We start from the raw sequence: 72,089 nt of genomic DNA, 5'->3' as shown, positions 1-72,089 counted from the left end.
AAATAAATAAATAGTAACAAGAAAAATACAAACAAAAAAAACCCACAAGAAACGAAACAAACAAAAAAGGATGTAATTTCCTTTACCAGTCATCCCAGGCCACCACAATTACAAGACTGATTAAACACTGAAGCTGACTACAAATTGTAGAATTACCAACCCACTAGCTATTTTTAAACATAACAGGAAACCATTCACCTTCAGTAGTTAACTATTGGTATGCCTGGAAGCAGGAGCCTGAACCAGATGACCTCTTGAGATGACTCTGTTGTCCAATGATGTCATGAAATTAAATGGCTAGCAGCCTGGAGGAATACAAAGTAAGTCCAACTCTAATCCTTAGGATGACATGGCGAGAGCAGGTGCACCTGTATTAATCACCATGTGGCAAAGATGCTTATGCCTGCTAATGAGATGACAGTGCTGTGTTGTGCAAACTGTCAGGGTGAAGGCATCCCTGCCTGGCACCTATGCCCTTGGGCACTTGTCCAATCACCATGCGAACAGCAGCCGCTGAGCAGGACAGGCTGTAGAGATAGAATTCATGTGCAAAAATCTCTCTCTAAGACCATTACTTCCACTCACTGACACACTAACTCTGCTAAACACACTAACAGGGAAAATTCTAGTTCACACTGAAATAACATTAAAAAATGGGGACTTGCTTCTGTAGCCACAGAAGGGCTTCACTATAATAGCCAAGAGAAAAAGAAATTAATGCTCATGCCATCTCTCCCCTGTGGTGTTCTATGACTTACAAAGCTTGGGCTGAGAGTTTTAAAATATTGCGTATTAAATCTTGCTGAACATTAGGAATAAAGTAATGGGAAGAGAATACTGTATTTTATATCTATGATTTCCTTTCATAGAACACTGTCTTACCATTTTAGGAAGAAAGGGCAGAATAATCCCATAATGAAACTATTTATTACACCATTCTATTTTCATAAGAACCTTGTTCTCATTGCTTCTTATATAACGAGAACTAAATAAAATGCCAGTTAAAATATATATTTTTGCTTCCATATATAAACAGATGAAACCATTCAATTCAATGAAGTAGGATGGAGCATTAACCTTAGGAGAACAAGGGTTCATGACTAAGGATTGATGGAATGATTCTGTGTTTTATCAAATCACTTAAGCCAAAATGGAGTGTAAGTTAATTGGCTATTTCAAAGCAGTGCAAAGACAGTTTCATGGTTTAAAAAGCATCTGTTTCCATTATCATCAATGTGATAAGTATAAAGCCATTTTACATTGTTTCTACATGCTTTTATTGTATAGAAAGGGAAATGCATTATATTATGTCAAGATAGGTGGATTTTTTTCAGCATTGCTTCTTTGTGAAAATACACAACTTAGGATAAATATTCCAAAAAATTAAAAAATTAAGCACTAGAGAATCATACAGATGGAATGATGTTGCTCTACTTTCACTGTAGAAAAAAATGTGTTCCATAATATTTGTGTTCCATAATTCTTCTCCCTTTTTGCCCCATCCTCTCCAATGCTGGGCAGACATTATGCATTTATTCAAGAACAGATAGTGCCTGTTCTGTGCAAGGTTCCTGTTAGGTCATGTAGCTATTGAAGGGAATGACAGCAACAAAGTCCCTGATATTCTGGAGTTTACACATTCTTCATATTATATGAAAAAACAACTCAACAATTACTTTGATAACATATTTTCAGGCACTACAAAGTGCAATAAAAATAAAACAGAAGAGGACAGTCAGGGTGAAGATCCTAACACAGTGGTCAAGGGAGGTCTAAGAAGGTGACATTGGAGCTGATGTGGAATGAAATAAGGAAACAAAAGGATTTAGAAACAGCCATAGATGGAGGGAAAGCATAGAGACAGGTCTAGAGATTCCTTGCTGGATATGTCCAAGGCAGAGGAAAAAGATCAGTGAGGTGAGAGCAGAGGGGAGGGCAGCTGCTTTTAAGAATATATACTAGTAGCTGAGACATGACACTTCTGCTTACATCTTATCAGTCAGAACTTGGTCACACAGCCAAATCCAGTTGTAAAAAAATGATGGACAACAAGGCTTTGTGGGTAGCCATGTGCCCAGCTAAAATTTGGGATTCTATTACTAAAAAAGCAGGAACTCTGATAGTGGGCATAGGAAATACTGGTATCTGTTATATACTTCTAATTTTGTCAGGATTAGAGGTACTTTTCTTTTCTCATTATTTTTTTTGTTTAAAGTTATTAATTTCTACAAAGAACTAATTTCAGAGTGTTCATGAACTACAATCTGTTTCTGTTTTCCAAACCTATTCATTTCTGACCTTAGTACTGTTACTTTCTTCCTTTAAGTGGCCTTTGGTTTTGGTTTTATTTCAACCTGATACCTAGTCATTTCTTAATATGTTACACAGACACTTGAGTAACTTCCTATTATTCCTTTGGAGGCAATATTGTAAGCAAATCAATGGTAACCAACTTCATTACGTTATTCTGTCCTGTGTATCCCTACTTATTTGATCTGATCAGTTGCTTTCAGTTACTCATATTTTTTGCTACTTTTTATTTTTCCCAAAATTTAACCAATTTCCTCCTCATCTTCAGTTGTGTCATATCTTCTTTCAACCTATGTATCATTTATTTTATCATTTTTAGTTCCAGAGTTATTTTTTTTTTCAATTTCTTTCACTTCTTGGAAATTGTTCTGTTCCTATTTACTTGCATTAGGCATAACTGTGTTCTTACTCTGCCTTTTAAATGCCAAATTTTGATCCCCAATTTTTCTTATAACATCTTTGCTGGGTGTCCAATTATTTTTTGAGCTAAGCAAGAAGCCACTTTGAGTAGCAAGCAGTGGGAGTTTCTTGCCTTCAGCAATTTTCTCACCAACAAAGATATAAATTTCTTTCTGACTAAAAACAGATATTTAGCAAGATGCTTTGGGTTTGTGTATATGTGAGTGTCTTGATTTAGCCATTACTCATCCTTCAAGCTGACCAAGATCAGTAGCCTCAGGGATGCTTGTCACCACTTTTTCCTCCTTCTAACACCTGGGTCTCTGCTCAGCCCCAAGTTCCTTAACATTCCATATGGTTCCCCAGGTTTTAGGGAGCCTTGTACTTCTATTCCTCATACCTAAACATTGTTCTAAGCATGGGGTTGTAGGTTTAAGCTTTCAGGGTTTGCCCCCAATTTGAAGAACTCTTCATTCTGCAGAAAATCTATATAGACAGCTATCCACCCCATGTGATCTATCATACTAGTCCAATTACTAAAGTATTTTCTTCATATATTGCTGTTTGGAGTTATAGGCCGTTCTTATTTTCCTGGGAGATTGATTCACCTTTTCTATTTTTCAATCTCTTATAATTGGGTTTGGCTTCAGAAAGAAGGGTAATTGGATCAAAGATAATTGTACACTGACATCCCAGACTGGGAGCCCTAAATATTTTTTTCTTAATGGGGATGTGTTACACTGAGTGTAAAAATGGAGAAGCCATGATTATCTATGGCAGAGGACATATATCACATCATAAGTAAAAACAGGGGCATGGTGTGCTGGAGTTTGAAGGCAAATCTTGATCTAATTTAACAAAATAATGACAAATAGTTCAACACGAAGAAAAGACAACTCTTTTTTTCATGGGAGGAAATTCTGTACAATTGAAAATAAGGAAATTTATCATTATTATATTCCAATACCCCAAAGATCATTTAGTGACCCAGCTATTAACATACAGTCCTGCGGCAAAAATTTCACAGCTACTTAGGGCTTCCAATAAATTCAATTAAGGATAAGCAGCTGCCTTAAACTACATTTGCATTTCATTTACATAAATCTAATGCTTTAGACAGGTCATCTGATTTTGTTTTTACTATGATATCATTGTTATCATTTGTGATAGTAGGTCTTACCAAGGGTGAAAAGGAATACATAATCATTTTTATCTGAGCACAGAGAGATCATTTATAAGCTTTGCCCCCCATTATCATCAATGAGAATTAAAGATTTAAATAGCCATGACTAAAGTACAGATTGTATCCCTCTGTTTCTGAACTCATTATGACCTATAGAAGTGTGTGTACTGACACGACATAATTATGAGGAACAACATCATTATAATACAAGGAACGCTAACTGGGGTGCTGCTTCTTTTATTCTTTAGCAACTCTCTCTCCAATTTCAAATGAAAAAGGTCTTGCTTCAACTAAATTATTAATGTTGTAATAATCTGTCATTAGAATCAATAACTGCTTTATTATTCATAGTGCATATAGTGCTAAAATGGACCCTCTCTGAAATAAATTTAGTGCCTTGTCACAATACAATATGATTTTACAATATTGCTAATGTGCACAAAGCATTCAAATATAGAATATCGACATGTCAGAGATTTATGACAAATGGGAGGAGAAGATGAATCTAGGTTAAGCTTTCATGTCACTTGACTGAGGTCAAAAAAATCAATACTATTCATAATGTATCTTTCAGGCACAGTTAAATGAAAAACCTTCAGAGCACAGACTTTTTCAATCCTTTACCTCAGCAATAGAAATATTCCAGAATTGGGATTAAAAGAGAAAATGAATGAAAGCTAATTGGTAGGAAAGTAAGGCAATCACATTTTGGGAAAGTACAGTGACTCAGGAACAGGGAGCTGGATATATACCCAATGTGCTTTGCCCATTCTGTTCTTTACTTTTATCTGCAGGTATGTTTAATACTTATGAAATCTAAGAATGATGCAGGTAATACTCACACCTCTCTTCTCAACTTCAGCTTTTATGGATTTTATAACATGAAAATAGGCAGAAACTGCTTTTTTATTTTTTTAATTTACTATTTCCTACTTCTGTCCAAGCAACATGACTTTTAGGTACACATTGACCACAGAGTTTGATACCGCTAATCATTTCCATCCCTAATAACTAGAGTAGATCAAATATCTACTTCCCCATGTCACTCAGAGGTTTAGAAACAGGCAAGTCTCCACGGCTGGTCATTGATACACGAGGAAAAGTCAGTTGGGAATTTTGGGGAGAAGACTCTTCCTTCTTCGAAAGAAGACCCAGAAGAAACAATGTCATTCTTCCTCCTCTAAATTTTATCTAGGGACTTAGGGAACTGCTCCAAACATCTTGAAACTCTGAGGGAAGTCAGCTGATTTGCAAAGGATGCAGAGCAAGAGATAAAAGAACCTGATTACTTCATAAAGGGTCTTCGAATTAGTCGGATGATCACCTTACCTTTAAACTATTGTTATTTAAGATAAATATCCGATTTTAAGCCAGTTCGAAGCACAGTTCTATGTTATAGTCAAAAACTATTCTGACTGATGCTATCACTCATCATTAGAAATTAAAGATTATTGTTCATATTTTCATATTTTTCTTTGGTGTGAAGAGACTATAGTCTGTAACTTTCTCATCCATGGAATTAAAATGACTAATAAACCTGATCCCAAAAACACTGAATCCATTTTTGCTCAGAGAAATGATAGCAGTCCAGATTTATGGGTTCAACATACACTTGGATATTTCTACAAAGCCTGTTTTTTTTATTTCTGAAAGGTTTTCAAGTGTTGGGATAATTTCAAATAATTCTACTAATCGGTTGTTCCAAAGCAATGGTTCTCCTTATGTACTTTCAATAAACATTCACTCACTGCATAGTAAGAAAGGCAGACACAAAATTTGACAAGTGCAGTGAAAGACATTATCCCCAGGATATTCTGGGAACATGAAAGACAGGTACTACCTAATCTAGCCTGAAAAAAAAAAAGGAAGTATCAGAAAAGGTTTTCTGGAAAACATTAGCCTGAGCTCAATCTGGAACAATGATCAGGGGCTTGCTAGATGAAAGAAAGATATAATGTGAGGGTATAAAGAACAGAAAAGCAACAGACCAATAAAATGGAAAGGCATGTGTGTTAGAATTATGAGTCCAGGGACTGAGGCAAGGAGTGACAAAAGATGAGGCTAAAGAAAACAGCATAATATTGTGGTTAAAAGCAAGGGTTTAAGAATCACAAGTTTCTGAATGTCAATCACTCAATCAATAACTACCAAGTTCCAATTATATATCCAGCTCTGTGATAGACATTAGTAATACAATAACAACCTTTATTTTCATAGAGGGTACATTCTAGAGAATTAGAGTGACAAAATAAAACAAAGAGATAAAAATCTTTCTAAATAGGATGGTCAGGGTGGATCTCCTGGGGAAGGTGACAGGTTGAACTTAACAGCTCAAAAGAACACAGCTTTGTTAAGAAATGAGAAAGGCCATCTCAGAAGGCCTTGCACGTATACCATCCAGTCACAAACCCTTCTTTCCACCAAAGGAAAACTATCTTCCGACAAGAAGGGAAACCATTTCCTTGTTTTTCTTTATAATTGTATCACTCAAGTATGGAACACAAGTACTATAGTTTAATTTTGCCCGTATTTTCTTTTCAGTTTATATAACTCAAGTTTCTTTTCATTTATTGGTTCACCCTCCATCCAATACTTTTTCTTGCATTTATCTATCAAATAATCTTGGTCATTTAATCTATGAAGTCACCCACCAGGAGACAAAACGAAATTTTTATCAATCTCCTTTTGGACAGCTCTTCAGGGCATATTATCTCCTCTTTTAGAGATTTCAGAAATAATATTCTTAGAGGACCCTCTTAACTTCCACAAGGAAAGATTTTCCTTTAGCTTATTACCTTTTTCAGGGTGGAAGGCCTTATGTGACTTACAAACTGGGTAAGAAAAATTTGCAAGAGTTGACTCAACTTCTTTCTTTCCTCTTAAGAGCAACTGGTCAGGGAGAGTGTCATTTTCTATTTCTTCTCGGCATCTTCCAATAAGCAGGGGGTAGACAGTGGAGTTGGTAGAGATGTCTGCCCTCGTCCAGTCTAACTCTGACTAGAAGTTCCCGTAAATCCACATGGCTAACTTCTAGCCTGGTCCTCCATTGGGCCCCGCCTACTAACAAGAGTGGAATTTGGGCTCACTGCAATCATTAGCTTCATTTCTAAAATTGTTCAAAGCTCGGCAAAGCACAGTTGGTGGTCATTTTATCCTAAGATTCACTGTGTAAGCATGTGCAAATCATCATGAATAATAACTTATTTAAGTAACAAGCACATTTCTAAAAAAAGTGAGTTGAGGGATGCCTGTTGGCTCATTAAGTTGAATGTCCAACTCTTGATTGCAGCTCAGGTCATGATCCCAGGGTTGTGGGAATGAGTCCCACATCGGGCTTTGCGCTGAGCATGAAGCCTGCTTAGGGTTTTCCCTCTCTCTCTCTCTCTCTGACCCTCCCCCGCTCACAAGCACTCAAACTCTTTCTTAAATAATAAATAAATAAATAAGCTGAAATACAGACTCTGTAATTTGAATCATTTAATCTTTAAATGGTAGGGGCGCCTGGGTGGCTCAGTCGGTTAAGCGGCCGACTTTGGCTCAGGTCATGATCTCGCGGTCCGTGAGTTCGAGCCCCATGTCGGGCTCTGTGCTGACAGCTCAGAGCCTGGAGCCTGTTTCGGATTCTGTGTCTCCCTCTCTCTGACCCTCCCCTGTTCATGCTCTGTCTCTCCCTGTCTCAAAAATAAATAAACGTTAAAAAAAAATTTTTTTTTAAATAAATGGTATTAAGGCTGAGCATCACTTTTTTAAAGTAATCCTTTGGTGAACTTAATTACTTGTTACATTTAAGTATGTTCCATAACTTCAGTATCATCTTATCAGGTTTGTTTGCTGAAATATTTATAGAGGTTTCATAAACACAAAGTCAGATACTCAGAATGAACTCTTAAATGACAACACTGAGTTCAGGCAATGAGTATTGCATACATGGTTTTGGCAGGAATTCCACAGAATTTTGAAAACTTAAAATGTAGAACATTGTACGGGGCACCTGGGTGGCTCAGTCGGTTAAGTGTCCAACTTTGGCTCAGGTCATGATCTTGTGGTTTGTGGGTTCGAGCCCCATGTGGGGCCCTGTGCTGACAGCTCAGAGCCTGGGGCCTGCTTCAGATTTTGTCTCCATCTCTCTCTGCCCCTCCCCCACTCATGCTCTGTCTCTCAAAAATAAATGTTAAAAAAAAAAATGTAGAACAGTGTATGGATAAGATACACCATTAAGGTAAGATATCTCCCACATCCACATTTCTACTTGAATGAAGAACTCTCCTGTGAGATAGATATCTCAATCTAATGTTAATGGGCAGAAAAGGGAAACATTTGGTCATTTTCCATGGTATAGCTATAAGAAGAAGCTTTATCAAAAATTTTTCAGGTATACTAAAATATGCTAAAGTTAAGCCAGAAAATTCTCTGTAACGCCACAAAATAAATTCAGAATAAGTTTACCTTCACAGAAGTCCTATTATTACCTGCTCTTTTATTTCAGAGTTTTTAGATACTGACTTCAGGATTTTATTTCCACAAATAGTGATTTGTTTTACTTAATTTATGAGAATAAAAAAACAAAAGTTCTTTTAACTAAAAACCATTATGTAATCTATCAATTCATGACTTATCATATATAACTGTGATGAATATTGTCACTCATAAATTTATAAGTAATAAGAAGTTATTTTACTTTTAAATGAATTTATTGAAAATCTATGTTTCATAGTTGCAACGTAATCCCCTTGCTGGTAATTATAATTTAGAAAGTTCAGATCTAACTCTGTATATCATTACTTCTGCCAAAAATGCTTTGGTAAATCTTTGCTCTTTGACCTGAATATCTATAGTTAATCTTTAGAAATCTTTAGCAGCCTCGTAGGTTAAAAGCCTAATATCTCATCTTCATTTATAGATCTACTTCTCTGTTCTTAAGTGTGACTATTTTACTTAACAAATAAAATCCTATTCCTTTAATGAAAAAAAGGGGATCTTATTTTTTTCAGTATCATAGTTCATCTTAATAGTTAGAAAAGTGATAGTATTAATCGTGTATCTTTATCCCAAAGAGACAAAAAGGCCCTATAGGTTTCTTCTATATGATTATTACAAAGTAAAAAATGAAATAGGAAGACACAAATGCATTAGTGATTTTTCAGTGAAAAAAGCATTAGAAAGATGAGTAAAAGAGCTTTATTCAGTGCAATGCTATTTTTAGGCAACATGTCAATTGCATAACAGAAATATTATCACCATGTCAACCGGCTTTCAAATTGCCCCTTGACCAGATAAAATAAATGGTTTGCATGGCAACCAGGTTGCTAAGCATAATTTATACGGATTCATAGGTTCTTGGACATTTTTTAGCCAATTTGAATTAAATGTATTTTTTACTTCAATATGAAAATAAGAACTGACACATTCCTTTGAAATGTCATCAGGAAAACTATAATGATGTCTATAGTGATAGAAGAAGGGAGACAGGAGGGAGAGGGAGAGAGGGAGGGAGATGAAAGGAGAAAGAGAGAGAGAAAGAGAGTGAGAGAGAGTGAGTGAGAGAGAGAGAGTGAGTGAGAGAGAGAGAGTGAGTGAGAGAGAGAGAGATCCTAGAGTGGATTTGAAAAGAAATAATTATGGACATTATTTTGTATACATTACTGGTGCCATGAACATGATCCTGGCATTCAAACTTTTTTTCCCACTAGTAAGAATGAATTTTTGCAACAGAGAAATCAGTGATTATAACTGAGAGATTTAAATACTCATCTTTCAAAAACTGATGGAACAAGTAGATAGGCAATAGTAAATACAGAGAAGACACACAATCAATAAACGTGACCTAACTAACATTTACAGAATATTTCCTCCTAAAACAGCCAAATACACATTCTATTCAAATGCGTAACATTTGCCAACAGAGACCATATTCTGGACCAGAAACCAAGTTGCAAGAAATTAAAAAGGATTCAAATCATACTATAAAGGAATTGAAAGTCAATAATGCATAGATTTCTGGAAAATTCCCCAGTATTTGAAAATACTCAAACAATAATAAAATAATCTATGGGTCAAATAAGAAATCAAAATGGAAATAAGATTTTCAATTCAATAAATTTAAGTAAATAAATACAAAAACATAAAATATCAAAATGGAAACATGTGGGAAGGTGCTACACCAGCACTTAGGGACAAAAGTAAAGCCCTAACTGCCTACATTAGAATAAAAAGAAAGTTTTTATGTCAATGATCTCAGCTTCAAACTTAAGAGACTTAAGAAAAGAAAGCAAATGATTCTCAAAATAAGCAGAAGGAAGCAAATAATAGAGGTCAGATCAATGAACTGGAAAACAAAAGACAACAGAGAAAATCAATGAAACCAAAAGTTGATTCATTGAGAAAACACAACTGATAAGCTTCTTGCCAGAACAGCCTGGGAAAAGAGAGACAAGGCAAGACACCACTTATCAATATCAGAAATGAGAGAGTTGACACGAACTGTGACTATTTAAAAACTGTTTCCTCTTTTCACTTAATTTTCCTTACATTTCTCTGCTCTACCCCCAAAGTCTTTTCTTCGAGCCTTTATTCCTCCAACTGTTTTTAAATTAGCCTTCATACTTTCATTTCGGCTTCCATTTTTAAAAATCAGATTTCTATGAACTAAGATTATTTTTTTCCTTTTCCTTCTTGAATATTGTTTTTGTGCTTTGATCTCTTATTTTGTACAGAAAATCGCCTTTTCTGTCTCTGTACTCCTTCACTGACAGTTTACATTCTGCAAATATGGCTGCAGGTGTGTTTTTTCCCTTCAGGTGAAAAAAGCTTTCACCATCAGCCCACAAAAACATTCTTACTGGTTTAAATAACTGAAGGTTAATTTTGCACTAAAGTGCCACTTACTCCGTAGTCTTTGTCTAAATTCTACAGCCAAGATCACTCTGTTTCAGTATGCTTACTAACCTGTATCTGACCCTCAGTGTATTTGGTAATTACTCCTCAGGTTCATGGTCTGGGATTACTTATATCTCCTAACTTCACTGACAGTGGAGTCCAAGTTTCTGATTTGTGTTCACCTTGCTGTTTTTGGATAGTGTTTAAGTGAGGAAATCATTCTAAAATCTATTACTTCATATATTTTAAACTATGTTTTAATAAGAAATGTATAAAGCACATTAGTATTATAAAAATATCACAGTTTGTTTATTTTGGAAGTATTAATGTAGACTTATAAAGATTTTAGAGATAAAAAAAGCTAATTGGCATTTCAAAAAAACTTTTGATGATAGTATGATACACTATCACACTAATAAATACAATTAATATAAATAGTCCTGAGAGCTAATTTTATTGTCATATCATTCACTCCAATATGTAGTCTTAAATGGATACATTTATCATCCTATCAGAAAATTAACATAGGAAGGGTATGGTTGTCTTGACCCTCAACACAACCTAAAGAGAAGATAAATAAAAATTATACAGTACTATTTAAAGAATGTATAAAATTTTAGACATAAAGCTTTACTCTAGAAAGCAATTAAGAATTTTATACCTAAAATATTTACATTCTAGAAAACAGTTGACAATTTAACCACGATCTTTATCAAAAATGAGTTTGTTTTGCCATTCCTTACTTGGGGAAAGTGGGGTTAAACCCATGGGTTTTCTGGCCTGGTCAGAGAATGCACAACAACGGACATTAGCTTTTAGAATTACATCTTTTTCTACTTCTACTTCAGCCTCAGCTAAAATATCAAACCAAACACATACTCCTGTGAGCTCCAGGAAATTCGTTATCACACGTACTTTAATCATCTCAGTACATAAAAGAATACTTTTAAAATTTGTATGAAACCACAAAAGACCCTGAATAACCAAAGCAATCTTGAGAAAAAAGAAAAAAGCTAGAGGCAACACGCTCCCTGATTTCAAACTATATTACAAAGGTATAGGAATCAAAATAGTATGGTATTGGCATAAAAACAGACACAGAGATCAATGGATCAGAACAGAGAGCCCAGAAATAAACCCACATATATAGGGTCAATTACTTTATGACAAAAAAGCTAAGAATATATAATGGAAAAAGATAGTCTCTTCAAAAAGGATGTTAAGAAAACTGGACAACCACTTTCAAAAGAAATGGGACCACTATCCTACACCATATACAAAACTTAACTCAAAATGGATTAAAGATATAAAGGTAATACCTGAACCCGTAACATTCCTAGAAAAAAACATAGACAGAAATCTCCTTAACATGGGTCTTGGCAATGAGTTTTTGGAGCTGACTCCAAAAACAAAGACAAAAAAAAAATGCAAAAATTATTAAGTAGGACTCTATCAAACTAAAAAGCTTCTGCACAGCAAAGGAAATCATCAACAAAATGAAAACGCAATCTACTGAATGGGAGAAAATATTTGCAAAACATACATCTAATTAGGAATTTACATAAAAAATACATAAAGAACTCATACAACTCAATGGCAAACAAGTAATCTGATTTAAAAATGGGCAATCTTACTAGATATTTTTTTCAAAGAAGAATACAGATGGCCAACAGATATATGACAAGATGCTCAACATCGCTAATCATGAGACAAATACAAATCAAAACCACAAAGAAATATCATCTTACAAATGCTAGAACGGCTATAATCAAAACTATAAGAAATAACAAATGTTGGTGAGGATGTGAAGAAAATCCTCATGCACTGTTGCTGGGGATGTAAAATGGTACAGCCACTATGGAAAAAGGTATGGAGTTTCCTCAAAAAGTTAAAAATAAAACTACCTTATGATCCAGTAATTCCACTTCTGGTTAGAAAATAAAATCTATCTTACTTGAAAATATATATGTACCCCAAGTTCACTGCAGCACTATTGATAATAGCCATGACACTGGAACAAACTAAGGGTTGGTCCATCAAGAGATGAATGGATAAAAAAAGTGTAGTACATGTAAATAATGGGATATTATTCACCCATTAAAATAGAATGCAATCTTGCCATGTGCAACAATGTGAATGGACTTTGAGGACATTATGCTTACAGAAAGTCAGAAAGAGAAGGATAAATACCATGTGATCTCACTTATATGGGGAATCTAAGAGAAAACAAAACAAAACAAACAAAGAAAACAAAAAAACCCAAACTCATAAATACAGAGAACAGATAGTGGTTGCCAGAAGTGGGGATAGCATGGTGGATGAAATGAGTGAAGGGGTCAAAAGGTACAAAATTAGTTATGAGTTATGAAATGAATAAGTTATGGAATGTAATTCCATATCGACTATAGTTGATAATAGTATATTACATAATTAAATGTCACTAAGAGAATAAATCCTAAAAAGTCTCATGACAAGAAGAAAAATATTATAAATACGTATGGTGGCAGATGTTAAGTAGACTTACCGTGGTGATCATATCAATATACATACAAGTATCAAATCATTATGTTGTATACCTGAAACTAATGTAATCTTATAGGTCGATTATACCTCAATAAAAAATAATACTTTTAGTATCAAATAGTTTCCAAGATTAGTTTTTAAATAAAGGAGTATTTTTTCATAAAATGTTGAAACTTTTGTAGTGAATACTGTTTTATAAGTATAAATTACTTAGGCACATTTAGAAGGTCATGTCAGTTTACTGTTGTAATGGAGCCGCTCTGATACTCAACTAGAGTGCTGGATTATATTTGTTCTTTCTGTATAAATCACTAAGAATACATTCTAAAAAGTATTTTGGTTTTAAATAAATAATGTAGGCACAAGATGCAAAAGAAGGAAAAGAAAATCAGTTCAACTGAACCTCTCAGTCATTTCATCTACCTTCCTAGAGACAACTCACTGTTTTCAATGTCTCATAGAGGTTCCAGAGGTTATCCATGCATATAAACTATATACACACACATACACACTTCCTTTTAAACACAAATGGTAAAAGTTATATACAGTCTTCTGTACATTTCCTATTTAACAATATTTTGACAATTACTCTAGAACAGAAATGCCTTATAGTGCTGAACAGATGCAAAGTATTTTATTACATGAGTGTCATTACTCATGTCATCAGTCCATTTAGATTGTTCACTGCAATGATTTCTCATCATTTGTTAGTACTAGCATTGTTGACATTAATATTCTTCTACATTTCACACATGTATGAGTATATTTGAAAGGTAAACTACAAGTAAAAATGGAAAAAAAGTTTATAAATTTTGATATTATGAAAAGGCTTTCATAGAAATATAGAGGATATATCAAATTTGACTTGAGACCAGTGCAAGAGTGCTTATTTACCTCAAAGTCTCATCAATTTGTTTTCAAATATACTGAACTTACTTGAACTAAAAGTTGAAAACAATGTATCTCTTTTTTATTTTTAACTTGAATGTCACTTTTCTTTTAAAAATAGAAAAATATAGCTTCCAGTGACTGCTCCTTTACCTTTCACTTACATGGGCCATACCCACCTCAAACTCAAAGATACCCTACCTACAATATCTATGCTCTTTTTTATTTTTCATCACCTTCACATAATCTTACACAGAAATATATACATATATATGTATATATTTCCATACCGAAACATATGTCAGCATGTATACATATATATTTGTCACTGTTGTTTTATAAAATTGTGATCATACTATTTATTTGTCTGTTTTGCTTTTCTTACCCAATTATAACTCAAAGACAAAGAGCCTAGATTTAATTTATATTTTTGCTAGCTATATAAAATATAAATTTTTCAATTATTCCCCTAACATTTACTCTGTTTCTACATTTTTGCTTGATAATGAACATACAAGTTCATAAATTTTACGTAGTAAAACAATTTTATTCATTACAATTTTGTAATATATTAATTCACTTATATTGGCATCTGTGCCTTAACTCTCTATTTTGTTTACGTGAATTACATACTCGTTTTTCTATACCACTTTTATGTCAATATCAGAGACCTTAGAAAGTCTTCTAAGTTTTGGTAAGGAAAGTCCTTCCTCCTGTTCTTTTCCTACATTACTTGGCTCTTTTGGGGGTATGTATTATTTCATATATATTCTATAATTGTATCTAGTTACCAAAAATCCCTATTAAGATTCTAGTAAGAATTGTTTTAAATATATACGATAATTTTGGAAAAGTTAAATCTTACACTGTGACTTTTAATCAAAAACAGGGTTATGAAGTTCCATTTGTTCAGACCATGTTTTATGTTCAACACACATCATAATTTTAATCGTAAAGGCCCCATGATCCTCTTATCAAATTCATCACAATCAATTCTATATCATGGTATAATTACAGATAAAATATTTTATTTATAGTTTCTATGTTCTAATTGCAAGTAAAACTAAGTATTAAGTTCTGTATATTTGCCTTGTAGCTAGTCACTTATTATATTATTTGTTAATACTAAATCGAAACAAAATCAAAAACAACCTCCACAAAAATGCTTCAGTTTTGATGTGTAGCAATGTGTCTAAGGAAGTGACTTTGCCAAAGAACATATGAGCTTAGAAGTCTTTTCTTCTCTGGCTGAATGACTGCAGCCTTGCAGAAAACCTAGATAAAACTATGAAGTAAGAAGTGTGTGTGCTTCAAGCAAGTAAATTTGTAAAAGTATTTTTATACAGCAACATATAAATAACACAATGATCAATTTACACTTTTAATAATTATAATTAACACTTATAATAATTATAATTATAATAATGTTAATTAATTATGATTAAGAGACACCCATAGTGTCTACTTATGGAAATTTCCTGGTGTTTCCTTTGTGTCTTGATAAGCACACCAAAAAAGTCATTGTTTAAATATTCTATCAACATATGAGAAACTATTTTGAAGATACAGACTTCATTGAATGCCAGTTATATGTACTATGTTTATTGTATTATTAAGGTTTTCCCTATGTTTGCATATCTTTTTATCCACTTAGTTTAGTGGACTAAGGGGCTAAGTTAAAATCTGCTACTTAATATAGGTTCCTACCTTTGTTGCATTTGATTTATGATATTTCATAAAGTGCTAGTTGGTGCAAAGACATTTATAACTGAAAAGCTTTACTTTATCTTTCTTCTTATCACTACAAGGTTTCCTTTTTCTATTTTACCGTCATTTGTTCCAACTTGCCAAATGTGTTGTCTATTTAAATGTGATTTTTATCTTTTTAAGTATTCCTAGAATGTCTTAATACATAGTGTTGCCTTTATATTTCTGAGTTACTTTGAGATCAGTCTCTTATGTGTGTGTAAATGCTCTGACTATATGTTTATGTGTATATACGTGTATGTATGTGTGTGTATCTTTTCAACCAATTTTTCTTTTAACGAAAGAATTTAGCTGATTTACACTTAGTTGATATAAAAAGTAGGTTTGATCTTCCAATTATCAACTTATTTTCTTATATTCTTCTCTTTTTTATTGTATTCAGAAACAATCTACTGATAAATGACATAATTTCTTACGGATTCTTTGTGTATGCTTGCTCTGTAAAAGATAAACTTGGAATCAATATTTTTTTCATGATTCTGACATCCACTCCTAAACTAATCAAATGTAATTCTTCTGGGGTGCCTGGGTGGCTCAGTTGGTTGAGCAACCGACTTTGGCTCAGGTCATGATCTCATGGTCAAGCTCTGTGCTGACAGCTCAGAGCCTGGAGCCCACTTCTGATTCTGTGTCTCCCTCTCTCTGCCCTCCCCCACTCATGCTCTGTCTCTCTGTGTCGCAGAAATAAACATTAAAAAAAAATTTTTTAATGTAATTCTTCTTTTACCCTGAGAGAAAAGAGGATTACAAAATTCAAGCAGAGTCCACAACATTTTCTAAAGGAGAAATTAATGACAATAATATAAACTCAAGAATATATAAATATAAGTACTTTCCTTTTTATAACATGTGGGTAATTCCATTTATGGAACACTAGGTCACTGACATTCCCAAAAAACAAGCTACCCACTCTAAATAACTTCGACTTCACAGAGAAGTAAACATATGTTTTCTTTCTTATCTCTTAGTATTTAATCAGTCTATTTCTATACCTTTTAAAATTTCCTTTGCATACTAACAATGCTCCACATTTTCAAACTCAAGGTCATCTTTCTTTATCTCCAGAAAGTTTTCCATTACTCCCCTATTTAGACGTCAAAAGAATCTTGATTTTTAATCTATATTGATATGTTTCATATGCAATTATATTTGTTAATTTCTTCACTGATGTAACAGATACTTTAAAATTTTTACTCGTGCTCAGAATTGTACTACAGCTTGAGGACAGCAAGATAAAACATAACATAGTTACTGGTCTTGAAGAGCTCATATCAAATAGAACTTGTTAAATAAGTTTAACTCCATTGCAAAAATCCCATTTTAAAGTATATGTCAAATGGAAGTCAGTTAAAACATTTTACAATAACAGTTTTCTTGGCACTGCTAATAACACTGCTTTGGTTACATTTCATATTAGAGAAAGTGGGAAGAAAATATCAGCAAAAAATTCTTAAGTTCTTTAAGATTGAAAAAAAAAACGCTGAATTTCCAATGTTTTTTTTTTAAACAAAATCAATGAGTATTCATCTTCATTCTTCTTTTCATACCAAAAAGAATTTAAATTTTTAACCTTTTCACTGCAGCAAGAGCTCAGCCTTCTCTCACTTCTGTAAGAGTTGCTTGATGGGCACCTCAGGTCATCAGCCAACAGTTTGTTGGACCAAGCCCCATGTGGGGCTCCACGCTGACACACAAGCCTGCTTGAGATTCTCTCTGCCCCTCTCTCATATGCACTCTGTCTCTCTCAAAATAAACCAATGGACTTAAAAAAAAAAAAAAGAGTTGCTTGAGTGACTGGAAGTGACAAAGACAGAAAGGCAGTACCTGTATGCATAAGAGATGACTGACATCAAAGGAGCAGTGTCACTGATGTCAATAATTCCTTTCATTTTTGCCAGGAAATTGGAAGAAAGCCATGATATACATGATAGTTCAGTCATTCATACACTGGGTAACCATTCATCTAGGTTTGCCCAAATAATCTGTTAATGTCTGTTGTCCCCGCACAAGTATTAGTAGTGTTCCATTTTGTTCTCAAAAGTGCCCCCATCTGGGAAACAAATTACATTGTTGCCCCATTACTATAGGGGTATATTAAATCTAGACTATATGGACGTGACATTCATTCAGTATGCGAACCTAAAGACTGAATAGCTTTTTAAAGAAATAATTTCTCAATCACAAAGAGAAATTCTGAAGCTCAAATCATCCACCAACTCCTAGCATTTATTTAATGAGGAAGAAGATAAAAATCATGAAAATTCCAAGCCAATTACACGCTAGTCCAATTCATTCTTATCTCAGTTGGACAATCCTGGGTTCCATGCAATCCAGCAATAGCCCAGATGAGAGGTGGTTAATGATGGAGATGTTCAATAGGAAAGTAAAAGTAAAATCACTCTATTAATTAAACCAATAATTCTAGCCATAACAAACGATATTTCAGAAGCACTCACATTTGATCCCCACCAAAGAAAAAATGACTGTTGTTGACAATGCTTTGAAGTGGAACCCAGCCTTTTTTTTTTTTTAAATCCTAACAGTTGATACCAAGAGTGACAACCAATTCCAGGTACTACAGAATAAAGCCCAAATCTTTAACTTGTTTCCACTGTTCTATTTAACTTTAGAATCCAATATAAACCCTCTTTTCCAGTTAGGATTCTTCACAGGCCACCCTCAAATGCCACTGCATTTATCAGCTCTCACTAGGCTATGCCACATAAGGAATGATTTCAAAATCTTAGTAGCTTAAAACAACAAATGTTTATTTCTAGCTTGTTACATGTAAGCTGCAGCTTGACTGTGGCTCTTCTCTGGGCCAGGGGTCAGATAATACGATTTACCTATTTGTTCAGAGAAAAGCCAGAGATCAAACTCAACTCATTACATTTGAAATTTTTGCTCGGGTGAAACATATGTCACATACGTCATAGTCTATGAGGCAAAATAAATCATACAGGTAAGCTTAACATCAGCAGGGCAGAGAAATGTAATCCCACCACAAGATTAAGGTAGAGGCGTATTCCACAAAAATCATAAAATGTATCACAGTAATGCTCAATCATTATTTCAGCATTTTTTTTTTGCCATCCTAGATGCTTACAAATAATGGTGTTCCTAATCATTTTATTACCAAATTCTCCCACCTTTCAATTCCCACTTATGATTCTGTAAGCCTATTCCTGACGGTTTCTGTTCACCGTAGTTTTACTTCATCTACTCTTCTGTGCACTTATATTTATCACTTATTTTTTCATAAAACTATGGCTTGTATCATAATATATTTCTTTCATGTCCTTATACCTTGTGTTAAGAACAAACACCATACCCTCTTTTGATTAACTTATGCACTACGCATTTATAAAATACAACATAAACACTTGTGGAATGAATTATCCACTACATTTCCCCCTTTTAATTTCATTAGAGGTTCTGAAGGGTAAAAGGCCAGGTATCGAAACTACATTCACATTCTTTCAATATTGATGTCATTTATTTATTCAACAGACATTTACTTAAACATATACCATAATAGGTACAATCTCACATAAGAAGATACTACTACTGAGTCAACAATAATGCTCTATCAGTGCGGATATTCAGAGTTTGGTTTAAAATTTAAAAAAAAAAAAAACATAGGATTTGGAGGTTTGCCTACTATACCTCTGAGAAAGTAACTTAACGTCTCTGAGTCTTATGTATGAAATACGAGTAATGCCCACCTGTAAAGGATTATACGGTATATGTAATGTGCCTAGGACAATACTTGGCCCAAAATAGGTGCTCAAAAAATGGGAGTATCCTTATTTCTAATACTGGTAGTGATTTCTATGAATCTTTACTTGTTCTCCATTTTATCATTTGTATAATGCTAACCGGGGCTTATATCAGCCTGCACCTATGAAACAGTATCCATTAATCCTATACAGCACAAGTACAACTTGTGCTGACAGCCTCAAATGACAGAGGTCAAGTCAAGTGAAGAAGGTTTTGTTTACATAAAAGCTAGTAGTGTCATTGTAAAAATAATCTCAGGAGGTAAGAATGAAGGCAAGTAATAAAAGCTTAGAGAAGAACAGGAATTCACAGAATTTTAAGTATACAAAAACAGGAAAGTTATTATCAAACCTTTTAAAATAACTATTTCAATACTATACTAAGATGGACCATTTATCACGTGTCTTCTTGAAGAGTTTCATGGCACCAAGAAAATAAATAACTTCTATGCAAAATGAGGGACCATAAAAGCCTAATCTATAAATAATTATGGAAAATATATAGAAACAATGTTCACATTCACAAACTCCTTAAGATGTGTACCTCAGCTAGCTCTGTCCACTGGGATCAATCTCTTCCTCTAAAAAAAAATTCAATTCCTTGTAACTAACATTAGAACACTAAAATTATCTACAAATAACAATTTACCATGTCCAACTTATGTATCTCGAAGTCCATAAGAAAGTTTTATCACTTTGTGAGTATGAATAATTGAAATATATGGGGAAAAACAGTACATCAATTGATTAATACTGCTACCACCATAAAAATATTTTTTCCTATCCTTGCCTTATCCCTAGCACCCTGCATTTCCTCTGCCTTGTCTTCACAGGCAATGAAGGAAAAGTCTGAGAGTAGTTCCCTAATACAGTGTGTGTGTGTGTGTGTGTGTGTGTGTGTGTGTGTGTGTGTGGTGTGTGTTCATATTCGCAGGCTGTTATCGGAGACTCTTGGACAAAAATTATTTGGGGAAAGCCTGAGATTCAGGCATCATGTTAAAATAACATATTGTTCTCTTAGAAACAGAAGTTTTTAATAAGCTATGACCAATATTCTAAATCAAGTTGTGCCAGGAATTTTGTACTCCTTCAGTAAAGGTTAAGACAGTATTACATCTGCAAAACATTTACTTTAAAACTCTTTTCCTGTAGAAATCACGATTCTTGCTTTTTATGTTTTGTAAAAGCCCAGGACTCTCTAAGTTAGTAAAAGAATTGTGATTTAATATCACCATGATCTCACAATTTCTGCCTTGAGCAGAGAAGTCTAAAGGTAGATAACTTTCTTAAAAGGTTTTAAAGATTTAATTATTCCTCATATCTTCATCCACAACAGGTTTCTAGAGCCATGGAAACAATTTTAGAAAAGGACCATAGCCAAGTAATATGATAAAAGTCTATAACAGGTTTATAAAATAAAAGGCATTACACAAAGATTCGGCACCCTTTGGTGAGCGAAACTTCTTCACAGCAGCTTGAGGTTATTTATGTTGGCATATTAGTAAAAATTTCTAGGTTATATGCACAGAAATAAAAATAAGATTTAAACAAAGCAGCAAGCCATTCTAGAGAGACTAGGATTAACTCCATTTCACTAGCATATTTGTGGTGAGTAAGACACTGTGGTGTCGTACTCTAAAGTAAAGTAAAGTAAAGTAAAGTAAAGTAAAGTAAAGTAAAGTAAAGTAAAGTAAAAGTAAAAGTAAAAGTAAAGTAAAGTAAAGTATGGCTAAGAAAAACTCTACTTATTTTATGATATTTTTTTCTGGCATCTTTTTAATTATTCAGTCCATATTAAACATCTTGAAGAAAACTGATAATAGAGTTCCAATAAGAAATTATCATTGTTTCTGACTTTCAAAACAAGAAGATAGTCCTAGAGCATCCATTGGTACAATGCTCCGATGTGTCTCTTTAATGATAGTCAATTTGACACAGAGGAGTATCATACTACTAATGCCTAAGTAAGTGTGAAAGCACTGCTAAATATCATTGCTCACCAGCCCCCATTCAGCAGTAAGGATAACAGTCCCCTGTTATCAGTGGTTAAATTATGCTCATTTATTTCATCAGCTGGAAGCCTGTATTCATATAAAAATTCAAAATTAAATCCTAAAATGCCAAAAAGTTGATTGATAAGGTTAAAACTAAGTATCATAATTAACTGAAGGAAAATGTGGTAATAAGTAACTAATTACCCATATCAATGGATGAGATTAGTCCTGAAGATGTCAGAAATTTTAGTTAAGTTACTAAAATGATTCTGATCTTCCAATTCCAATATGTGAAAGTGAGAGTTTTGCCCCATACCCCCAATCAATTTTCTTACATCAGTGGGGTGTCCTATAATTCAACTCAATTCTAATACTACCTGTGATGATCCCACAGGTTAAGGGCTCAATTATAAAAGAATGCCCTACCCACACACGAAATACCAGCCACAAGTTCATACGGTCTGGTCTACCTGTGCTTCTGACCAAATGATTATAGGCTGGAGACCCCAAAAACCCCCTTCTTGGGTTCAGTTAACTTGCTGGAGTGGCTCCAAGAACTCAGGACAAGCCCACAGCTAACATCATCCTCAACGGGGAAAAACTGAGAGCTTTTTCCCTGAGATCAGGAACACGACAGGGATGCCCACTGTCACCGCTGCTGTTTAATATAGTGCTGGAAGTTCTAGCATCAGCAATCAGACAACAAAAGGAAATCAAAGGCATCAAAATTGGCAAAGATGAAGTCAAGCTTTCGCTTTTTGCAGATGACATGATATTATACATGGAAAATCCGATAGACTCCACCAAAAGTCTGCTAGAACTGATACATGAATTCAGCAAAGTTGCAGGATACAAAATCAATGTGCAGAAATCAGTTGCATTCTTATACACTAACAATGAAGCAACAGAAAGACAAATGAAGAAACTGATCCCATTCACAATTGCACCAAGAAGCATAAAATACCTAGGAATAAATCTAACCAAAGATGTAAAAGATCTGTATGCTGAAAACTATAGAAAGCTTATGCAGGTAATTGAAGAAGATATAAAGAAATGGAAAGACATTCCCTGCTCATGGATTGGAAGAATAAATATTGTCAAAATGTCAATACTACCCAAAGCTATCTACACATTCAATGCAATCCCAATCAAAATTGCACCAGCATTCTTCTCGAAACTAGAACAAGCAATCCTAAAATTCATATGGAACCACAAAAGGCCCCGAATAGCCAAAGTAATTTTGAAGAAGAAGACCAAAGCAGGAGGCATCACAATCCCAGACTTTAGCCTCTACTACAAAGCTGTCATCATCAAGACAGCATGGTATTGGCATAAAAACAGACACATAGACCAATGGAATAGAATAGAAACCCCAGAACTAGACCCACAAACGTATGGCCAACTCATCTTTGACAAAGCAGGAAAGAACATCCAATGGAAAAAAGACAGTCTCTTTAACAAATGGTGCTGGGAGAACTGGACAGCAACATGCAGAAGGTTGAAACTAGACCACTTTCTCACACCATTCACAAAAATAAACTCAAAATGGATAAAGGACCTGAATGTGAGACAGGAAACCATCAAAACGTTAGAGGAGAAAGCAGGAAAAGACCTCTCTGACCTCAGCCGTAGCAATCTCTTCCTCGGCACATCCCCAAAGGCAAGGGAATTAAAAGCAAAAGTGAATTACTGGGACCTTATGAAGATAAAAAGCTTCTGCACAGCAAAGGAAACAACCAACAAAACTAAAAGGCAACCAACGGAATGGGAAAAGATATTTGCAAATGACACATCGGACAAAGGGCTAGTATCCAAAATCTATAAAGAGCTCATCAAACTCCACACCCGAAAAACAAATAGCCCAGTGAAGAAATGGGCAGAAAACATGAATAGACACTTCTCTAAAGAAGACATCCGGATGGCCAACAGGCACATGAAAAGATGTTCAACGTCGCTCCTTATCAGGGAAATACAAATCAAAACCACACTCAGATACCACCTCACGCCAGTCAGAGTGGCCAAAATGAAGAAATCAGGAGACTATAGATGCTGGAGAGGATGTGGAGAAACAGGAACCCTCTTGCACTGTTGGTGGGAATGCAAATTGGTGCAGCCGCTCTGGAAAGCAGTGTGGAGGTTCCTCAGAAAATTAAAAATAGACCTACCCTATGACCCAGCAATAGCACTGCTAGGAATTTATCCAAGGGATACAGGAGTACTGATGCAAAGGGGCACCTGTACCCCAATGTTTATAGCGGCACTCTCAACAATAGCCAAATTATGGAAAGAGCCTAAATGTCCATCAACTGATGAATGGATAAAGAAATTGTGGTTTATATACACAATGGAATACTACGTGGCAATGAGAAAAAATGAAATATGGCCTTTTGTAGCAACATGGATGGAACTGGAGAGTGTGATGCTAAGTGAAATAAGCCATACAGAGAAAGACAGATACCATATGGTTTCACTCTTATGTGGATCCTGAGAAACTTAACAGAAACCCATGGGGGAGGGGAAGGAAAAAAAAAAAAAAGAGGTTAGAGTGGGAGAGAGCCAAAGCATTAGAGACTGTTAAAAACTGAGAACAAACTGAGGGTTGATGGGGGGTGGGAGGGAGGGCAGGGTGGGTGATGGGTATTGAGGAGGGCACCTTTTGGGATGAGCACTGGGTGTTGTATGGAAACCAATTTGACAGTAAATTTCATATATTAAAAAAAAAAATAAATAAAAAAAATTAAAAAAAAAAAAAAAAAAAAAAAAAAAAAGAACTCAGGACAACATTTTACTTATTATATCACCAGTTTATTATAAAATGACCTAACTCAGAAACAGCCAGACAGAAGAGATATATAGGTCAAGATATGGGGAAAGAGGATGGAGCCTCCATGCCCTCTCCAAGTGTACCATTTTCCCTGTACCTCCACATGTTCACCAACCCAAAAACTCTCCACAGCCTGCCCTTTCAGATTTTTATGGAGGCTGCATTACATAGGCATGACTAATTAAATCACTGGCCATTGGTAATGGGTTCAACCTCCAACTCTTCTCCCCTCTCCCATCCACCATCCCAGTTCAGTAAGTTGGAACTTGCAGTTGGTTTCACACGGTTTGTTTTCCTGGCAATCAGCCAACATCCTGAGGTAGAGTTCAAAAGTCACCTTGTTAAGATAACAAAAGATACCTTTGCTGCTCTCATCACTTAGGAAATTCCAAAGGTTTCAGGAACTCTGTGCCAGAAATGAAGACAAACACCAAATACTGATTTCTTATTATAAATCACAAAATCACAGTTCTAACATCAATACTTCTGTATTTACATCAATTTTAGGTGTTAATTAAAAGAATTTTCTTTGCCAAAATAGATTTTATTAATATAGTTTTTATTTTTTAATATAGTTTTTAAAAGTTTATTTATTTACTTTTGAGAGACAGAAAGAGAGTGGGAGAGAGAAAGATAGAGAGGGAGAGAGAGGAAAGGAGAGAGAGGGAGAGAGAGGAAGGGAGAGAGAGAATCCCAAGCAGGATCCATGCTACCAGTGCAGAGCCCAATGTGGGGCTCAAATTCACAACCATGAGATCATGACCAGAGCTGAAATCAAGAGTCTGAAGCTTAACCGACTGAGCCACCCAGGTGCCCCTAGTTTTTTTCTTTCTAATCAAATTGGCATCCCATTGCAAATCCAATGACTCGATAGAACTTATATGGACTTAGTAAAGGCAAAATTTTTCATCATTCATTCACTCAGCATATACTTAATGAATGCTTATATACATCATTGTATTCATTTCCTGTTGTCACTATAAAACAAATTATGACAAATTTAGCAGCTTAAAACAACAGAAATTTATTCTATTATAGTTCTGCATATCAGAAGTTCAAAATGACTCTTAAGGAATGAAAAGCGAGGTTTTAGTAGGCTGGTTTCTTCTGGAGAACCCAGAGGAGAATGTGTTTGCTGTCTCTTCCATTTTTTTTTTAAGTTTATTTTTGAGAGAGAGAGAAAGTGTGTGAACGAGCACACAACTGGGGGAGGGGCAGAGAGAGAGAGAATCCCAAGCAGGCTCCGCACTGTCAGCATGGACCCAGATGTGGGGCTCAAACTCACAAACCCTGAGATCATCACCTGAGGTGAAATCAAGAGTCAGACGTTGAACCAACTGAGTCACCCAAGTGCCATTGTCTCTTCCACTTTTAAAGGCTACTCACATTCTGTGGTTCCTGGTCATGTCACTCGTATCTCTGCTTCAGTTTTCACATCATCTTCTCTACTGTAGTCAAATCGCCCTTTGTCTCCCCCTTATAAGGATAGTTGGATCAACTCATTATAGCATCAACTCAAGAACAAAATCATCTAAAATATGTAACAATGGTCAGCTCAAAAGTCCCAGATCTCACCATCTAAATCAAGTATGGTTAAGACTCAAGCTATGACAAATTCCCGGCCAAATTCCTCCCAATTTGTGGACCTTTGTAAACAGATGACAAATTACCTGGTTCCCAAACACAATGTTGGGTAGGCATAGAATAACAGTTATAGACAATTGCATTCTAAGACAGAGAAAACAGAAGAAATAAAGGAATCAATGTTCCCAACCAATTTCAGACTTCGGATTGGAAGAACAAATATTGCTAAAATGTCCATACTATCTAAAGCAATCTACAGATTTAATGCAATCGCTATCAAGATACAACAGCATTTTTCACAGAACTAGAACAAATAATGCCAAAATTTGTATGGAACTACAGAAGACCTCAAATAGGGGGTTTTGAAAAAGAAAAACAAAGCTAGAGGTATCACAATTCCAGATTTCAAGTTATACAACAAAGCTATATTAATCAAAACAGTATGGTGCAGGCATTAAAAAAAGACACATAGATCAATGGAAAAGTATAGAAAACACAAAAACAAACTCACAATTACCTGGTCAATCTTCAGCAAAAGAGGCAAGAATATGTAATGGGAAAATATACTCTTCAGCAAATGGTGTTGGAAAAATCATCTACATGAAAAAGAATGAAACTGGACCACTTCTTCACACCCTACACAAAAATAAACTCAAAATGGATTAAAGACCTAAATGTGAGACCTGAAACCAAAGATCCTAGAAGAGAGCACAGGCAGTAATTTCTCTGACATCAGCCATAGCAACACATTTCTAGCTATGTCACCTGAGGCAAAGGAAATAAAAGCAAAAATACACTATTGGGACTACATTAAAATAAAAAGCTTTTGCACAGCAAGGGAAACAATCAACAAAACTAAAACACAACCTACTGAATAGAAGATATTTGCAAATTATATATCCAATAAAGGGTTACTATCCAAAATATATAAAGAACTTATACAGCTCAACACCCAAAAAACAAATAATCCAATTAAAAAACAGACAAAAGACATAAGCACACATTTCTGCAAAGAGACACACAGATGACCAACAGACACATGAAAAGATGCTCAACATCACTCCTTATCAGGGAAATGCAAATCCCAGCCACAATGAGATATCCCCTCACATCTGTCAGATTCGCTAACTCTAAAACATAAGAAGCAATAAGCATTGGCAATGATGTGGAGAAAAAGGAAACTTTTAGCACTCTTGGGTGGGAAAGTAAATTGGTACAGCCATTCTTGGAAACTGTGGAGGTGCCTCAAAAATTAAATATAGAACTATCCTTAAATCACTAATCACACTACTGTGTATACACAAAAAATATATATAAAATAAAAACACTAACTGAAAGGGATATATGCCCTCTTAGGTTTACTTCAGCATTATTTAAAATAGCCAAATTATGGAAGCAGCCCAAGTATCCATCAGTAGATAAATGGATAAAAACGAGGTGGTATATGTATACAATGGAAAATTATTCTGCCATAAAAAAGAATGAAATCTTGAAAGAGGAGAGAAGATGGCGGCATAGGAGGAAGCTGGGCTCACCGCATCCTGCGGATCACTTAGATTCCACCCACACCTGCCTAAATAACCCAGAAAACCACCAGAAGACTAGCAGAACAGATTCTCCGGAGACAAGCGTAGACGAGAGGCCCACAGAAGATGGGCCCCTCCCGAAGCAGATCTCCGAAGGAAAAGCGAGCTGAGCCTGCCCCTCCCGCCCCTGTGCACCTTGCCGATCCACCCCAGCTAATACGCCAGATCCCCAACACCACAAGCCTGGTGGTGTGCAAGTAGCCCACACGGGCCAGCCACCCCACAGTGAATCCCTCCCCTAGGAGAGGGGAAGAGAAGGTACGCACCAGTCTGACTGTGGCCCCAGCAGTGGGCTGGGGGCAGACATCGGGTCTGACTGCAGCCCCTCCTACCAACGCAAGTTATTCAAGACAGCACAGGGGAAGTGCCCCACAGTCCCGCACCACTCCAGGGACTATCCAAAATGACGAAATGGAAGAATTCCCCTCAGAAAAACCTCCAGGAAATAACGACAGCTAACGAACTGAACAAAAACGATTTAAACAATATAACAGAAAGTGAATTTAGAATAATGGACATAAAATTAATCGCTGGGCTTGAAAACAGTATAAAGGACAGCAGAGAATCTATTCCTGCGGAGAACAAGGGACTAAGGAACAGCCAGGAGGAGCTAAAAAATGCTATTAATGAGCTGCAAAATAAAATGGAGATGACCACAGCTCGGATTGAAGAGGCAGAGGAGAGAATAGGTGAACTAGAAGATAAAATTATGGAAAAAGAAGAAGTTGAGAAAAAGAGAGATAAAAAAAATCCAGGAGTATGAGGGGAGAATTACAGAACTAAGTAATGCGATAAAACGCAATGATATATGCATAATTGGGATTCCAGAGGAGGAAGAGAGAGAGAAAGGTGCTGAAGGTGTACTTGAAGAAATAATAGCTGAGAACTTCCCTGATCTGGGGAAGGAAAAAGGCATTGAAATCCAAGAGGCACAGAGAACTCCCTTCAAACGTAACTTGAATCGATCTTCTGCATGACATATCATAGTGAAACTGGCAAAATACAAGGATAAAGAGAAAATTCTGAAAGCAGCTATGGATAAACGTGCTGTAACACATAAAGGGAGACCGATAAGACTAGTGACGGATCTCTCTACTGAAACCTGGCAGGCCAGAATGGAATGGCAGGAAATCTTCAATGTGATGAACAGAAAAAATATGCAGCCTAGAATCCTCTATACAGCAAATCTGTCATTTAGAATAGAAGGAGAGACAAGGGTCTTCCCAAACAAACAAAAACTGAAGGAATTCATCACTAAATCAGCCCTACAAGAGATCCTAAGGGGGATCCTGTGAGACAAAGTACCAGAAACATCGCTACAAGGATGAAACCTACAGACAGCACAATGACTCTAAACCCATATCTTTCTATAATAACAATGAATGTAAATGGACTAAATGTGCCAACCAAAAGACATAGGGTATCAGAATGGATAAAAAAAACAAGACCTATCTATTTGCTGTCTACAAGAGACTCATTTTAGACCTGAAGACACTTTCAGATTGAAAGTGAGGGGATGGAGAACTATTTATCATGCTACTGGAAGTCAAATGAAAGCTGGAGTAGCCATACTTATATCAGACAAACTGGAGTTTAAATTAAAGGCTGTAACAAGAGATGAAGAAGGGCATTATATAATAATTACAGGGTCTATCCATCAAGAATAACTAACAATTATAAATGTCTATGCGCCGAATACGGGAGCCCCCAAATATATAAAACAATTACTCACAAGCACAACCAACCTTATTGACAAGAATGTGGTAATTGCAGGGGACTTTAATACCCCACTTACAACAATGGATAGATCATCTAGACACACGGTCAATAAAGAAACAAGGGCCCTGAATGATACATTGGATCAGATGGACTTGACAGATATATTTAGAACTCTGCATCCCAAAGCAACAGAATATACTTTCTTCTCCAGTGCACATGGAACATTCTCCAAGATAGATCACATACTGGGTCACAAAACAGCCCCTCATAATACACAAGAATTGAGATCATACCATGCATACTTTTGGACCACAATGCTATGAAGCCTGAAATCAACCACAGGAAAAAGTCTGGAAAACCTCCAAAAGCATGGAGGTTAAAGAATACCCTACTAAAGAATGAATGGGTCAATGAGGCAATTAGAGAAGAAATTAAAAAATATATGGAAACAAACGAAAATGAAAATACAACAATCCAAACGCTTTGGGATGCAGCGAAGGCAGTCCTGAGAGGAAAAAACATTGCAATCCAGGCCTATCTCGAGAAACAAGAAAAATCCCAAATATAAAATCTAACAGCACACCTAAAGGAACTAGAAGCAGAACAGCAAAAACACCCCACACTCAGCAGAAGAAGAGAAATAATAAAGATCAGAGCAGAAATAAACAATATAGAATCTAAAAAAAAAACACTGTAGAGCAGATCAATGAAACAAGAGCTGGTTTTTTGAAAAAATAAACAAAATTGATAAACCTCTAGCCAGGCTTCTCAAAAAGAAAAGGGAGAGGACCCAAATAGATAAAATCATGAATGAAAATGGAATTATTACAACAAATCTGTCAGAAATACAAGCAATTATCAGGGAATACTATGAAAAATTATAGTATTTTCACACTGGACAAGCTGGAAGAAATGGACAAATTCCTAAACACCCACACACTCCCAAAACTCAAACAGGAGGAAATAGAAAGCTTGAACAGACCCATAACTAGTGAAGAAATTGAATCAGTTATCAAAAATCTCCCAACAAATAAGAGTCCAGGACCAGATGGCTTCCCTGGGGAATTCTACCAGATATTTAAAGCAGAGATAATACCTATCCTTCTCCAGCTGTTCCAAAAAATAGAAAGGGAAGGAAAAGTTCCAGACTCATTCTATGAAGCCAGTATTACTTTGATTCCTAAACCAGACAGAGACCCAGTAAAAAAAGAGAACTACAGGCCAATATCCCTGATGAATATGGATGCAAAAATTCTCAATAAGATACTAGCAAATCCAATTCAACAGCTTATAAAAAGAATTATTCACCATGATCAAGTGGGATTCATTCCTGGGATGCAGGGCTGGTTCAACATTCGCAAATCAATCAACGTGATACATCACATTAATAAAAGAAAAGAGAAGAACCATATGATCATGTCAATCGATGCAGAAAAGGCATTTGACAAAATTCAGCATCCTTTCTTAATAAAAAGCCTTGAGAAAGTCGGGATAGAAGGAACATACTTAAACATCATAAAAGCGATTTATGAAAAGCCCACAGCTAATATCATCCTCAATGGGGAAAAACTGAGAGCTTCCCCCCTGAGATCAGGAACACGACAGGGATGTCCACTCTCACTGCTGTTGTTTAACATAGTGCTGGAAGTGCTAGCATCAGCAATCAGACAACAAAAGGAAATCAAAGGCATCAAAATCAGCAAAGATGAAGTCAAGCTTTGACTTTTTGCAGATGACATGATATTATACATGGAAAATCCGATAGACTCCACCAGAAGTCTGCTAGAACTGATACATGAATTCAGCAAAGTTGCAGGATACAAAATCAATGTACAGAAATCAGTTGCATTCTTATACATTAATAATGAAGAAACAGAAAGACAAATAAAGAAACTGATCCCATTCACAATTGCACCAAGAAGCATAAAATACCTAGGAATAAATCTAACCAAAGATGTACAAGATCTGTATGCTGAAAACTATAGAAAGCTTATGAAGGTAATTGAAGAAGATATAAAGAAATGGAAAAACATTCCGTGCTCATGGGTTGGAAGAATAAATATTGTTAAAATGTCAATACTACCCAAAGCTATCTACACATTCAACGCAATCCCAATCAAAATTGCACCAGCATTCTTCTCGAAGCTAGAACAAGCAATCCTAAAATTCGTATGGAACCACAAAAGGCCCCAAATAGCCAAAGTAATTTTGAAGAAGGAGACCAAAGCAGGAGGCATCACAATCCCAGACTTTAGCCTCTACTACAAAGCTGTCATCATCAAGACAGCATGGTATTGGCACAAAAACAGACACATAGACCAATGGAATAGAATAGAAACCCCAGAACTAGACCCACAAAAGTATGGCCAACTAACCTTTGACAAAACAGGAAAGAATATCCAATGGAAAAAAGACAGTCTCTTTAACAAATGGTGCTGGGAGAACTGGACAGCAACATGCAGAAGGTTGAAACTAGACCACTTTCTCACACCATTCACAAAAATAAACTCAAAATGGATAAAGGACCTGAATGTGAGACAGGAAACCATCAAAACCCTAGAGGAGAAAGCAGGAAAAGATCTCTCTGACCTCAGCGGCAGCAATTTCTTACTTGACACATCCCGAAAGGCAAGGGAATTAAAAGCAAAAATGAACTATTGGGACCTCATGAAGATAAAAAGCTTCTGCACAGCAAAGGAAACAATCAACAAAACTAAAAGGCAACCAACGGAATGGGAAAAGATATTTGCAAATGACATAATGGACAAAGGGCTAGTATCCAAAATCTATAAAGAGCTCACCAAACTCCACACCCGAAAAACAAATAATCCAGTGAAGAAATGGGCAGAAAACATGAATAGACACTTCTCTAAAGAAGACATCCGGATGGCCAACAGGCACATGAAAAGATGCTCAACGTCACTCCTCATCAGAGAAATACAAATCAAAACCACACTCAGATATCACCTCACGCCAGTCAGAGTGGCCAAAATGAATAAATCAGGAGACTACAGACGCTGGAGAGGATGTGGAGAAACGGGAACCCTCTTGCACTGTTGGTGGAAATGCAAACTGGTGCAGCCTCTCTGGAAAACAGTGTGGAGGTTCCTCAAAACATTAAAAATAGACCTACCCTATGACCCACCAATAGCACTGCTAGGAATTTATCCAAGGGATACAGGAGTACTGATGCATAGGGGCACTTGTACCCCAATGTTTATAGCAGCGCTCTCAACAATAGCCAAATTGTGGGAAAAGCCTAAATGTCCATCAACTGATGAATGGATAAAGAAATTGTGGTTTATATACACAATGGAGTACTACATGGCAACGAGAAAGAATGAAATGGCCCTTTGTAGCAACGTGGATGGAACTGGAGAGTGTGATGCTAAGTGAAATAAGCCATACAGAGAAAGACAGATACCCTATGTTTTCACTCTTATGTGGATCCTGAGAAACTTAACAGAAACCCACTGGGGAGGCGAAGGAAAAAAAAAGAAAAAAAAAGAGGTTAGAGTGGGAGAGAGAGCCAAAGCATAAGAGACTCTTAAAAAATTGAGAACAAACTGAAGGTTGATGGGCGGTGGGAGGGAGGGGAGGGTAGGTGATGGGTATTGAGGAGGGCACCTTTTGGGATGAGCACTGGGTGTTGTAGGAAACTAATTTGACAATAAATTTCATATATTAAAAAAACAGAATGAAATCTTGCCATTTGCAAAGACATGGATGGAGCTAGAGAGCATTATGTTAAGCAAAGTAAGTCAGAGGAAGACAATGACTTCACTCATCTGTGGAAGTGAAGAAACAAACAAAAATTAAAAAAAAAAAACAAAAAAAAAAAGGAAAAGAAAAAGACAAAGAGACAAACCAAGAAACAGACTCTTAGCGATAGACAACAAACAGATGGTTACCAAAAGGGGAGGGCGGGTGGGAGGATGGGTCAAAAAGATGAAGGGGATTAAGAACATACTTATCTTGATGAACACTGAATAATATCTGGAACTATTAAATTACTGTATTGTATACCTGAAACTAATACAACACTGTGTGTTAACCACACGAATTAAAATTAAAAACTTAATAAAAATGAAAAATAAGTCTATAAATAAAATGAAGTGAACAACACCACCAACAAAATCCATCTGGGCAACCTCCAATAGGTTTCAAAGCCCAAAAATAACGTATGGCTCAAGGCTTCCTCTGGGCCAAATGCTCTGCCCTTGCAGTCATCCTTCCCTTCTCCTAAATGGTAGTGCATATTCTCAGCTCAATAGTTTTATCAGCTCATTTTATGCCTGTAGAATTTTGGTAGTCTGAGAATTTTTCATTTCGTCCTATCTGTGACCCTTTTAGTCCAGGCTAGCTGTATTTCTGCTGATGAAACAATCTCGACACCTTGGTGGGTCTCCTGTGTATACCTCAAGGCTTCACTCTATTAGACAAGAGCCTTCTTCACAGATCTCTCCCGGATAATCTAATCTGTATTCCTGGCTTCTGCTGAGATGCTGAGGGGATCAATGAGTCATGCCCCTAATCCATTTAGCACCAGCAAAACTTTGTCCAAACACACTCTTGGTCTCTCCAGAGCACAAACACCTGACAGTGAATCTTCTATTTTAGCACTTTTTGCAATCAGATAGACCAGGAATTTCCTACATCATCAAATCATAGTTCTCTTTTGCATAACCATTTTTTCCTCAATTTCTCTCTTCCTCTCACATATTTTTGAGAGAGAGAGAGAGAGTGCAAGTAGGGGGAGAGGGGCAGAGAGAAAGAGAGAATCTTAAGGAGGCTCCGCACTCAGCATGAAGTCTGCCTAAGGGCTCAATCCCATGAACCCTGAGATCACGACCTGAGCCAAAATCAAGAGTCGGACGCTCAATCGACTGAGCCACCCAGGAGGCTCATCTTCCTCTCACATTTTACTATGAGCAGCAGTTGGAAACTAAGCTGCACCTTCAACACTTTGTTGGAACTACACTCAGCTAAATATTTAAATTCATTACTTGCAAGTCCCACTTTCTGCATAACCGTAGAACATAATTCAGCTAAGCTTTCTGTCCTTATATAACAACGTTCCTCTTTCCTCCAGTTCCCAGTAAGATGTTCCTCATTTCTTAAGAGCCCTCACCAGCATATGTTACTAATATTTTAATGCCATATTTCTACTAGCAATCTGCTCAAAAAAAAAAAAATCTAGGCTTTTTCTATTATGTTCCTCATAATTCTTGCCGGTTCTATCCAATGCCAAATTTCAAAGTCACTTCCACATTTTTAGATATTTGTTACAGCAGCCTTCTACTTATAGGTACCAAAATCTCTGCTCGTTTCTTGTTGCTACTGTAACAAATTAACACAAACGCAGTGGCTTGAAAGAACAGAAATTTATTCTCTTCCAGTTCTCCAGGCCAGAATTCCAAAATTAATCTTATGGGGCAAAAGGTGAGGTGTCATCAGGAGTGGCTCCATCTGGGGGCTTCAGGGGAGAGTCTGTTCTTTACCTCTTCCGCTTACAGAGCTGAATGCCATTCTTTGGCTCCTGGCCCTAACACTCTAATCTCAGCCGCTTAGTCACACTACCTACTCCTTTACAGTCAAATCTCCTCTGCATCATTCGTATGAGAATACTTGTGATTGCATTTAGAGTTCACTTGAATAATCCAAGATCTCTCCAAGATAACCCAAGATCATCTTGCCATCTCAAGATACTTAACCATCTATCAAGTTCCTTTGCCACATAACATATTCATACTTCCATAGGTTCCAAAGATTAAGATGTGAGTATACTCAGTGGTCATCATTCTGCCTACCACACTATTATTCCAGAAAGAACAAGATGCCCCTGAACCTAATTAATTTTTAGACTACTATGTTTACTTTTAAACTTCTATCTCTTAAGGTTACTCAGACAAAAAAGAATAACAAGACCAGGTTAGGCTGAGGCTGGGAGAAATAATCAGGAGGTAAACCAAACCCAGAAAGCAGACAGAAAGTATATAAATGTTCCCTGGTATAAATATCCACATTGGTAACGAGAACCCTGAAATAGCAGGAAGCCCAAGGCTTAAGCAAGGATAGGAGTGAGAAGTTCAAGAAAAAGGAGCCAGGAACAAGAAGACCCTGAAAGTGAAGAAATTTTATCAAGCAGGCAAACTTCTCATTCTTTTCCTGCTGCGGCACATGTAAATCCTAGGAACAATAAACTCAACCATTGGTTCAACAGCTGAAATGGAGAGTGCAAGCTTAGAAATTAAGAACAAAAACAAACAAAAAAAACTGAACTGCTTCATGCAGAAACTTCTAGAACATCAGATTTATTAACTTTCTTTTTGAAAATTCTCTCAACTTACTGTATTTCTTCTCGACTCAATAATAAAATTCTAGTTCTTGCAGACTTCTAAAAGTACTACTTCCCTGATTTAATAATCTCTAAACAAGATTCTGTCTATAATTTGATAAAAATGTATAATCCTTTTCCCCATCTGTACAACCTCTATCCCTCTGCTTATGAAGAGTTTTTGAACCTTGCGTTTATATGTGATAGATTTCTATTTGAACATGAATTCTTGGCATTTTATGAGTGCTCCATCTTGGGTTTCCATATATGAATACAGATAGGCCATATTGTTTCTCAGAACAGATACTCTCTTTATGTGAACATTTAGCATCTGCCTAGTGATGAGAGTACAATCTTTATGTGTCGGCCATAAAACCTTCAAATTGATGGAAAGTATCTGTCTATTCAAAATAGATATTTTGCTACTTATTCCCAAATCCCAAAGCACGTATTCAAATAGTTTTGTAGAAAGTAACACTGTACCTCCATGGAATTTAAACTTGTAGAATTTGGGCATCATCTTATCATTCCGTATTCTATTACAACATAATTGTGTGACTCCATGAGAATTAGCCAATGTAGGGGCAGTCATTGTCTGAGTTAATAGATTACTCTCATTATTCACCACAGCTATCAATTACCACTGAGTACCATGATAACTGAATTGCTTCTAATACTGTTCTTGGGAGAGTATGAACATTTGGGGTCGTCAGAGAACACGAACAAAAAAAGCTTTGGTGGGGGGTGAGTGCGTGTGTGCCCACGTGCATGTGTATAAATATGTTCAGAAAGACAATTCTGCAGGAATTCGTTTCTAGCATAAAAATTGATTTCAAGTAATAAAATGTAAAGTATTTCAAAAGGAAAAGCATGTCTAAATAACCTCAGGAGAGACACCAAGGTAGCACGTCGTTGCTCCCCCCATCTCACTCTGATGATCACACCCAGTATCAGCACCCTGAAAACACAGGCAAGTTCAAAACTACCTCAGCCCTGGCAAGTTGCAATTTCCCCTGCATACTTTTCTTTTTTCCTTTGAACCACAGTTGACTGAACAATACATATAACCTTTCATTTTTTTATGAAAAGCAACAGCTGGCAAATTGTTAAACTGTTTGGAAAATTCTGGCAAAGTAATGTTAGTTTAAGACAATGCTAGCTGACATAAACTTGTCGCATTAGGACAGATTAAAAAGACTAATGGAAACGTTAAGGAAAGAAATAAAGAAGGTCATTGCACCACAGTAAGATCTTGCCCTGGGCTTGGACTGTAGACAATAGATCTGAAACTGCTGCAGACTGATGCCATTAAAAAAGGGAAAGAAGGATCCATCCAAATGGATCCATACAAATGCATCGCCAGACCTATCATTCTATGGCACACCAGCGCATATAGCTGTAAAAGACTGAATGCAATTACTTCCTATTTTCTCCAGTCACAATTGGAAATGTCAATCTGCATAGACTGCAAAGCAAGCATAGCTTACAGCATGTTTTTCAATGCACTTTCATCATTTCCCTTTGAGTTAATCCCATCATTGATATAACAAATGGCCTTTTCTCATTATTTTGAGTGTTTATATGTATATACTACCTAACAACCACAAAACATTGAAGAATACCACTGGTATTTTGATACATGAAAACGAAAGGGATTTGTTACATTTGCTTCATGTATATTACAAACAGACTGCTTTTACACTAAAATACAAACATATCACAACTTAATGAACTTAAGATCAATAGTAGCTTTTGGTTAACCAAGACATTTCATATAACATTAATTCCTGTGAAAACACTGTGAATTCTTATTTACTTATTTGCCCAAATAAAACGGGTATACTCTGGAATAAAACCATGTAGAAATGACAAAAATAAAAACAAAAACAAAACTAATATCAAACCATAAATACCAAACTCTTCAATCTGCATGTGCAGTGAATGAATCTAAATCACTATCGCTTACAACTAAATGTCCATGCAAAATTATGTTTTGTCATCGAGAGTAACTCCCTCTCCTCCTTGTTCCGTCTCTTTCTTGCTCCATCTGTCGTGCTAAAAGTGTGTGTCTGCATGTGCACATGCATGTGTACCTCCTTTCCCCAAACCCTGATTATGTGTGTTTCATTCTGGATTTAAATTGACTCAAGTCCAGATTATCTCCTTCGTGACTCTTTTTCCTGTCTTCCTGAAGGTGATCCAAGATTTGGGGAGCTTGCCATTATCATTATTTGGGGAGGAAAGATCTGATTTAACCCAATTTCCCTCTCCTGTAATGTATTTCATGCTATCTGGACCTCTTCAGGATAAGCCAGCAATAATGTCAGATGTCCACAGTTCTGCCTTGTCCCACAGTGGCTGGTATCACAGGTCACCTTCGTCTTCCTCCAAGCAACCCATTGTTTCTCCGAGCACTTCCTCATTCCTGCCAAGGGGCTGGGGAACACAGAGTTCTGTCCCACACAGCAGTCATGTCCTAACTTGGAATTTGTGAGGCTGTGCTTGAGCCCCTTCTGAATCATATTTTGCACATTCAACTGCCTACCATTGAAAGTCATGATATTAAAAACTATTTTAGAGCTACAAATTTATGAACCATGCACTAATTATGGGACAAAACCGTTTATGTTCAAAATTAAATATGTATACCCATGCACATGTGCATGATTCTGTTTACGTGAAATATAGAAATAATTCATTCATACAAACGATCAAAGATTACAGAAGTTTCTAGAATAACAGAAGTAGTCTCTCACACCTCACTGCAAAACTCCCTTCCTTATGTAACCAATTATGCGTAGTTTTTATATTATTTTGTATGTTTATATTTACATACATTATTCTATAACACATATTATTCAATATATCATTATTCTTCAGTAATAAAAGTTGGTTTCTTAAGTTAATAACTTTTATCCTCAAAATCAATATGGATCTGCCTATGATTATTTATTTATTTGTTAAAAGTTTATTTATTTGAGAGAGAGAGAGAGAGAGAGCATGAGCAAGGGAAGGAGAGAGAAAGAGAGAGAGAGAATGAATCCCAAGCAGGTTCCATGCTGCCAGCACAGAGCCCACTGTGGGCTCGAACCAACAAACCAAGAGATCATTACTTAAGCCAAAACCAAGAGTTGGACACTTAACCAAGTGAGCCACTCAGGCAACCCCTACCTATGTTTTTTTTAAATAATGTAACTGTTCTGGCATTTCCCTCTTTCTGCCAATGGCAACTTTTTTCTTCCAGTCATCTTTGGTTCCTCTTTTCCTCTTATGCTCCATATGCAACCCATCACCAAAGCATTTGGGATCAGCCTTCTAAATACAAACAGATTCCTTCTACCTGTCTCACTGTCATCATCGTCCAAGCTACCCACCACTGTAACCATCTCTGAATGATTCCTCTTGCCTCATGTCTTTGCACTGCAAATAGTCTATTTTCCACAGAGCAGACACAGTGATGTTTTTAAAATACTGCCAGGTGTACATTTTTTAAAACTTAAATATGTCAAACATTTTTAAATAGGAAACTAAACTGTAGTTTGAGGGGAAACCATGAAAAACACAAGAAAGTAATCACTACAAAAGCCCTGATAATGGTCACTTTTGCAGAATGGGATGGATGTATGGCAGGGCTTCTATGGTGGCTGACAAAGTTTCACTTCTAGAACTGGGTTCAAGGATGTTTCCATCATAATAATTCAGTAATATATACATTTGTTTTGTGGGGTTTTCTGTTTCTATGTTTAACTTTATTATTAGCTGACATTATTTTTTAAAAGCAGTTTGAGATATACAGAAAATTCAGCAGATAGTACAGAGAATTCCCAGTTCCCCTCTCTCTTTCAGCCCAGTCTCTTCTAGTGTCAACATCTTGAGTTAGTGTGGGACATTGATTAACCAATATTGATGGATTATTATTCATTAAAGTTCATAGTGTACATTAGGGTTCACTTTGTGTTGTGCATTCTATGGGTTTTGACAAATTCATAATGTCATATGTCTGCCTTTCAGTATCATACAGAATAGTTTCATTGCCCTAAGAATTTCCTGCACTTTACCTATTTATTCCTTCCTCCCCATTAACTTCTGATGACCACTGACCTTTTTTACTATCTCCATAACTTTGCCCTTTCCAAAATGTCACAACGTTAAAATCATACACTATGTAGTGTTTTCAGACTGGCTTTATTGATTTAGAAATTTACATTTAAGTATGTTCCGTGCCTTTTTTTAGGCCTAGTACCCAATGGTACTCAATAAATGCTTCTCAGACCTATGAATAAACAAATTACTTAACAAGTGTAGAGTATTCCAGGTCATAAACCATTTTGTATTTTATCATTCTCTTACTAAGGGACACTGAGGTACATCAATTTTGCACCATTACAATTAGTATAGTAATTCAAATGTTTGAATGAATAATCTTATCTGCAATTCCACAATTTCTTTGTGTAACAAAATAAAACACAAATATATTAACTAATGAAATCATCACTTCTAAAAATCGTCCTCTCTCAGATTTTCCTCCCTGGGCAAAACTGTTATCTTTCCCTGCCCACTACATCTTTATTGTCTGTCTCCTGTTCGTTACTGGACACTGCATTTGAATCTGCTGTTTTGGAAGACTATGCAATATTAATGAAAATTGAGTTTTAACGTGATACCACAAATTTCACACAAGAAAATGTGTCTCAGGCTGTGGTACTGGAGAAATTCTAGTCACCAAAGTGATCACAATGGAGATGTGGCAAAGTTAAACGAGTTCACATGAGCAGAAGGTGACAGTGACAACTATTATGGCATGGCAGATGTTTCAAAATAATTATTTTATTTTTAAATTTTTTTCATGTTTATTTTTGGAGGAGACAGAGACAGAGCGTGAGCGGGTAGGGGCAGACAGGGAGGGAGACAGAATGTGAAGCAGGCTCCAGGCTCTGAGCTGTGACCACAGAGCCTGACACGGGGCTCGAACTCTCGACCTATGAGATCAGGTCATGATCTCAGAGTTCCTGAGTTCAAGTTCACATCAGGTGAGCATAAGCCCCACATCAGCTGACCTTGAGCCCCATTTCAGGTGAGTCTCGCTTCTCTCTCTCCCCCTCTCCTTTGCCCTCGCTCACTTGTACCCTTTCTCTCTCAAAATGAATGAATGAATGAATGAATGAATGAATGAATGAAACAGATTAACTTAAAGTTACTAGTAACTGACCACATAGTTATTCTCAGATAACGGGGTTCCTCTCATATTAATCTAGGGCTGAGCTGCCTGGTTCCTGAGTTCTTACGTAGGAAATAGTACCCAGCCTCCCTCCCAGTACCTTAACAGGAAAACTGAAGACTGATAGCTGACTGCATTGATCAGTTTAAAAAAACAGCGGTAGTGTTTACAGTGTAAACTAATAAAAGTAGAATTACTAACTCTAACAGTAAGAACATTTTAAGTTTTGACAGATATTAACAAGTATCCCAACAAAAAGTCTTTACCAAAATACACTCTCATTGGTAGTTTATAAGAACATATTTTTTCTCCCTTGCCAAAATCTTAGATCACAAATTTTTAAATTTTTTGTTAAGGTGTCAGCAAAAAGAAAAAATCATTTTGATTTGTATTTCCTTAACAACTAGTGAAGTTGAATGTATTTTCACATTTTTTTATTCTTGTGAATCATTTCTTCATCTTGTTTTTTTGCTCCTGCTTTTTTTTTCCCAAATGGCTTGACATTTTAAAAACTGAGTTGAATATGTAAATTTTTTAAACTTAATCCCTACCTCATACTAAGGATGCAAATATATTATTTGTCGGTCCTTAGTCTTTCAATTTTGCTAATGGTGCTTTTATTTCTTATCCTGTGAAAAATTTTAATTTCTCCATAGTAGGGGGGCCTGGGTGGCTCAGTCAGTTAAGCATCCAACTTTGGCTCAGGTTGTGATCTTGAGGTTCTTGAGTTTGAGCCCTGCATTGGGCTCTGTGCTAACAGCTCAGAGCCTGAAGCCTGCTTCGGATTCTGTGTCTCCCTCTCTCTCTCTGCCCCTCCCTGGCTTGTGCTGTGTCTCTCTGTGTCTCAAAAGTAAATCAACGTTAACAAAATAAATTTCTCCATAGTCAAATCTGTTAGTCTTGCATTATAACTGTTGGGCTTAGATAAAGATCCCATCCTATGTGTACACATTTTAGAACAAGAAGACAAAACATTAATATCATTAGATCACTCCTCAATATTTCCCTCTACAGACTTCATAAATTTCTTTGTTTAACTCTTAAAACAATCTGAAGTTTGTGTGAGTATGCGTTTATGTGTGAGTGTGGGTGTGTACATGGATGAAATCAATACCTAACCTATTTTCCTCCTACTTCATTTTCAATTGTCCCAATATGGGACCATTTTTCATTAATTGGAGATGCCACCTTTATTGCAAATGAAATTATTACACATATGGCCCTATTTTCTTGGATCTTCTACTTCAATGATCTGCTTCTGTGCCAATATCACACTCTTTTAACATAAAATAAGTTTTGTAGTTTATTTTAGATACAGAATGGAAATCCCTGTCAAGTATTTTTGTTCATTTTTCTATTTTCAAAATTAAATGGTTACTCTTCATGTCTTCCTTTTCAGATGCCAACTTCCATAAAGTCCCAATGGGATTTTCATCGAGTGTCATTAAAGTGATGGATTAAATTTTAGATGACTGACATCTCTGCAATGTATTTTTCTAATCAAAAATATAATATGCATTTTTATTTATTCAGGTATTCCTTTAAATTAGTCTTTTTCTAATATTCAATGGCAGTGCTTTCAATATTGTGCCATCAGGTATGATATTTTCTGTAGACTTCTAGGGAGTCTTCTTCAATAACTTAATGGAAATTCTTTCTCTTTTTGGTTACTAGGAGCCAGGGAAATAACCAAGATATCACTGAGTGAATTTTGTGTTTTGTTTTCAACTTTAAAAAGGAGCTGAAACTATCTCATTTATTTAACTTTTCTTCCATTAAACTATAATCTCCATGAGAAGAGAGGCCTTGTCATTATTAACTTTCACAATCCAGCACCAAGGACAGAGGATCTCACTAAATGGTGAATGAATGAAACCACATTTGGGGATTTATCCAATGATTCATAAGCTACTATAAGCGTATGGTTCTCTGTTTTGGTGGGAACACTTTGAGTTTTAGAGGCAGATCCATTTAATTTGAACCCTGGCTCTGCCTCTTAATATCAGTGTGATTGTGGATAATTTATTATACTAAGTTTCTTCAACTGAAATTGGAGGGGATGGGACATTGAACCATTATGAGAATTAAATAAAATGATGATAAAGTTCCTAATACAGTATCAGATACATAATATACAAGAGAAAATACTATTATCATTTTTCTTTCTTAATAAAGTAAAAATACCCTTATTTTTTTTTTAATTAATGTTTATTTAATTTGCGAGGGGGAGGGGCAGAGAGAGGGGGAGACACAGAATCAGAAGCAGGCTCCAGGCTCTGAGCTGTCAGCACACAGCCCAATGGGGGGCTCAAACTCAAGAACCTTGAGATCATGACCTGAGCTGAAGTCAGACACTTAACCAACTGAGCCACCCAGGGGCCCCAAGATTACCTTTTAAAATAGCTGTTCAGCAATTATATATGCTATTGTTTATATACGTTATTGAAATATGTGGATGAATGTTTCATGTTTCATGACTTCTTTCATGAGCATAGCTTGTGATTTTTTTATGACTGAGTTCACGTATGTGCAGTACCACAGAAATCTCACCTTGAGTAAGTATTTTCACCAGCAACCAATACTACATGAAACTTCTCATAATCCTTCTAAGTGATACAGAATATTCAGTCCAATTCCCCAAATATTTAACATCTCTATAAAAGGGTTTTCCCAGGCAACCATGATATGAAACTCTTCCCAAGCCCTCTATTGATGCAAAATATGCAATCCAATTCCATAATGTTTGTTTAATATCCACTCTCTGTATTGTAGGAAATAAAACATGAGTAAAATAAGACCAATGTCTTCAAAGGAATTCCATATTATGACCAGTTGATGAGAAATGGATTTCAAGTAAACATATGAGTAGGTGTATGTAATTTGCAGACATCATAATATTGCTTTCATACCTATTTGATGCTGAATATATGTGCAACAAACTTACAAAAATGGAACTAGTTATTTTTAGTGCAAAACCTCCTGGAAATAAACTGAATAAAATCAAAGATTGAAAAATTTTGAGGGACTCATATATATCAAGTCAGAAATCTCAAATGAGGGATTAAAGGAAGCCCAGGGGCGCCTGGGTGGCTCAGTCGGTTAAGCGTCCGACTTCGGCTCAGGTCACGATCTCGCGGTCCGTGAGTTCGAGCCCCGCGTCGGGCTCTGTGCTGACTGCTCAGAGCCTGGAGCCTGTTTCAGATTCTGTGTCTCCCTCTCTCTCTGACCCTCCCCCGTTCATGCTCTGTCTCTCTCTGTCTCAAAAATAAATAAATGTTAAAAAAAAAAAAAACAAAAAAAACATTAAAGGAAGCCCAATGTTATCAAGCCAGGTACAAGTTAAAGCCAGATTTCCCAAATGCCAACTGATTATCTCTTTCAAATAGAACATGTGATATATGTTGAGAAGTTGCATTAATTCACTTACACACTTCTATTGTTATTTAACTTTCTGGCATGGCAATTTATTTGGAAATCCCTGTATTAATACCAAAACTATGTGCTAAATATAAAGATTTTCTTTCAATTTTGCACAATCAATCCACTCACCCACTCATCTGAAGATCTGATAAAATAACTTTTAAATTGCGTGTCTCATGTGGGGTGCGTGGGTGGCTCCACTAAGCATCTTACTTCACCTCAGGGCATGGTCTCATGTTCTATGGGTTCAAGCCCTGTATCGGGCTCTGTGCTGACAGCTCAAAGCCTGGCACCTGTTTCAGATTCTGTGATTCTCTCTCTCTCTCTCTCTCTCTCTCTCTCTCTCTCTCTCTCTCTGCCTGTCCCCTGCCCACGCTCTGTCTCTGTCTCTCAAAAATAAATAAACATTAAAAAAATATTTTTTTTAAAAAATTGCCTGTTTCATTCCCAGAAGCTAGTTATCCCCTAAGAACATATTCACTTTGAGTAATTTAGTTTTGTTAAGCTACACTGTAAAATGCTCCTATTTTCTCATTTTAAGACTTGGTGACCTGCTCTTTTTGTTAACTTTTTAAACACTTGTCTCTAAGTAATACAAAGGTTTCCACTTATTAATCATTTGAAAAAAATCAGTGGTTCTTCAGAACTGTTACTACAAATTTGGTTTTAAAAAGGATTTCTTGAACGGAATAAAAACAATTTTACAATATACAAGTCAGCTATTTTTTCCAAATGGTCATGATTTATGAGATGAAATCGATGACCCAATTAAGCTAAATATAGCAAAGTCAAGACCATGTATGACCCAATCCAGTCTAGTCTAGGTTCTTTGACATGGATATTACTCCAAATAGAAAATAATTAAGTCCTAAAATCTTGCGGGGAGTGAAGAACAAATTAATTTCAAATCAATTTTGAGGATCTGGCTCTTTCTTCTGTGGGGCAGGGGTTATCAGAGCTTCCCTGGTCATCTATAGGTTGATACATGTGTCAGTTTAGGTCCCAAGAAGCAGCTACCAAGGGATGTATTAGTATAACTGCCCATGAAAGAGGCATAATCAGCCACAGTGGGCTCAATACATACGAAAGGAATAAGGATGGAGAGAGAGTGTGGTGCAAGACTGTGAGACGGTAGTGCAGTTGGGAGAAAACCTCCAGCAGGTGAATGAACGATCTCCAAGCAAAAGTTGCAAGGTGAGCAGGGACGTGTAGAGCGTACCCACACTGTACTTTGTCACCGCTGGGAATGGCGCAGGGAAGACTGATCTCAAGTCTGGTGGATTCAGTAGTGACAGCTGAGACTATCAGTCTACTGCTTGAGGCAGTTTTTCTTGCGAGAGATCTGAGTGGCACGTTCCAAGGCTGCCACACTATGTGGACATGGTGGCATATGATAAAACTCAGGGAAAAGGAATCTCAAACACGTTTTCTTTCTACTATTTTATCATGCTGGGTTATATTCGGAAGAAAAACAGTATCCTTAAGAATATGTCGTACATACAAGAAAAAAGTAGAGGGAAGAAGTATCTGTTTTTAAACGCCGACTTCTAGTTTGTAGCCCTCCTTCCAGGGACAAGGAGAAATGTTGCTGATCCCCTCCAATCTCTCATACGAATCTTTGGCCACCTTCGTCAAATCTTCTCCCTGCTCTGCTAATGTGTGTACTTCCCAAGGTCAGATGCCAGTCTTCTGCTTATCTGTCTCCTTCTCTCCTCAGTTAACTCTCATTACATCCACATCTGTGCCCAAGTAGCTACTTCTCCAATATATTTTCTGCAGCTCCGACCTGAAGCAACAATCTCAACTACCACCTAGGAATAGTGACTTTGGTATTTTAACATGACTTTGGCCGTGTTAAAAAAAAAACAAACAAGTAAAACATTCATTCCTTCCCTTTTCCAGATGGCTCCCCCTTTGACTTCCTTAATGTCATCAACTAGTTTTCCCCGAGGAAACCATGCTTGAAAGATTTGAGTCATCCTCTCCCTACAACCAGAATTATCAGGGCTTGTCAACTCCTTTTTATGGAAAAGCCTTTTAAACCCTTCATTTCTACTTACAGTACCACAGTCAACATCCTCATCACGCTAACACTGGCCTTACTATAATAGTGTCCTGCCTTTTACCTCACTCCCCAATATAAGAAGCGTCAGAGCATCAGCTGGGGTCAGTGTCTCAAAGAAGGGAGAAAAATGGAAAAGAAATGTGAGGCTCAGAGTCTAGGCAGCATTCAGGGGGCCAGGAGTTACGCACCTATCAGGGAAAAGGGACTTGAATATCCAAGTGTGTAAAAACATCCTCTTAACAGTGCTAGGAGTAGTAAGCAGCAGGGTAAGCAGTTTAAACCTTCTGTGACAAAGCTGTTGCATGTTTTATTTTAATCCATGGCAACTTTGATACAAAAACCTGCTTTTGTTCTTGTTATTCTGCTTCCATGGCTTTGAAATACAGCCTGGGTTTCGGATCACTTTGTGCGTAACCACTTCCGCCTACAAGGGGGTGCAGCTAGAAATTAAGTCTAAATTTGCAGGTACAAAACGGGCTCTAATCCTTTCTTCCAGTTAAGAGAAACAAAAGAAAATTTAAAATATGAATCCCAACATCCCCCAGGGAACTGTTAAAGATACTACAACACACTCTTGAGGTCACACACAGGTGACAACACTGGAACCACAGATACTCTTTTTGGATTAGGTAAAGCAGTATTTTTCATTGACAGAAACCCAACAGGGTTGAGACAGGGTTAGAATCATAGACATAGGACTGCTGCCTAAAAGTTAACAGGTTCCAGAGTCAAGGCAAAGAAAAACAAATAGGCCCTTTCCTGGTCACATTCTTGTTCCTCTCCTCTGAGAATTCCTTTGCTTCTCCCTTAGAAGTAAATATAAGCAGGGCACAGCACACACACCTGTCCACACAACACAAGAAACAAGCTGAGAATGTCTCCAAGGGATAAGTTCTTAACCTGAGAGAGCAGAGTGTAAACCTTCCCTTTGCAATCTGCCTGTTCCCCATATCATACATCCTCCTCCCTCCCTGAGAAAGATGCTAGCCTTCTCAGTTCTTTGTTGTATAAAACATGCCTTCAACTCAAACACTAGGGCCTTTGCGTTCACCTGGCCCTTATGCTAGAAAAAGAAGCTTGGCAAATCCGTGCCTCCAGAGACACGGCATGCCTCTCCACTCAGCCAGGTATGAACAATTATCTCTTTCTTCTTCCTTCCAAAATTAGTGCGCATCAATTTGTATTAAACATTCAGGTATTTGGCGCTAGAGAAATGATAATAGTTTAGTGTAGACAGAAGACTGTCCCCCATACTTCCATGTCTAATTGTATCAAGCTGCTAGAGTCCATATCCCCAAAAGAAATGCAACGTATGTGCTTAATTTTTCATTGCTGTAATTTAGAAACATGTTGACAATTAGACACAGGAGTGATTTGCTCTAAGCTTTTTGTCCTACTGTGACCTTTGGTCTACTGATATGACTAGGATCGGAACACCTGCTCATCATTGCAATATACGTCTTTTCCTAGAACTTCTCCTGATCATCTTTACCCATCACTCCTGTAACTCCGTTAAGTGATAGTATAATGTATTCTATTTTGTCCATCATGTTAGCCATATGTTTTCAACTATCTATCAGACTGATATAAAACAGCTATCTCAGAGACTTTTTTTAATATTTATTTATTTTTGAGAGAGAATGACACAGTGCAAGCAGGGGAGGGACAGAGAGAGGGAGACACAGAATCCAAAGCAGGCCTCAGGCCTGAGCTGTCAGCACAGAGCACAAGGCAGGGTTCAAACCCACGAACCATGAGACCATGACCTGGGCCAGAGTCGGACGCTTAACCAACTGAGCCACCCAGGTGCCCCTAAAAAGTTATTTTTAAAATTTTTTTGTAATGTTCACCCATTTTTAAGAGGGGGAGGGAGGGGCATAGAGAGGGAGACACAGAATGTGAAGGAGGCTCCAGGCTCCCAACTGTCAGCACAGAGCCTGACGCAGAGCTCAAACCCATGTGACATCATGACCTGAGCCAAAGTCTGACACTTAACCAACTGAGCCACCCAGGCACCCCTGAAAATTTTTAGAAAAATGTTTTCTTTCAAATGACTCCTAATGTTTATTAACAGGCTCCATTTAAAGTAAATATAATCTTCTCTCCACAAGTACATGAAGGAAAGGTGAGAAAAATATATTTTTCTGATATAAAGCAAGTAGAAATGCTCAATGATAAATGCAGGGGTTGGTGCGCCTGGGTGGCTCAGTTGGTTTAGGGACCAACTCTTGACTTTGGCTCAGGTCATGATCTCACTGTTCAAGAGATCAAGTCCTGAGTAGGGCTCTGCTTTGAGAGCATGGAGCCTGCTTGGGATTCTCTCGCTCTCTCTCTCTCTCTCTGCCTCTCCCCAACTCATGTGCAAGCTCTCTCTCTCTCTCTCTCTCTCTCAAAATAAATAAACACTTTAAAAAGAAAATAAATAGCATTTTCCTCAAGATTTCTCTCTTTTCTTTTATTATATAAGACAAATACTTTTACTAAGAATTATTTTTTTACTATTTTACAATGTTTTGTTTTGCATCTCTAAGACTGACAGAAATTCATTAAAAAGTTAAAACTATACACAAAATTATGTGTTCTAAAATTAAACATAATAAATTTTCTCACTTTATTATCACTGAAACCAAATGCATTACTTGAAAGTGATTGAAAAATATTCAACCAAATTAAATAGGCTGCTATACTATGAGCTGGTGTTAATTTCACCTCATTTATATTAATGTAAAGCAAATCATCAGAGCAGAAGTGAAAACTTAACAGCATTTGTTAGTAAATCCCACTTAATGCTCTGGCAGTGTTATAGACATATCATTAATTACACTGTGCTAGGACACAGTGCTAAATCACTTATTGGAAATCGTCCTCTTAATGTAGCCCTTAATTTTGGCCACTATCAAAAGAATGCTTCATCTTGAAGACCTATCAAAATATTGATCTGAAACTCCAAGTCTAATTGGATATTTCACAATTATATTGTCTCAGAAAAAAATAGTTGGCAACGTTTGTCATTTCTGGACAATTAGTCTTATAAGAATAAAGAAGATAAATCTGCAGATCAATTACCTGTTGGATATCCTGAGTACTGAGCGATTACCTGTTTTTTCAACAATTTATTTTCTCCTCAGTAAGAGCGTAAAGTTAATTCTTATGCCATACACATGTGATCACAATTGATAAGGAATTTATGACGGTAATCATAAATCAATTTTTGTATTCACTCTTCTCCTAAGATATATAATGAACGAGGATAAATACATCATTTGTAACACATCTGCAGGACCAAAAGTGTAACTATATTGCTGTTTTATTATGAATTTGTTATGTTAAAATATGCCAGGATTTGGGGAAAAGACTACACTTTTGTTTTTTTTTTTCTCTCATTCTACATGGAACAGAAGTATTGTTTAAATAAATTCATAGCATATTTGAAAATTCAAATCAACCTGATTAAAATGAACACTTACTTTTTGAAGTGAATACTAAGGCTTTTCCTTATATAGAACTTTCTTCTTATGAAGAAATAGAAATATTATCTGAACACAGTAGAACTAAGATGACAAAATATAGCCCAAAATACTTATGTGGCAAATTTATCCTATATAGATGAGCTGATAAGGGACAGGTAGGACAGGGTATACAGACCAATTATTGTGTTTGGGGCTAGCTGTTCAATTTCTGGCTTTGGACTAATACAGCTGTATCTTCAGCTGATGGGAAATACCTGTGAAGAAGCTTCCAGTTTTCTTTTGTTATGTGTGTACTGGGATTGAGTGTCCTTGGGGAACATCACTGCTACTGTCTCCTCAGAGAATAAACATATGAATGTATTATCTCACAAGTAGCTTGCTTCTCTGAGTATACTGGGAGACAAAATCATGCAACCTTTCCCCACAGCCTGTGAATTTTCTGACTGGAAAGTGATTTCCTGTTCCTGACTCTCCACTTCCATAACAAAAATACAAGCATTTTTACAGTGTTTATCCTGGGCTTGTCCTTTTAATAAGTGCAGGGACAATCTCTTAGCTGAGGTTTAGTTCACTCTAAATGAATTCCTAAACAATCAGAAATTCTTTAGTTTGCTGTTTGTAAAAGTATGAGTCAGAAGTAGGTTTGACTCCTTACAATTTTATACACACACACACACACACACACACACACACACACACACACACAGTCACACACCCTACAGGCTTTAATATATATAAATTAAACCAAAGAGAAATGTATTTCTTTCTCACACAATAGAAGTCCAATGTTTCTGAGCCCAGAGTTCCATGGAATCTCCATGGCATGCGTAAAGCATCGAGTTGCCCTCCAGCTTCCTGTTGTGCCACCACTCAAGCATTATCCTATTTACATAGTCCAAAATGGTTGCATGAGCTCCAGCTGCTACATCTGTACTCCAGGTAACAGGACAGGAGAAGAGGTGGAGACATGTATACACCTCTTTTTCAGGAGACATCTTAGGGACAGCTCTCTTGTTTCTCACTGTGCAGAACTTACCACATGGTCATATTTAGATACAAGATTAGCTACAAAATGTAGTTTTAAAATGATATGTCAATTTGCCTAGTTAAAGGTAGCAATTATACTGGGGGGAAACTAACACTGAAAGTCAATAAGCTCACACTGCCACAATACCAATTTTTCAGTTTTTCTCTTTAAAAAAAATGATTTCTAGGGCACCTGGGTGGCTCAGTCAGTTAAGTGTTTGACTTCAGCTCAAGTCATGGTCTCATGGTTTGTGGATTCAAGCCCCACGTCAGGCTCTGTGCTGATAGCTCACAGCTTGGAGCCTGCTTCAGATTCTGTGTCTCCTTCTCTCTCTGCCCCTTCCCCAATCTCTCATACATGCTCTCTGTCTCTCAAAAATAAATAAACATTTTAAAAAAAGAACTTAACATTTGCCACTAAGTAAGTATGCAGTTATAAGTCAAGCCTCAACCAATGTGTTTCTTCCTAAACACTACTCGCTGCAAATCAGGAATCAGGACTGCAAGGGACTTAAGCAGACGGGCTGTAGGTTGTTGCATGTATGCAATGAATACATACTAACATTTGAGTGAAGAATTAAACAGTTCAGATAATGTATGATCCAAACAACAAAGGGTAAAAATGTCAAACATAGAAAACATCTGGACATGAGACTGAGATTTCACATGCCACTTACTAACAAGCGATGCCATGCAAATCACCCAAACTCTGGAAGGCTCAGCTTCCTTCTTTTGCAATGGAGTCAACAAGCCAATTGACGGTAACACAGAATTGTACAATTTATCTGATGGTAATTAAGGGGTACAAACTTTGTCAATACACCACCGTTGATGGTAATTAAGGGGTCCAAACTTTGTGAATACACCACCGTGCTTCTAGAGGCTCAGTTATGAATCCAGGTGCCATGAATGACTGATTTTTCCTTGTTCAGGAAACTACCAAATCCTCTGGAGCTTTACCTTCGGTATCAATTTGTCCACATTGTTCCATCCATTTTGCTACAAGGCCAGTCTAAGACCATCATACCACCATATCTTATGTGGATTACCACAGAAGATTGGTCACTGCTCTCATTTCCCACAGCCTTGCTTTTCTCGGGCACATTTTCCACATATAAACCTAGTAAACACAACACCTAATTAAAAGCATTCAGTGGCTTTCCATTTCCCTTAGGATCAAGTTCAAATACCTTAAGTTGGCTATCAAGTCCTTCATTACCTGGCCTCGAGCAGCTTCCATTTTTTGCTTCTTCTCTTCCCTAACTCACACCTTTTCAGCTAGCCATAGTTAACCACTTTCGGCCTTTTCCAAAGTGTAATGCTCTCATCTACAGGCTTTGCACATGCTTTTTTCCTTACTTGAAACATCATTCCTTCTCTTTCTACCTCTCTCAACTTTTCTATCTAGCTCTTTTTTTTTATTCATTTATCTACTAATCATTTCCTCTGAAATCTCACCCCACTCCCAGACTCAGTGAGGTGCCCCAGCATTTATCGGTCTATTTTTTAACTGGCTGTTTAATAACCTAATCTCTACAGACTGCAAATTCCACCAATGAATTAACCAAGTATATTCTTCATATTTATCACAGTACTTACTTGGGATGTAGTAAGAATTTATTAAATATGAACAGTATATATTTCAATTAATCTCAATCAATAGACATATTTTTCAGCCCTAAAATACTGAACAAGAGTAAAATACATGTAAAGCTTCATATAATTATAATTTTTGCATTAAACTTTAGTCTATTTATATTTTTCTATAATATAAAGATATCTTTAGATTTCTGTCATTTAAATTTCAGACGCCAGATGTCACAGATCTGAACCTGTTCCTGCTTTCCTTAAAACATAAAATATGTGGCGTGTTCTGGCCTTGTTGAGCCTGCAGATCAGAAGCAAAGTCTCAATTTTCCCTCTCCCATCTATAAAAGAAGGGTTTAGCTCTGGAGAACTCTGCTGATATAACTCACAATTTTTGCTGAACCTTCTAATCATTTATCTCCAGTCAACGGGATTTCTTGAAATGTGGATCTCTAAGAATTGTGTGACTTACTTCTGAAAGGCTCTTTAGTTTTTCTCGTTAACTCTTCCTTTCATGGGAAATAAAGGAGAAAAGTGCCAGAGGGTGATCAATGAAGTTTTTATCAAGTCTGATGATAATATCTATCCAATAAAAAAAAATGATTCTTGTGGCAACTGTACTTAATATCATTTCACTCCATCTTTTATTTTCCTCTTCAATCACTGTATTATTTAGATAGGAAAACGCCACTAGAATGAGCCTTCCAACAGTTTTTGTTTACAACTTGGCTTTTATTAAAAAAAAAGTCTTAAAAATTATTTCCCCCTTCAATATTTTAAAGATATTTTAAACCTTTCAGTGTTAGTTTCTAAAATATCATTATGCTATTAATTATACAAGAACTAAGCCATTCATTGGACAGGTTCATTTCTCTATGGAAAGAGCTCCAGAAAATTGAAGTGAAGGTAATTCTGAAAGCACAGGTTGTTTCAATTTACAGTTCAGTTGAAAAAATAAATAGTACAGGACAACTGGGTGGATCAGGTGGTTAAGCATCTGACTTCAGCTCAGGTCATAATCTTATGGTTCATGGGTTCAAGCCCCACATGAGGCTCTCTACAGTCAGCTCAGGGGATTCTGTGTCTCCCTTTCACTCTGCCCTCCCCCCTGTGCTCTCTGTCTCTCTAAAAAATAAATGAATAAACTTTAAAAAAAAAAGAAAGAAAAAAGAAATGGTACAAACTTACAGACGTATAGTCACACAGACATAGCAAGAGAATCATCTATACCCATTGAAAACATGAAAACACTGCCATATCCAAACAGACATCCATATTTAACCTGAATAGTATCTGAAATGGATGGAGGCGAGGAATATGTACCTCTGTATGTTTTATTCTCTTTATAAATAAATATCTTAAATACAATAGTTACAGCCAGGAATGATAGCTTAAGTGTGACAGTCAGGGTACATAATCTAACCCCTTCTCTCTCCCTCCATCCCCACCCTGCAAACACACACACAGCATAGCACAGAAATATGCATTTAAGCACACACAGATAGTATTCATTCCTATAGGAAGACACATGGATTTATATATACAGAAAACACAAACTTCACATAAGTCCACAGATGGATGCATAATAGTTTTCTATTAGAAAACCAAACTGTAATATTTTTAAAATTGTTTGTGAGGCATATTTGTACCAAAATGGTGAAATGAAAAGACTTATGTCTTGTTGATAGAATGCCCCAACTAAAATCTAATAAAAAGTCTTTTAAGAGAATTAGAACATAATAGAGTTGGCAAAATGAAAATAGGCTCAAATGGGCCAGAAATTAAAAGAAATTCCTGAAGATTAGAGGTAGATACAATCGAACTGAAATAGGAGTACAAAAGACTACTAGTAGCAGTGGAGGCAATCCAAGATTGTACGTAACCAATAAAATGAACAGAAATGGCACCTGAGGAAAATACTGAACAACTAACTGATAGAGAACTCAGTCAGAGCCATTTGGTTGTTCTCCCTATTCTCTGTTCCCTATTCTGCTTGGCTTTGGAGGAGGCCATAGCATTCATTCCCCAAAACCCAGATAGGAAAGTGACAAAATTTTGACATGCTGAGCATTTCCCAAAGGAGTTTGTGAACCCCCAGGAAATACTAGAAGACCAAAACCAAGAAGGAAACAATGTCAGATACAACCAATATATTTGTCTTTCAAAATTAAGACAGGGGAGATCCTGTCCTTAGAAGCTGTATTCACAAAGAAGCTGTGTCCACAAAGCTGTATCCACAAAGAATAGTGTAGGAGTTCTGAAAACATGTTTATATCATCCCCAAAAAGTCACCAAACTTTCAGAAAAATTTTTTAAAAAAAACCATGAAACAAAAGCACTAAGTTAAACTTACAGAGAAATTCCCAATTGGGAAGACAAGAAAGGGTATGAAATCTATATGTGCAAAGCTAGAGAGCCCATCATAAATCTTGGAAACTAAACATCTCACAGTATTATTTTTTAAAGTAGTATGGCATGTAAGAGCACAAGAGAAATAAGCCAGGGGTAAATGAAAAACCTGGGACATTAGAAGGAGATAGTCTCTTGTAACACAAAAAAAAGCAAAGGGATAGAGAGTATGAACAGAGAAAATTGTAAGCAGACATAAAAGATAAATCCATTTGTCCTAATGAATTGAGACTTCAGAAGCTACTTAATAGGGATTCCAAAAAGAAAAAGAGAGCAAATGTAAAGAAATAATAAAATAGTAAAAAAGAATCCCTGGTTAAATAAAATAAAGAAATTTATAGACTGATCCAAAAATTCATTTGAAATTGTAAGGGACTTAGAACCTTGGAAAAGGAGAGACAAGTTTGAATGATCACGCTTCCTGATTTCAAAACTTACTGCAAAGTTACACTGATCAAGACAGTGTGATACTCGCATATGAATAGGCATATAGATCAACGGAATAGAATTAAAATTCCAGAAATAAACCTTGACATTTATGATCATTGGTTTTCATCTAGATGTCAAGACAGTTCAATGTAGAATAGTCTTTTCAGCAAATGGTGCTAGGCAGCTACATGCAAAATAATGACTACCCATTCCCATGTTACATAATGTATAAAAATTAATTCAGTGTAGATTCAAAACCTAAAAAGAAGAGTTAAAACTAGAGAACTAGCTCAACAACACTAACAACAAAAAACACAACCAACCCAATTTAAAAATGGGCAAATGAATTGAATAGACATTACTCCACTGAGATAAATGGCCAATAAACACATGAAAATCAAATCCACAATGAGACATCACTTCACATCCACTAAGGTGGTCATAATAAAACAAAAACAAAAACTAGAAAATAATCAGTAATGTCAAGGATGTGGAGACTGGAACCCTCATGCATAGCTACCCATTGAGGAAATCATCTTAACATGTTCTCAAAACACTAAACACAGAATTATCACATGACCCAGCAATCACACTTCTAGATATACAACCCCATCCCCCAAAAGGAAAAAAGATGTTCAAAAACCTTTTACACATATGTTCACAGCAGCACTATTCACAATAGCCGAAGATAGGTACAACTCAAATGTGGACCAATGGTCGAACTGATAAACAAAATGTGGTAATACCCATATGCAGAGGTTCAAGGGATTTGGAGGCTGATCTAGAAACATGACCACAAGTTGGCAGTAGCACACACAAGTATTATTAGGTGATGCATTACCGTATTTTCATGGAAGAAAAGTCCCTCACAACAGTAATCTGTCCAGAGGCTAGAGCATAGGGGTGGCTATTGATAAGGGGAGGAGGGCAAGGGAACTTCCAGGGGAGAGAGGGTTTAGGGAGGGTTTCTCTGGATCAGAGAAACATGAAGTGGGTAGCAGCGTGGGGCCCTATAATGACAAGGCCCAGCTTATCAATGAATGTCAGCTTTCTGTGAGGTTTTGTGGAATATGCAAAGCAGGTAGGCTCTCTGTGACTAAAAATCTGCTGGTTTAGGCTACTTTAAAGATAATTAGATGTGAAAATTTGAGTATGGCTCTGGCAGATTTTGCGGCTAATAGATTTCAGCTGCTATAAAAATGAATAAAATTAAATAAATAAAAATAAATAAAATAAATAAAATAAAATAAAATAAAATAAAATAAAATAAAATAAAATAAAATAAGATATATAAGATAAAATAAAAAGGGGTGCCTAGGTAGCTGAGTTGGTTAAGTGTCTGATTCTTGATACAGGCTCAGGTCATGATTTCAGGGCTTGTGAGTTGGGGATCCACATCCGGCGCTGTGCTAACAGTGTGGAGTCTGCTTGGGATTCTCTCTCTCCCTCTCTCTCTGCCCCTTCCCCACTTGCTCTCTTTCTTTCAAAAACAAATAAATAAACATTAAAAATATAAAAGCAAGCAACCTAGGAGCCAATACAAAGAGGATACGTTTAGCTCATTTAAAAAAAAAAAAGCACAAAACTGGAGAGGCCAAGATGGTGGAATAGCATGGAAGTATTTTTTGTGTCTCTCATCCCTCTTGCACACCTAGAAAAGTGACTTGAGGGTTAACACAACAATCTGCACAACCTGAACCACAGAACTCAGCAGGTACACATCACGGAGAGGTAAACTGGGGGAGAGAAAAGCCACAGAGGGCAGGGAGCTAATTTTTCTTGCAGAGAGAGGATGGAGACAGCGGCGGGGGGTGGGGGTAGTATGGGAAAGCACTTCCCCCCAAAGCAGCTGGAGAGAAAAGAGTACACAAGGGACTGAACAAAAAATAGAAAAAGAAGAAAGGAGGGGGTTTAAATTCCATTAAGACTCTATAAACAGGGGGGATGCAGAGTCTGAGACTCTGCAGCTTGGTGCCTGGAGGTGCTCTAGTGGGAAGGGCAAATCCCCAGGAGCAGAGAGTAAGGTCCGATGAGTCCTCTGGCCATACAGGGAGAGGGGGTTCCCCTGATGGCAGGACATTTGGTAGAGGCTGTATGGCCTGTCCACAGACAAAGGTTCCAGAGGACCCCAGAGGAAAACCACATTCACTGGTGCTGGAACAAGGACATTAAGTGGAAGCCTGGTGCCAGATGTGTGTTGTGGTTTACCACAATCCCTGAAATGCTGTTATTACATGATCACATGAACATTTTCTGGAGCAGGCTAGCACCCAGCTGCAATTTCTGGGCATGGACAGCAGCACAGTGTCGCAAATGTTCCTTGGGGAGGGTGAGCACCTGGCCATTGCTCAGTGAGACCCTCCCCCAGAGGGCCAGAGTCACAGTCCCTCAGAAGTGAGGAGTTGGGAAACACAGATACATGTGAGATAAAACTCAGGAGGAAAGTGCCTCCTGGCAGCCTAACAGCTTGATTACAGACAGTGTAAAAGTGGGGAGTGGACATAAAGTGGAGACAAAGAAGGGGTGTTTGACTGCCAGTTGGGGAGAGCAGAGTTCTGATACTACAGACTGGGTAGCCAGGTGATGCCATTCACCCCTGCTGTGTATCCACACACACGCATACACATGCCACAACAATCACTCCAGTAAGCTACACAGAGCCATCCAGTGGAAAGCGGAGCCATTATACTAAGGCCCGCCCAACCAGGCCAACTGTACTCTTCAGGAACACCACAAGTCTCTTCACCTGCTTAGTATACGGACTATAAAGTGCTTCATAGTTTGACTTGGGGAAACCAATGTAATTTCAAATGTATTTCAGTCTGTTCGCTGGCCCATTTATTCATTTTTTTTCTTTTTCTTTTCTTATTCTTAAATACAAAAAGAGAAAAAATTTTATTTTCATTTTCCATTTTTTTATTTTTTAAATATCGCTATTTATCTTTTAGAGAGAGAGAGAGAGAGAGAGGGAGGGAGATGGACAGAGCATGAGCAGGGGAGGGGCAAAGAGGGAGACACAGAATCCAAAACAGCCTCCAGGCTCTGAGCTGTGAGCACAGAGCCCAATGTGGGGCTTGAACCCATAAACTGCATAATCATGACCTGAGCTGAAGTCAGACACTCAACTGACTGAGGCACCCAGGTGCCGCTATTTTCCATTTTTATTAAAAAGATTTTCTTTGTTTTCTACTGTATTTTTAATTTTTTAAATTTTTTAAACTTTATTTTGCTTTCATGATTTCATTTTATTCTATTTTATTGTATTTATTTTTTCAAATTTTGAAATGTTTTCCTTTTTTTTCTTTTGTCCTTTTTTTCTTATCATCCCTTTTTTCCTCTATCAAGTTCCTTTCAACAACCAGACCAAAACATACCTAGGTTCTAGTATATTTATTTGATTTTTTTGTGTTGTTTTTAATTGTTTAATTTTTTTTTTTTACTTTACTAATTCCTTTTCTTCCTTCAAAATAACAAAATGAAGGAATTCACCCCAAAAGAAAGAACAGGAAGAAATGACAGCCAGGGACTTAACAAAGATACAAGCAAGGAGTCTGAACCAGAATTTAGAATCACGATAATAAGAATACTAGCTGGGGTTGAAAATAGATTAGAATCCCTTTCTGTGGAGATAAAAGAAGTAAAAGCTAGGCAGGATGAAATAAAAAATGCTATAACTGAGCTGTAATCTCCAATGGATGTCACAGCGGCAAGGATGGATGAAGCAGAGCAGCAAATCAGGGATACAGAGGACAAACTGAGGGAGAACAATGAAGCAGAAAAAAAAGAGGGAGACTAAGGCAAAAGAGCATGATTTAAGAATTAAAGAGCTCAGTGACTCATTAAAAAAGGAATTGTAAGGGTCCCAGAAGATGAAGAGAAAGAAAAGGGGTCAGAAGGTTTATGTGAGCAAATCATAGCAGAAAACTTTCCAAATGAGGAAAGACACAGACATCAAAACCCAGGAAGCATAGAGAACTCCCAGTATATTCAACAAAAAATGACCATCAACAAGGCATATTATAGTCAAATTCACAAAATACTCAAGCAAGGAAAGAATCATGAAAGCAGCACGGGGAAAAAAAGTCCTTAACCTACAAGGGAAAACAGATCAGGTGCACAGCATATCTATCCACAGAAACTTGGCAGGCCAGACAAGAGTAGCAGGATACATTCAGTGTGCTGAATCAGAAAAATATAGTCAAGAATTCTTTATCCAGCAAAGATGTCTTTCAAAATAGAGAGATAAAAAGTTTCCCAGACAAAAATCAAAGGAGTTCATAACCACTAAACCAGCCCTGAAGAAATTTTAAGGGGGAGTCTCTGATCTCTGAGAGGAGAAAAGATGGGGAAAAAACAAACCCAAAAAGACCAAAAGCAACAAAGATCAGAAAGGACCAGAGAACAGCACCAGAAACTCCAACTCTACAGGCAACATAATGGCAATAAACTCGTATCTTTCACTACTCATTCTAAACATCAGTGGACTAAATGCTCCAATCAAAAGACAAAGGGTAACAGAATAGATAAGAAAAAAGGATACATCTACATGGTGTTTACAAGAGACCTACTTTAGACCTAAAGACACCTTCAGATTGAAATTAAGGGGATGGAGAACCATCTATCATGCTAATGGTCAACAAAAGAAAGCCAGAGTAACCATACTTGTAGCAGACAATCTAGACTTTAAAATAAAGACCGTATCAAGAGATGAAGAAGGGCATTATATCATAATTAAGGGGTCATCCACCAAGAATATCTAACTATTGTAAACATTTAGGCTCCAAACGTGAGAGCTCCTAAATATATAAATCAATCTATCACAAACACAAAGAAATTCATTGAAAATAATACCAAAATAGTAGGGGACTTCAACATCCCACTTACAGCAATGGATGGGTTATCTAAATAGAAAGTCAACAAGGAAACAATGGCTTTGAATAACACACTGGACTGGATGGACTTAACATATATATTCAGAACATTTCATCCCAAAGCAGCAGAATACACACTCTTCTCCAGTACAAATGGAACATTCTCCAGAATAGATCACATACTGGGAAATAAATCACTCCTCAACAAGGACAGAAGGATCAAGATCATACCCTATATAGTTTCAGACCCCAACACTATGAAACTTGGCATCAACCACAAGAAAAAATGTGGAAAGATAACAAATACTTGGAGACCAAAGTACATCCAACTAAAGAATAAAAGGGCTAACTAAGAAGTTAAGAGGAAATGAAAAAGTACATGGAAGCCAAAGAAAATGATAACACCACAGCCCAAAACCTCTGGGACACAGCAAAGAGAGTCCTAAGAGGGAAGTATACAGGAATCCAGGCTTTCCTAAAGAAGGAAAAAAGGTCTCAGATACACAACCTAACCTTATGCCTTAAAGAGCTGGAAAAAGAACAGCAAATAAAACCCAAAACCAGCAAAAGACAGGAAATAATGAAGATTACAGCAGAAATAAAAGCTATCAAAACCAAAATACAAACCAAAACAAAATAGTAGAACAGATCATTGAAAACAGGAGCTGGTTCTTTGAAAGAATTAACAAAATTGATAAACCACTAGCCAGTTTGATCAAAAAGAAAAAGGAAAGGACCCAAACAAATAAAATCAAGAATGAAAGAAGAGAGATCACAACCAACACAGCAGAAATAAAAACAATAATAAGAGACTATTATGATCAATTATATACCAATAAAATGGGCAATCTGGAAAAAATGGACAAATTCCTAGAAACACATACTCTACCAAAACTGAAACAGAAAAAAATAGAAAACTTGAACAGACCCATAACCAGTAAAGAAATCAAATTAGTAATCAAAAATCTGCCAAAAAACAGGACTCCAGGGCCACATGGCTTTCCAGGGGAATTCTACCAAACATTTAAGGAAGAGTTAACACCTATTCTCTTTTGAAGCTGTTCCAAAAAAATAGAAATATAAGGAAAACTTCCAAACTCTTCCTATGAAGCCAGCATTACCTTGATTCCAAAACCAGAGACCTCACTAGAAAGGAAAACTACAGACCAATTTCCCTGATGAACATGGATGCAAAAATCCTCAACAAGATACTAGTCAACCAGATCCAACAATACATTAAAAAAAATTATTCACCATGACCAAGTGGATTCATACCTGGGATGCAGGGCTGGTTCAATATCTGCAAAACAATTAACATGATTCATCACATCAATAAAAGAAAGGACAAGAACCATATGATCTTCTCAATAGATGCAGAGAAAGCATTTGACAAAATACAGCATCCTTTCTTAATAAAAAACCCTCAAGAAAGTAGGGATAGAAGGATCATACCTCAAGATCATAAAAGCCATATATGAATGACCCAATGCTAATATCATCCTCAATGGGGAAAAACTGAGAGCTTTCCCTCTAAGGTCAGGAACGAGACAGGGATGTCCACTCTTGCCAGTGTTACTCAACACAGTATTGGAAGTCTTAGCCTCTGCAGTCAGACAACACAAAGAAATAAAAGGCATCCAAATCAGCCAGGAGGAGGTCAAACTTTCACTCTTCGCAGATGACATGATACTTTATATGGAAAACCCAAAAGATTCCACCGGAAAACTGCTAGAACTGATGTATAAATTCAGCAAAGTCGCAGGATATAAAATCAGTGTACAGAAATCGGTTGCATTCCTATACAGTAATAATGAAGCAACAGAAAGAGATACCAAGGAATCAATCCCATTTACATTTGCACCAAATTGTAGGAGGGGGAATGGGCTAAATGGGTAAGGGTAGCATTAAGGAATCTACTCCTGAAATCATTGTTGCACTATATACTACCTAACTTGGATTTATTTAAAATATTTAAATATTTTTATTTATTTATTTATTTATTTAAATATTTATTTAAAATAAATTTTAAAAACACCATACAATGGAATATTATTCACACATAAAAAGCAATGAAATACTGACGTATGCTACAATATGGATGAAATCTGAAACATTATTCTGTATGAAAGAATTTAGACACAAAGGTGTCATCTTGTATGATTCTATTTACACCAAATATCCAGAATAGGCAGATCTACACAGACAGAAAGTATATATGTGGTTGGAGTAGGAGAAGGGCATAGGGGAGTGACTAGCTAATGAATATGGGGTTCCCATTTGGGGTGATAAAAATGTTCTGGAACTAGATAGTGATGTTGGTTACACAACCTTTTGAATGTAAGTAATGTCAATGTCTTACTTTAAAATGGTTGCTGTTATATTTTGTGTATATTACCACACACACACATATCCATACACACACTCAAACTATACAACATTCAGAAAAAAAAATAGAATCACCTACATGATCTTGAGTTACACATCAATTTCTTAGATACAACACCAAAAGTAACAATAAAGTAGATTGCAACAGTAAACTTCATGAAAATTAAAATTTTGTCAAAGGACACCATCAAGGAAGTAGAAAGCTCACAGAATGGGAGAAAGTAAGTACAAACCATGTATTTGGTAAGGGACTTGTTTCCAAAATAAAGAATTCGAAATTCAACAAGAAAAACACAAATGACCCAATAAAAAATGGGCAAAAGATCTCAACAGATATTTCCCCAAGAAAACATATGAATGGCTAATTAACACATAAAAAGATGTTCCATATCATTAGTCCTTAAAAAAAAATTTTTAACATTTATTCACTTTTGAGAGACACAGAGCATGAGTGGGGGAGGAAAAGAGAGAGAGAGGGAGAGGGAGACACAGAATCCAAAGCAGGCTCCAGGCTCTGAGCTGTCAGCACAGAGTCCTACACGGGATGGAACTCACGGACCAGACTGCAAGATCATGACCTGAGCTGAATTCGGACGCTTAACCAACTAAGCCACCTAGGCCCCCAATATCATTAGTCCTTATAAAAACAAAGGTCAAAATCACATAAGCGACCACTTCACACCAACTATGATGGCTATAATCGAAAAGAGTAATAAGGATGTGGGGAAATTTGAACCCTTCTACACTGCTAGGTATATGTAAAACTGTGCATTCGTTTCGGAAAATAGTTTGAACTTCTTCAAAAAGTTAAATATAAATTTACCATGCATGTGACACAGCAATGTAATCCCAGGTAAATACCCAAGAGACCTGAAAACATATCCATGCAAACCTTACAAACAAATGTTCACAACAGCACTATTCATAAAAGCCAAAAGGTGGAAAAAAACCAAAATGCTCATCAATGGATAGATGGATAGATGAAATGTGGTATTATCCCTACAATGGAATATTCTTCTGCAGTAAAAATAAATCAAGTACCAATACATGCTACAGCATGGATGAATCTCAAACACATTATATAATATGTGAAAGGAGGCAGTTACAAAAGATCACATATTACATGACCTTTTTCTTTATAGAAAATATGCAGAAAAGGCAAATCTATAGATATAGAATGTGGATTACCAGTTGCCTACGGCTAGGGCCAGGGCATGGGTATAGACAAAGAATGACTACTAATAGGTACAAGGGAGGACGAAAATATTCTAAAATTAGATCATGATGATTATTGCACAACTCTGTAAATATATTTAAAATGACTGAATTGGACACTTTACATAGGTGAACTTTATGTTATATATACATTATATCTCTATAAAGGTTAAAAATGAGAGCATTCATATTAAAAAGACCAGTTAATGACAAGCTATATCAGTGAAAAAAGATCCAAAAGTAGTCACAGTATGTGGACACTTAAAATGCTAGGAGGATTAAAAACTATCCATTTTAGGTGAAAAAATAAATAGCTGCAAATCACCACAGGTTTGCCACCACACAATGACGATCAGATCAGAAGCAGACTTCTAGTAGTAAGTTGCGTGAATATAATTAAGCAGTATAGACTAAGCGCTGAGGGAAGTTATTTGGAATGTGGATACCCACATCCATAAAAAGGCAAGTTCAAGACAAAAAGCAAAACTCAGAAGTCTTCAAACATGTGAAAACTGGGACAGTTTATCATCCATTTACTCTATGGGGAAAAAAATGTTACTAGAGGGAGATATGGAGGTCATCATATGTATTTTGCCTTTACTAAAAGCTGTGAAAACTTCATTGCTTTTTGAGCTTCCCTTGTAGCTAGAATTTACCGTGTTACACAGTTTTGACCAATGAAATTCAGGTGGAAATCTCTTGCTCTCCCCCTTCCTGGAGTGCAGACACAAAGCCTGCTGGCATAAGCAAAAAAGCTACGTAGCAAAGATGACAGAAGGAGAAGATAAGAGGAATGTAGATCCTTGAGGCATTGGCTAGTTCTTGCAGGTGTAAACTTTTTAATGTATTAGATAAATGTATCCTTATATGTCATTTAGCTACATTTAGCTACAATTAGATATTTGTTTTCTTATTTGCTGTCACCTGCATTCCTGAATGAGATATTCCTGCATATGAAGACAAATACAAACAAGGAGATAATATGGAATACAAATTATGACTGCAATGGAAAATTCAGATGGTGTTAAGAAAGCTAGAATTAACTAAAGGAATGTCTAATGGATGGAAAGCTTGGTAGACTACCTTTAGGCAAAACCCACAAAGCACAGAATATGTGCTCTACATGTTCCAACCACAACATTGATAAACCAAGCATTGGCGCATGAATTAATGTAACATGAACCGCCAGAAGAAAGTAAGTTATAATCATAAATAAGTCAGAAATGGGACAGTACATAAATCCAGAAAAAGGGAAAATATGTAAATAACATAAATAGAGCAAATTATGGTATAATCATAATATATGAAATTATGTAACATATATAATACACAGTAAATACATAAATTATATAAAGCACAAAATGTCAAGTATAGGCAACTATAAAGAGAAGGTGTTGAGCTATTTACCCAAAGGGAAATGCTTTCAGCAACAGAGAAATTACTATATTTTTCATTATGTTTTCTTTTCTTAAAAAATATATATTTTTTTACCACATATATCATTTTATAGAATAAGAAACAAGTCAATGAAGTACATATTTTGGAAAAAGAAAAACTCCAGCTCTGTTTTGCATTAACAGTAAAGGGCCAGATTGCAGTCGTCACCATCAATTTAGCCACCAATAGGCAGTTACACAACAGCAAATATAAGTGCATGCAAAATACCCTAAAGGGTCAACTTTTTTAGTAATTGCCCAAACCTCAGTCCTCAGTAACACTGTTTCTGAAGCTGCTAAATGTTACCCAATAGGCTTAACTTATCACTGTGTCACTCTTTTCTTGAATTTGTGGTCCAAGAGTGAAAGTGAGCTCCATGATAATTAATTATCTGACAGTTTTATACTGAAAGAGAAAGATCATAATGATGAAGACTAATATAAATGTTGACATTTAACAAAATGCTGTAAAAGAAAATTTTATTATACTACAGTGGCTACTTAACAATTGATTTCTTAATAATCCAAAAGATTAAATGGACCTAACAGAAGTCCCTAAATTACTCTTAGAAAATAGCTTCCACTGCTATACCTCGCTTTTAAAGATGAAGAAACTGCTCAACTACTATCCTTGGCTTCCCATGGATCATGAAAAATCATGTATTTAAGTTTCTCAACCCCTTTATCCTTGGGTCAAAGGAAATTGAACAGGCTTTTGAGATCATAATCACTTGCTCATTGTTAACGTTAAGATATATTCAGAATATGAACAGAGTTGAACTCAGAAAAAGGGACATAAATGTATCTACAGAGCTTATACTTTTAAATGCTTTAAAATCATTTAAAGATGCAACATTTGATTTAAATGTGTTATTTGTCACGCCTACAATGAAAAGCTACCTGTACAGCATTTTATTTTTCCAAGTGTAATCGTATCAAAATGATTGCTTAGATGTGCTGACCTATGAAATTCTCTTGGCATGTGGTGGTATTCATTAACTGTAATCATTAAGTCTACAGTAAACAATCCATTTCTGCAGTTATTTTTAAAAGACATCCTGATAAAGCCTAAAAAAGAATTATTCTGCCTGTACCTTGCACTACAATAAGATACGCAATTAAAATTACCATTCAACAGGAATGACATCTTTATGAAAATGGTTTGATAAGAAATTCAGGTCAAGAAGGCTAGCTAGAAGAGCATTCCATTTGCTTTAGCTAGCTAGCATCCTTTTCAGACATTCCTTTCTACAAAAAGACAATAGATGAAAGAAGAAAAGGGGAAACAAAGATTCTTTGTAAATACTGGTGCTTAACTCTGGGCGGGAGAGGACTGCTGACCCTGAATACTCTCTAATTTCCTTGTTCAACATTCTGCCCCTTGTAGCCTTGACAGGTTGTAAAATCAAAAGGTTCTCCAGGGTTGCTCTGAACATAAGTTTCCATGCTTGTTTGAACATGAATACTGTGCCAGTATTTCTCTGTAATCTATCCAGTTTTAGTTTGTCTTTTTGTTTGTTTGCTTACTTAACATCCTGCAATATTAGACATTAAGGAAAAAATATCTGTGTTATCATTTTCATACTTTCCAAAATATTAAGAGCGACACACTAACAAATTTTTTAATATACCATATCCAAGGCAGCTTCACTTTAAAGTATATCTTCAAGGAAATTGACATGATTAACATACAGTTATGTTTTGAGATGTTGAATATTGTGGATTATCCAAGCTCATTTTTAAAATTATTTATCTACCTTTCACATAGTTTCATTTCTGCAGAGTGACCTAAGAATTAGACAAATTTATTTCTCCCATCTTGTGCTTGGTACTGATGTTTGGTTTCAAACGTCATAAAAAAAATCAGTGTTGAATATGAGCAAGTTATTCATAATACAGCTTCTAATGAAGTATGGCCATGACTTGAATAATAAATGTCCTAGCCCTTTAATAAGGTTCATCTCAGGCTCATAATACAACCGTACATTGTATCTATAATCCAGGGGAATTTTACCAAAGTCAAATTAAGACACATAAGAGCACATTCTTAAAGTGTGAGTCATAATCCTTAGGAAATGACTATAATTGATTTACAACAAGCCAGCTGTACTGAGAACTCAGCAACCCCAGGTGATTATAACAGTTGTGCTCGGGTAAACCTGTGGGCACAACATCGTATCCTGGAATTTTTTATTTGTCAGATTGTAAAATCCAAAGATAAAACACGTGGCTAATGGTGAACTTTCAGCAAAAACTACTGGAGAATGACCTTGCTTAGGTAAACATTTACTTAAACACATTAATAAAAATGTCAGACACATTTAAAAATCACAAAGATGTATAAAGCTACCGTCTGTTGCTAAAAAGTAAAACCTTGTTTGCCTTCATCTTACAGATTCTGCTCGTTCAAGCTTTCTCCTCAGAAAACTCCAGATATGCACTGTACTGTATCTGAAAATGATAAAGTGTGCCTCCCTAGTACAGTCTTGTCAATTACATGTGCCTTGTTTCATTAGCTACAGCTAATTATCAGCCACAGTGTTCTAGGCTATGAATTTAAATTGAGTAAAATGAGTGGTCATTTTTTATGATTTCCTTCTCGTCATTTCAAATACATCAGACTATTTTTATTACGTGTAAAAATACTAAAAGGATAATAATCCAACTCTTTCACCGCCTTATTCAGTAAGTGAGTAAGTGTGTGTATTAAAGGTGACAAAGATAGATGGGATTAACTCCTTTTTTTTGCTTGACGTCTTTTGCCCACAACATATGTTCAGGGCTATCAGGGTTATTACAGGGAACACGAACTAATCAGGTGGACAGTTTCACAAATAGTGCCTAGAACACATGGTGTCCTCCCAGTGTTAACAAGCAATGTCCCAATCACTTACGAACATGGTCAAATAATGTGAAGATTTGTCATTTTTATTGTGGTTCTTAAAACTGTCGTTAAAATAATCATGCTGTCTATGAGCTTCTGGATTGGAAGGTGAGATGCTGGGCCTTGACCTCGTTTGCTATTGAGTCATGAAAGGGAAGAAAACACAGGCTCTATAATATTTCTCATGTTTATTCAAGCATCTACGTGTTTTAGCTTTAAAAATAAGTTGTGGTTGAGGTTTATTCTTGAGGCTCAACTTAAGGTGAATTAATATCAGACATCCTTTCTGCTGAGAAGTTAAAAACTTAAGTCTCTTAATAGCTATCCATTTACCAATATCTGTCTCCATTAAGAAAAAATGTTAACTAAATCTGACTGCAAAGATCATTCAGGAAATCTAATCCTGGTAATTTGATGATTTTGTCCATTTACTTATATAAGTATTTAAATTTACTTGAGCACTGCTTCTAGTCTCCCATGCAAGAGCACATCTACAAAAGCGAGGATGTGTGGATTTTTATTTTTTAATTTTTAATTTTCACATATTTTCTGCAAATATGTCACTGCAAGAGGTCTCCTGGGCAACTAACTAGAGAATATCATTCTTTGCTTGCAAAGAAAATCAGCATAGAAAAAAATTATAGCTAAATGAACTAAATGAAGTATTCTGGGAAATTTCATACAGAATATTGCTGGAAAACAACTCAGAATTGTGAGATTTCCAAGTGAAGAGTCCCATTAAAAAATTGGAGCAGTATCTAAGGGCAACAGCCAAACAGAAAGCCCCCTGGGCCCAGCATTTATTCCACTAGCTTCCCTCAGGTTTTAAAAAAGAAGATATTTCTCTATTAAATTTGTATCCTCAAGGTTTATAGCTTTCTTTCACATTTTTTTCTCCATTTAGCCTTCTTTCAAGTTGTTTATCATACTCAGGGTCACAGATAATCATTACTGAAGTATGAAAAAAAATCTTAAAAATTAGAATTATATGAATTTGAAGTTAAAATAGATACTATCATATTACCCAATTAGCTTTTATGAAGTTTCTAGTACCTGGCCTTCCCACATAAAATAGAAAACTACTCAAAAATATAGGCTTTGGAGACAAAGAGGCTGTTTTGGAAGGTTGTCTATGATACTTCATAGATGTGTGAATTTGGGTGACGTATTTACAGTGAGTCTCAACATTCTCATCAGGAAAATGTAGTTAATAAGTCTTATTAAGTAGAGTTTTTTTTAATAGGGCTTTTTTTTTTAAGTTTATTTATTTTGAGAGAGAGAAGGAGAGACAGAATCCCAAGCAGGCTTCACCCTCACATCACGGAGCCCAATGTAGGGTTAGAACTTATGAACCATGAGATCGTGACCTGAGCAGAAACCGAGTCAGATGCTTCAACAACTAAGCCACCTAAGCACCTCTTAAGAGGTCTAAAACAAAACCCATCTTGGCAAAGCATTTAGTAGAGTGAATGACACACAGGAAGTGCTTAGTAAGTGGCCTCCATTATATATGTGAGACAATAGTCTGGGTTATTTCTATGTTGAACTTTCAGGCCAAGCTCTGGACTCTAACGTTGTGGGAAACTATACCCATTAGTTCTATTTCTATCAACTGGGTTAAACTTCTCTCTTTTTCAACTCCTCATCAAGAAACAGTGACCTTCTCTTTCTGGGACATCGCTTCTCTCTGACCAGTATCAATCACTACTACTTCAACCCTCGACCATTTTCCCCAGTCCCATTCCAAATTTTTAACATAACTACATTCAAATTCATGATTCACCACCTCAGAGAAGACGCATCCCTTCCCTTGGTCCATAGTAACTTTCTCAAACTCTCATATGGACCCTACTTACCCCACTTCTAAAGTTATCTCACCCCTTCAATTATCTTATCCCCTTCGTCTAGACTTTTAGCCCCATCAGTCTATATGCATGTCTCAATGTATATCATCTTAAAAAAAAAAAATCTTCCTTCAACCCAAACCTTCCTTTATTTCTTCCATTCATATCTAAGTGTCTTGAAAGTAAACCCTCTGCTGTTCCTATTTAATCATTTTATTTACTCATTAAATATTAAAAATTTTATTTTGACCCTATCACTCCATTGAAAATATTATTCCCTTGATCACCAATGATCTTTTATTTATAAAGCCCAGGGGACACTTTGTAGTCTTTATTTGTAACATTTGAAAATGCTGATCATCCTCCCCTGGAAGTTCTCCTCTCTGAGTTTCTAACAGCTTCACTATCACAGGTTCTCCTCCTAGCTCTCTGGCCACATATTGAAATCCATGATATCTTTTTCTTCTGTTTCTGCATTGTAATTATTCTATCTGTAGTTCTCTTTCATTCAATAAAAGAACACTGGTTGGTCTGATATACACCATGATCAAAGCAGGATTTATCCTTGTGATGCAAGAATACTTCAACATGGGGCACCTGGGTGGCTCAGTTGGTTAAGTGTCTGACTTGGGCTCATCTCATGATCTCATGGTTCGTGGGTTTGAGCCCCATGTAGGGCTCTTTGCTGATAGCTCAGAGCCTGCAGCCTGCTTCAGATTCTGTCTCTGTCTCTCTCTGCCCCTCCCCTGCTTGTGCTCTGTTTCTCTCTCTCTAAAATATATAAACATTAAAAAAATTAAAAAAAAAAGAATACTTCAATATATACAATCAATAAATGTGATATACCACATCAATAGAATGAAAGATAAAAATTATATGATCATCTCAATAGGTGCAGAAAAAAAACAAACTTCTTTCATGATATTCTCAATAAATTGAGTAAAGAACAAACACACATCAACATAATAAAAGAATAATAGGACAAATTCACACTTCCTCATATTCAACATTGTAAGCCAGAAAGTTTTTCCTCCAAAATCAGAAACAAGAAAAGGATTCCTACTCTTACTGCTGCTATTCAACATAGTACCAGAAGTCCTAGTCAAAGCAATCAGGCACAAAACAAAAATGAACAAAAGACATTCAAACCCAAAAGGAAGTTTTGTTTCCAGGTCATATAATCTTGTATACAGGATATTCTAAACACTCCACCCAAAACTATTAGAACTAATCAACAACTTCAGTAAAATTGCAGGACATAAAACCAACAAACATAAATCGATTGCATTTCCATATTCTAACAACAAAATAGGTGAAAAAAATAAAAAAAAAAATCGCAAGTAGCAAAAAAAAAAAAAAACGTGAAGTACTCAGGAATAAATTTAACAGAGGTACTGAAAGATCTATACACTGAAAACTGTATATTTGGATGAAAGAAATCGAAGAAGACAAAAATGAATAAAAAGATATTCTGTGTTCATGGATCCAAGGAATTAATATTGTTAGAACGTCCTTTCTACACTAAGCAATCTACAGATTCAGTATCATTTATAACAACATGGACAGACCTAGAGGGCATTATTCTAAGTGCAATTAATCAGTCTGAGAAAGACAAATACTGTATGATAGCACTTACATGTGGAATCGTAAAAAAAAAAATGAATTCTTGGAAACAAGAGAGTAGAATGGCGCTTGCAGGGGCTGGGAGTTGGGGAAAATGGGAGGTGCTGGTTAAAGGGTACAAATTTCCAACTGCAAAATGAAAACTTCTGGGGATCTAATGTACTGCGTGGTAACTATGGTTAACCATACTGTATTATAGACTTGAAAGCTGCTAAGAGAGTTGATCCTGAATGTTCTGAATGAAATGGTAATTATGTCAGGTGTTAACTAACCTTCTTGCAGTAATGATTTCACAGTATATAAGTATATCAAATCATCATATTGTACATATCATACACCTTAACCTTATGTAATATTATGTATCAATTACATCTCAAGCTGGGAAGAAAATTAGGAAATTTTCCCTTGAGATAAGGAAGTAACATGCATTTTGCTTGG

This window comes from Panthera onca, chromosome A1 (genome assembly GCF_046562875.1).
Source record: "Panthera onca isolate mPanOnc1 chromosome A1, mPanOnc1 haplotype 2, whole genome shotgun sequence".
In the NCBI taxonomy this organism is placed as follows: Eukaryota; Metazoa; Chordata; class Mammalia; order Carnivora; family Felidae; genus Panthera; species Panthera onca.
The sequence above is the reverse complement of the archived record's forward strand: the minus strand, read 5'-3'. Positions refer to the sequence as shown.